The following is a 72,089-nucleotide window of genomic DNA, read 5'->3' on the forward strand; positions in this document are numbered from 1 at the left end:
GAGTACATGTGCAAGACGCCACCTCCGAACCATTCACCCCAGAGGCAGGAGTCCCGCAAGGTGCAATATCATCCCCGCTACTGTACGCGCTATACACACACGACATACCGACCCCAACAGACCAACTCGAAAAAATCGCCCTATATGCAGATGACACTGCATATTGGTGCACAGGACTCAGAACTAACGTAATACAAAGAAAAGCTGCAAAATACCTGACCAAACTAGAGACATGGATGACCAAATGGAGAATTCGATCTAACCCGACCAAAACACAACTAGTCCTATTCCAACACCGCATCCTGACGAGAAAACGACAGCAGAAACAAGAAGACATTACACTCCGACTATGGAACGAGCCCCTACAACTGACTGACAGCGCGAGATACCTTGGTGTCTACCTAGACAAGCACCTCAGCTACCAAGCCCACCTGCAATACCTGCTCAACAAAACGAGGAAACGACAACAGGTAATCCGACAAGTGCAAGGACTACTGTATGGCTGCTCCACCAGGACAGCCATACACACATACAAGACATACATACGACCAATATACGAATACTCCACTGCACCATTGGGCGGAATACCAAAGACAGTAGCAAACAGACTGTACTCGACAGAACGCCGACTACCACGTAACGTAGCAAAACTACTATACTGCACTCCTAGCGACGAAGTGTACGAGACGACAGAAATAACCCCACTGCAAACAAGACTGGCAAAACTTAGGGCAAGATACGGCTCACACATCCTACACAAACGACCCGACATGGAAGACATACTGACGACCAAGCCACGCACAGCAAGACGCCCGAAAAATAAATACATTTACCCGGCCAGTACAGTAGCACAAAATACATCAGCTGAGTTCCCCGACCTAGCACCCACAATGACACAACTGACAGGAGGAGAAACCATCCCACCCCACCTAGACGAAAGACAATAACACAGCAACAAATGACCTAGTGCACCACGACAGCCCCCCCACATTCAACATTCAACACACAAAACACCTCATAACACAAAGCACAACAGCATCAAGGAAATCATAGATAAGATAAAAGCTATTGTAAAAACCAGCTCCAAGTACCACCAAAGGGAAAGCAGAATATGTAAAACTAGATATAAGGCAAAAAAAAGCAGGAAAGGAGAACTTGTAAACACTAGTGTTAAGGTTAGGCTAAGCTAGAATATATCAACCACAACAACAACACTGTCCCACAACATTTTACATTTCGTAGAATTATTACATAGGAAAAAATAAATGTAAACACTATAAGAATCCCCCATTAGATTAATGTGTCACTTCCAGTTATAATGTCATATCACCCCCATATACCTTATAAAGTCAATACACTAATCGCATCCTAGATTCAATTAAGTAAACAATTAGTCTTGTTAAGTTAGTTATATTGTTAAATAAGTTCAGTTTTTGCATTATTAACTCAATAAATATTCTTTCACACTATATACACCAAAAAGTAACGTAAAATTAAAGATACCCAACATAAAATAATAGCATGTAATCAAATATATAAAGAAAATGGAAATAAATAAAATAAAAATTGTAACCTGTGGCTGATAAAGGGCAAACAGACAAGCCCTAGAACAGCCCGCCTTCTCCCCTCAGGAGAAGGAATGAAAAGTGCTATAAAAAAAAAAAATCTCCAATACGGCAGTCTCAGGTAGCACCTGAAGAAGGCAACGAGTTACGTGGCAGGGGGGATAGATAACATTCTTTCAGTATTTCTAAAATCATTGGGGCAAGTGGCAACAAGTCTGCTATTCAAGTTTGTGTGTAGAATATATTAGTGTGGAGACTTACTAGCATACTTTGGCAAAAATATTATTCATATAATCCCGAAGAAAGGAAGGTCAGGTAATAGCGAAAATCATCAACTTATCGGCTAAGGTATCCAAATTGCTGACAAATATAATAATGCACAGAAGAATGGAAACCAAAAATATAGGATCTGTTACATTGCGATCAGTTCGACTTTCCAAAAGGTAAAGGGATCACAGAGGCAATTCTGACGTTGCGCTCGATAATGGAAGAAAGACTGAAGAACAATCAAGATATGTTGATAGGATTTGTCGACCTGTAAAAAGTGTTCGATAATGTAAAATGGTTCAAGATATTTCAAATTATGTGGAGAATAGGAGTAAGAAATTGTGAAAGACGAGTAATATACAACACGGACAAGAACGAAGATGGAACAGTAAGAATTGAAAACCAGGAACAAAGTGCTCTGGATTACAAAAGTATAAGGCAGGGGTGCAGCCCTAAGTCCCTACTGTTTGATCTATACACCGAAGAAGTAATGACCGAATTAAACGAAAAGAAGATTGAAAACCATATTGAAAGGATATGAATGATGGGATTCGCCGATGACATTGCTGTCCTCAATGAAAATGGAGAATAAGAGGATCTGTTGAATAGAATGGACAGTTTAATTAGTACATAATATGGATTGATAGTAAACCGAAAAAAGACAAAGGTGTTGACAAATAGCGGAAATGAGAATATCGAAAAACTTAACATCAAAACTGGTTACCATGAAGTAGAAGAAATTACAAATTATACTACGATGGAAGCAAAATAACGCATGACGGACGAGGAAAGAATGACATAAAAAGCAGATTAGCACAGGAAAGGAGAGCATTCCTGGACGAGGGCGTCTGCTAGTATCAAATTTGCCTTAAGAAATTACTGGTAATGTACGTTTGGAGCACAGTATTGTATGGGCTATGGGGAAACCGGTACAGGCAGGGAATTTTGACGTTTGCGATGTGGGATTATAGAAGGAAATCGGAAACTAGGTAAAGTGATTACGAAGAGAAGGTTCTGCGGAGAATTGCGAAGAAAGGAAGGTATGGGAAAGAAGAGACAAGACGATATGACATGTGTTAAGAGATCAAAGAATAACTTACACGGTACTAGAGGGTGCCGTAGAATGTGAAAACTGTAGGGGAAGACAGAAAGTACTTCCAACAAATAACTGACGACGTAGGGTGTAAGTGCTCCTCTGAGATGATGTTAGAGGTTGGCACAAGAGAGCAATTCGTGGTGGGCGATCCAAACCAGAGACAAGAAAAATAAATAAATAAACAAATACAGCATGAAAATTCTCTCTGCAGAGTAAAAACCAGTAGTAGGAAGTTGGAACTGCAACAACGCAGGTAATAAGCATAGTTAATTGGTAGAAGGCAGTTCGGGAGAAACAAATCCTAAAATCTGGAAATTATCTACAGGTTTCGTTTTGAAATTAATTCGTAATTGTTACGAAGTTATCCATTTACTTATATTTTTCTACCTGCTTGTTTTAAAAAAATTCTATTAGAATGAAAGCGATCATATGTAATACTTACATTTAATAAGTAAGATGATTTTTATGTCGTGCCTCGGTGGCTAAACTCAGAAACATCGTCCAGTACGCCTTAGATAAGTTCGTACCGACTAAGGTCCAAAGCGAGGGGAAAGATCCACCGTGGTATAACAATCATGTACGAAAGGTACTACGGAAACAAAGAAAGCTTCATCATAGGTTTAAGAGTAGTCGAATCATAGCTGATAAGGAAAAGCTGAACGAAGCGAAAAAGAGCGTAAAGAGAGCAATGAGAGAAGCATTCAACGAATTCGAACATAAAACATTGGCAAACAATCTAAACAAGAACCCTAAAAAGTTTTGGTCATATGTAAAATCGGTAAGCGGATCTAAATCCCCTATTCAGTCACTCGTTGACCACGATGGCACCGAAACAGAGAACGACCGAAGAAAGGCAGAAATACTGAATTCAGTGTTCCGAAACTGTTTCACTGCGGAAAATCGTAACACGGTCCCTGACTTCAGCCGTCGCACGGACGCCAAAATGGAAAATATTGAAATAAACGATATCGGAATTGAAAAACAACTGCTATCACTTAGTAGCGGAAAAGCATCCGGACCAGACGAGATACCCTTAAGATTCTACAGTGATTATGCTAAAGAACTTGCCCCCTTTCTATCAGCAATTTATCGTAGATCGCTGGAAGAACGTAAAGTACCTAGCGACTGGAAGAAAGCGCAGGTCGTTCCCATTTTCAAGAAGGGTCATAAATCAGATGCGAATAATTATAGGCCTATTTCGCTTACGTCAATCTGTTGTAGAATAATGGAACATGTTTTGTGTTCTCGTATTATGACGTTCTTAGATAATACAAATCTCCTTCATCATAACCAACATGGATTCCGCAAACAGAGATCATGTGAAACTCAGCTCGCCCTATTTGCCCAAGAAATTCACAGTGCCGTAGACACTGGCAAGCAGATTGATGCCGTATTCCTGGACTTCAGGAAGGCATTTGATACGGTTCCACACTTACGTTTAATGAAAAAAATACGAGCTTACGGAATATCGGACCAGGTTTGTGATTGGATTCAGGATTTCCTAGAAGAAAGAACACAACATGTCATTCTTAACGGTTCAAAATCTGCAGATGTAGAGGTAATTTCGGGAGTACCGCAAGGAAGCGTGATAGGACCTTTATTGTTTACAATATACATAAATGACTTAGTTGACAACATCGGTAGCTCCGTGAGGCTATTTGCAGATGACACGGTTGTCTACAAGAAAGTAGCAACATCAGAAGACTCGTACGTACTCCAGGAAGACCTGCAGAGGATTAATGCATGGTGCGACAGCTGGCAGCTTTCCCTAAACGTAGATAAATGTAATATAATGCGCATACATAGGGGCAGAAATCCATTCCAGTACGATTATGCCATAGGATGTAAATCATTGGAAGCGGTAACGACCGTAAAATACTTAGGAGTTACTATCCGGAGCGATCTGAAGTGGAATGATCACATAAAACAAATAGTGGGAAAAGCAGGCGCCAGGTTGAGATTCATAGGAAGAATTCTAAGAAAATGTGACTCATCGACGAAAGAAGTAGCTTACAAAACGCTTGTTCGTCCGATTCTTGAGTATTGCTCATCAGTATGGGACCCTTACCAGGTTGGATTAATAGAAGAGATAGACATGATCCAGCGAAAAGCAGCGCGATTCGTCATGGGGACATTTAGTCAGCGCGAGAGCGTTACGGAGATGCTGAACAAGCTCCAGTGGCGGACACTTCAAGAAAGGCGTTACGCAATACGGAGAGGTTTATTATCGAAATTACGAGAGAGCACATTCCGGGAAGAGATGGGCAACATATTACTACCGCCCACATATATCTCGCGTAATGATCACAACGAAAAGATCCGAGAAATTAGAGCAAATACGGAGACTTACAAGCAGTCGTTCTTCCCACGCACAATTCGTGAATGGAACAGGGAAGGGGGGATCAGATAGTGGTACAATAAGTACCCTCCGCCACACACCGTAAGGTGGCTCGCGGAGTATAGATGTAGATGTAGATGTATCAGACAGCCAATCCAATGTTCTGGAGTTCATCCTATGATTTCTTCTTGCAACGATTTTTTAATGAGAAAAATGTCGAATTGCATCGTGGATCGGGATTCACGTTAGCTGTGAGTCTGCTTAAAACTGGCTGGGTAACGAGTTCAAAGGCTGAAGGAAGGGCATATTTTCTCCAGTATTAGCGAGACAAGTAAAGCACTGTGCTGCTCAAACAAACCATCAGGTTTGTGGCGGCTTTACCTCTGTGTATGATTTTTTTTACAAAACAAAGTAACATCATTGAGCTGTCTTTGATACGTGTGTTCTACACTTGTCTCTGCAGAGTACGATACAGATAGAGCAAAAAAAATTAAAATTCACACAGAGAAAAACATACTCCGCTTCACTCTCTCGTCACGGAACACTCAACTTGCTGCAGATATAGCCACAAGTATAATATGCTTCGGTAAAGGGACGTAGGTGTTATCAGCAGCCGGCCTGAGTGGCCGAGCGGTTCTAGGCGCTACAGTCTGGAACCGCGCGACTGCTACGGTCGCAGGTTCGAATCCTGCCTCGGGCGTGGATGTGTGTGCAGTCTTTAGGTTAGTTAGGTTTAAGTAGTTCTAAGTTCTAGGGGCCTGATGACCTCGGCAGTTAAGTACCGTAGTGCTCAGAGCCATTTGAACCATTTTTTGTTATCAGCAAACTGGATTCGCAGTCGGGAGGACGACGGTTCAAACTCGCTCCTGGCCGTCCTGATTTAGGTATTCCGTGATTTCCCTGAATCGCTTCAGGCAACTGTCGGGATGGTTCCTTTGAAAGGGCATGGCCGATTTCCTTCCCCATCCTTCCCTCATACGAGCTTGTGCTCCGCCTCTAATGACCTCGTTGTCAACGGGGCGTTACGTATTACTCTCTTCCTCCGTAGGAGTTATCGCGGGCTCCAGTGACAACCGCACTAGGCCGAAAGTGCGACGAACGCGGTGCGAGTCGCATCACTTCGCACGTATACAACTGGCTTTTGCAGCGTACGTAGTGCAGGATACATAGGCACTGGACTCTGCTGGAACACTTGTGGATGTGGGCGCCAGTGGTGGCGACCTTTCCTGGAACAGGAAAGCAGACAACCAGTTCCAGCTCCAGCTGCGGCTCCCAGTGCGTAAGCGGGAGTCTCGAAACGCGTCACAGCCTTTCGGCGAACCGCTAATCGGGTGTACTTCGCGCGTACCGCCGGTGCGAGAGCTTAATGCGATGGCTTTTTTGCACGAAACCGTTACGGCTCTCCAGTACATCTAAGCTCAACAATGCGCGAGATGGAAACTGTACGCGAGAGTATTGTGCCGTTAGCCAGAATTTACACTGCTCGCAACGCAATACGATGCGACGCGATGTCATGCGAAGTGGATTCCCCTCCCCAACAGACGCGACGCGATGCGCTGGAGCGTTCACAACGCACGTGATGCGGCGCCGTGGCGCTATCTGGCCAACGAGGAGTAGTACGAGGTAGGTGCAGAGCAGTCTTGGAACGATGTCGTTTTCTTCGAGCCAATAATTTCGGTTTTTCGAGACAGTCGTGAATGGATGCTTAAAATCAATAACGAGAAAATTGTTGGTGAATTGCATCGTTTTTAGAATGACCTGAGAAAAGATGAAGATAAACCGTGGCATTACTTCAGAATGAGTTCAGAGACATTTGATTGTATGGTGACATTTGTTTCAATCAGATTGCAAAAGCAAAACACAGATATCAGCGAGACTATTACCGTTGAAGAGAAACTTACGGTCAGCCGCGCGTGGTAGCCGAGCGATCTAGGGCGCCTTGTCACGGTCCGCGGGGCTAGCCCCCCCCCCCCCCCCCGTCCCCGCCCGTCGGACGTTCGAATCCTCCTTCGGGCACATGAGTGTGTGTGTTGTCCTTAGCGTAAGTTAGTTTTATGTTTGACTAAGTAGCGTCTAAGCTTTGGGACCGATGACCTCAATAGTTTGGTCCCATACGACTTTACTACAAATTTTCAATATTTTCCAAACTTACAGTCACCATCAGGTAAGCCAGATTGTTAAGTTTACAAAGCACTCTTTGCTGTCATAAATTTACAATTTGTGATGCCTTCACTATATTTTATAAATTATAATACAGCTGAAAGGGCACTGAAATGTAATTCATGACAGTTTGCTGAAAATTATGAATGGTGGGCTCCATGTGGTTCCCAAGTCGTGCAGCGACCGTAAACCATAAAATTACCAAATATGCAGCAACGAGTCGCAAAGTCATGTTTTATTTATTCACTTTTGGAAATCGATTTCAACTGATTAACAGCCATCATCGGTGCTTTCAACCATTATGTGCCCTGAGTAGTAATACCGTCTTAAGCCGAGGTCGACCTAACAAGATCCTTTGCATCGTCCAATTCCGTTCACTTTGTCTTTTTCAGATATTTGTTAGTGCACTTTCACAGTCATTTCAGCTGGGTGTAGCCATCATCGGTGCTTTCAACCATTATGTGCCCTGAGTAGTAATACCGTCTTAAGCCGAGGTCGACCTCTGCTTAAGACAGTATTACTACTCAGGGCACATAATGGTTGAAAGCACCGATGATGGCTGTTAATCAGTTGAAATAGATTTGCAACGGTGAATAAATGAAACATGATTTTGCGACTGGTTAGTGCATATTTGGTAATTTTATAGTTTACTGAAAGTATTGAAGTTTCCATATGTTCGGGATGTGAAGTAACACTTTCAAAAACAATGGTTCACATGGCTCTGAGCACTATGGGACTTAACATCTGAGGTCATCAGTCGCCTAGAACTTAGAACTACTTGAACCTAACTAACCTAAGAACATCACACACATCCATGCCCGAGGCAGGATTCGAACCTGTGACCGTAGCAGTCGCGCGGTTCCAGACTGAAGCGCCTAGAACCACTCGGCCACAGTGGCCGGCAATAACACTTTCAGCTTGAGGATTTTCAGGCCTGTAACACGACATGGAAAAATGTGCAGTGGAAGGGACTGAAAAATGTTGCAATTCTTTAAAAAAAATATCTGCTGCTTCTTAATTCTATATCTCAACTTAGTTTCGCATAATGGTCAGTAGACTCAGTACAAAATGAAGTCATCTTGTGTCTACTATTCTGATATTTCGTGCTCAGTAAGCTTCAGTTTTTGTTTTTCTATACTTAGTAACTACGTATATTTCCGTGGTCTGTTTGGTTGTGTGGGTGTGGGGAGATCGAGGGTGTAGGTACTGAAACTCTGCCCTCTGAAATTTCTGACAGCCTTGAAGTAATGAACAGTAGATGCTCTCGTCAAATGAAACTGTCTGTGTACCTGTTACAGCCGTTGACAATTGAAAGCCATCGTGCTGAGATGCGGTTCCATTCCTGTGTAAAATATTACTTTTCGTCTGCTGCAGAGTTATATGTAGCAAGAACCTCGTACCACGGCCAATTGGACTGGAACGCTGGCGAAGTACCTTGGTCTCCTGAACATATTACACGAGTCAAATTCAGTTCCGAGCGTAACGTGTCAGATAAATATTACCAATCTTCTCTGTCGCGCCCGGAAATACAGACATGAATATATTCATAAATAAGTAAGCAGACTTTATACTGAATACAATATTTTCTGTTCTTAGCACATTATTGAAAGTCCTAACAAGATCCTTTGCATCGTCCAATTCCGTTCAGTTTGTCTTTTTCAGATATTTGTTAGAGCACTTTCACAGTCATTTCAGCTGGGTGTAGCTACAGTCGCGCGCGGAACAAGTGCCGCAATATTAGAAATTTTGAACCCTGTGTAGCTGTCTCCACCTACTGTCCCACATCTTCAAAGTGCTGCACGACAAGTGTATACTAATTGGAACTTTCCAAAATGTGTGGAGGCCATTGAAGGTAAGCAAGTTCGGATTAAGTGTCTCTGACATTCAAAATCGCTTGTTTTATTAACTGTAGCCGATACTAACTGCAGATTAATAGCAATTGACGTCGGCGATTAAGGCAAGCAATCAAATGAAGGGACATTTAGGGCAAGAGATTTGTACAACAATACTCTGAACGTTTCGCAAAACTGGCCACTCCCGAAAGCACTATCCGGTAATTCAGTAAAAGCTCTAATCGCGTTGAGTGAAGATAAAGCCTTTCCCCTATTGAAAAGCTTAATGCGCCCGTTTGCTGGACTGGTAATGAGGAAGACAGCTTATTTAACGAGAGGTCATCGAGGGCTAGAACGGTGGCGAAACGCGCGTTAGATATTAGTCCAGCAGATAGCGTCTTCTCCGAAAGGAAACTGAAACTTCTGTAGAACATGCAGACATTTCTATTCAGTGTATCTGCATCTTGCACAATCGATAAAGGTGGGACGGACGTCTACTTTCACTTTTGTATTAACCTGCACATAATCGAAAATAATGCTTTGGCAGCGTGCTTTCAAAATGACAGAGCAAATAGTAGTACTTAAGAGTGAGGAGTGTCAGTGAGGCGTTCAAAAACTATATCAACAGTCATCAATGCTAACATATTTCATGACCAATTTATGGAATACTCTAACTATTGAAGAATGATGAAGTCTTCATATGATTTACTTGTAATAATATACAATATTTTTTGTGTTTCTTATTTCTAGTATTTTTGTAGATATTTATTTTACATTTTGTACCACAGAATCTGTTCCACAATCTTGAGCTACTACATTCGAAGCTTGTGTTACTGTTTTTACTCTTGCGCCCACAACACAAAGCGTTCACATACGTTATTATTGAGCATTTCGACGTCCATGGCTTCAGTCTATTTCACAAAATACAAACTCACTTGCGACTACATTGCATTGCTCGGCTTAAGCCGCGCTCTTCGTAAGCGACAGAAGCGACCGATAGCGCGCGACGGCTTCAGGCGACAAAACACAATCGCAGGTATAGTTACGGAAGTGTCCTACGTGAGCGACATCTGTGTCGCTGCCTGTCTCCCGCTGCAACTGGCGCCGTTTGAATTCAAACGTGTTTGACTCTTGTCGCTGCGCGACAGAGAGCAACAGCCACGTGTCTTCTCGATAAAGCAGTGGAGCGGACACGACGGCAGCTATGAAATATGTATCATCTGATTTTAAGAAAACTATTCGGTGAAAAAATTTGATTCTTCCGCATGTTATACGAGTAGCTTGATATCTTTGCTCGATCAAAGTCTGATCTTATTTTCGTTATTCGTCATAGTTACTGTGCTGCACGAAATTGAGTACATGGCTGCAGGAAATTTTTAAGAATTTGCAGAGGTAAAATCACATTGCGTAAACTTTCCGTACAGTTCATTTAAGGCCATACATTATTGAGTATGAAATGTAATCAGTGTATCTAAATTGTATTTAAAGTTGAGACCGGAATGATCTCTCGTCTCATTCTTGAGATATTGGTTGTTATATCTGCGGATGTGTGTGAAATCTTATGGGACTTAACTGCTAAGGTCATCAGTCCCTAACCTTACACACTACTTAACCTAAATTATCCTAAGGACAAACACACACACAGCCATGCCCGAGGGAGGACTCGAACCTCCGCCGGGACCAGCCGCACAGTCCATGATCTTAAATAAGACCCTGGGTACGTCAGCAATACGCGATAACGTAAGATAATAACTAACGGCTGTTTCAACCAGGACCATGCAAGACCAAATACCGACCGTGTGACTATTACGGTAATGGGAAGTGTTCTTGATTATAGGGTAGTAGACTGGTCACGTCGTTGCCCAGACCTAAGTATACGGTGTATTATTTTTATCTTTAGGGGATGTTAAAAGTTATCCTGTATGCACACAATGAGCCGTGGCAGCGTCGTGCTAGTTTCCGATCCTCTGATTAACTGGCGTCCCTGTGGGAGGCGCCACTGCCGCACTGACTCGCTCGGTTTATCGCTGTTTGCCAGTGAGTAAAAGGCGGGACACGTGCCGTGGTTGGCGGTCTGGTATTGGTATTGTTATTGGTACGAGGCGGCAGCAGGTACGGACTTGGGGACCAGTCTGTTGAGATGGTGGCCGTTGAGGCCTCTGGCTGTATTCGGAGCCGTATGCACGATAGCATCCACTGCGGCTGATTTCTGTCGTTCGGAGAGAGAGTGCACCAACAATTTGCCTTGTGGGGTGTTCTCGCCGTGTGCAGCTTGGATGTTGGCGCGCGGAATAGTGCTTTGAATGATGGCATATGAAGTACCAAAGAGGTTATGATGCGTATTGTATTTATTTCCTCAGTGAAACTCGCTTGAGGAGTGTGAAAGATGAGGTTTTCTTGCAGATTCCTGTAACCTATTTGAAGCCGCGAGTGTAGCTTTGGTGATTTGCTTAGTGATTACTGCTTATGTGTGTATAAGAACTGTTGTACGGGCAGCTGATCTGTTAGAACCTCCGAGTTAGTCTTGGGTCACATGAATTTTTTCTTAGATGGGCCACTGACTGAAGTGGTAAATTTGTCTTGAACTGTTCTGCTTCGATTTTGCTGCTGGCACTTAATGAGCACTGGTGTTTCCATTTTTTATTCTTTGGCTTTCAGTCACTTCTCAACTGTTGTAAGTTTTGAGCAATGTTGAATCAGTGTTTGATATTTTAATCTAATGTTCTTTTAAATTTGTTTTAGTTGGGTTTAAATCTTGAGGGTCTACAACATCAGTCTTAATTGTAAATATTAAGCCTAAATCCGCACAATGCTAGTATGCTTGTATCTGTTGTAACGTACCTACAACAAATAAAGCCTGTGTTCATCTGTGAAAATGAACTCGATAAGCAACCTGAGCTATCAGTAATCGGAATCTAATCTGCATAACACAGTGTGTGTGAGGTATGAGTGTCAGTTTCACTATCATTTAAGCCCTCAACAGATGGTTACATGAACTGACATTTGGATAAGCTATCTGACTGCATATTTGAATAAGAATTTACAAATGATACAAAATCTGGCTTGTACAACGGAATTTACTAGATCAGGGTACATGACATGTTAAACTGTGTCAGTGTCACTGTTTTGGCCCTAAGTTTTGCTTTCACCTCTTTAGGTGGCTGCCTTTTCAAGTGGTTTACAGGAATTCGCAGCAGCAGCAGCTAAGCGTATTGTTACTAAGAATGAATTAAATAAAAAGAAGTTTTCTTGGGTCCTGTTAACATTGTAAATTGCGCTTTACGCAATGGAAAATATTAAATACGATAATTAGGAGCATAATATTACGGTATTAGAGGTTATACGGTTGTGATGCCATAGTTGTTACAATAGAATTTCATATTCCTTACCTTACTTACTTCGCATGCTTCGACACTATTACAAAATAGCTTGTAATACTGTAATGTAGTGTGTTTTAATCATGTACTGTGCTGAATATTACCCACGGTGTAAACTGTAATTTGCAATGTAAAACATGTTTCTCGCGCAACGTAAGTGACTAATGGTCAGTTAGACAGTTGTCATCCAATGTCACGACCTCAAAAACTACGGCATCGTCACCATATAACTTGCAATGCTGCAATATTATGTACTGTAATTTTTGTTTTAATATTGTCCATTGCGCAAAGTGTGATTTACAACGTTTAAAAACAAGTCTGGTGCAAAACATTCCGTGCAGGTGGATTGTATCTTTGCTTGTAATGTTTGGTTACCTAAGAACTAATGTCCCTTAGAGACGCTAATCAGTTTTTTCATGAAGATGGCCTAATTAGCTGAAAACTAGTTAGAAGTAAACAAAAATCAGTACAACAGTAATAGTGAACTCATTATTCAACTTTAAATATGGACTTGTTCTGCCAAAAAATAACGGAAGAATCCATAAATAAGATTAAAAGTCCATCTCAACTAGTCTCCGAGCCATCATTGCGAAATGAGTTTCATGCGATGGACATTTGGCAACAGGTACGACCTTAGTGTAGGCTGTTTCTCACAGCGGCACATAAAATTACACGTCGTTAACGGCTCAAATAACGCAGAAACTGGGCATTAGCTGATTGGAGGCTCTTAGTGTGGTCCGACGAGTCTCGATTTCGCTTCGTTCTAAGAGATGCAAGGTGTCAAGTGTACCGACGTTCTGATGAGGTGTTTAAGCTGCACTGTGTAGAGCAGGGGTGTCCAGGTTTAAGCTGCACTGTGTAGAGCTGGGGTGTCCAGTCTTTTGGCTTACCTGGGCCACATCGGGAAAAATAGTTTCTGGGCCACATGTAATACACTTAACACTATCAATAACAGCTGAAAAAAAAGTGATGGAGATATACAGCTAGCACATTTAAGTAATTTAAAATGTGTGATTATTTACTCTGAGTAACCAAGCTGTAATTAATCTGACATTTTATGTGTTAGATTGCGTTAATAATTTTGTGTATAACTTTATACTGCATTAGTAATTACAAATCATAGAACTAATGCGACATTTGACTTTCATTATGTGAAACTAATATGTCAATATCAGCTTCGATCGAAGTGGTTGCAATGCTCAGGCCTTTCTCAAGCTGTTCATGTTACATTTTCGTTCTGGATTTACTCTCTGACTGCTTTACTTTTGAAAATAACTGTTCTTAAACGTAGGTGGTGCCAAACAAAGACGGTATGAATAACGCATGATTATGCATCAGGGAATATTTGTTCTTGGCAGGTAAAATTTGTGAAAGTTCAACAAAGATACACGATGAAATTTTTCTTTTAGCTCGATATCAGACTGCGACCCTATACATCTGAAAATCTTCTGGCAATGAAATTATAATGTTTGTAAAAGGTGTCACGTAAATACAAAAATTTTGATAATTTTTTTCGAAAATCCTGAAATAGATTTCTAAATTCTTGCATCAAATCGAAAACTATGGCTACGTTTTTCATTCCGCTTTTATGATTATATTTGACCAACGCGCTGGAAAGAAAATTTTTTTGTGTTCATTTTTGCTTGCTATAATTTGCTTCATTTGGAATGAGTTTATTATTTGAAACAATATACTGATTAGTAGGTGTCTAATTCGAAGAAGCCTGTTTAAGTCACCTAAATGAGCACTTAAATCTACAGAAAATACTAAATCTATCACCTGGTTGGTATCGACAAATTCTGGCACGGATATTGTTTTTCATATCTTGAACGATTTGATTTCACTGATAATGGTATGAAACCTTTTTAGAACACTTTTTAGAACCTGATCTCGGCTGAACCACCTTTCTGTAAAATACACCATATCTACATTTACATGGATACTTTGCAAATCACATTTAAGTGCCTAGCAGGGGGTTCATCGAACCACCTTCACAATCCTCTATTATTCCAATCTCGTAAAGCGCGCGGAAAGAACGAACACCTATATCTTTCCGTATGAGCTCTGATTTCTCTTATTTTATCGTGGTGATCGTTTCTCCGAATGTAGGTCGATGTCATCAAAATATTTTCGCATTGGAGGAGAAACTTGGTGATTGGAACTTCTTGAGAAGATTGCGTCGCAACGAAAAACGCCTTTGTTTTAATGATATCCAGCCCAAATCCTGTATCATTTCTGTGACACTCTCTACCATATTTTGCGATAATACAAAACGTGCTGCCATTCTTTGAACCTTTACGATGTACTCATTCCATCCTATCTGGTAAGAATCCCACACTGCGCAACAGTATTCTAAAAGAGGACGGATAAGCCTAGTGTAGGCAGTGTCCTTAGTAGATCTGTTACATTTTTCTAAGCGTCCTGCCAATAAAACGCAGCCTTTGGTTAGCCTTCCCCACTGCATTTTCTGTGAGTTCCTTCCAGTTGCTTTTAATTGTAATACCTAGGGTATTTAGTTGAATTTATGGCCTTTAGATTTGACTGATTTATTGTGTAACCGAAGTTTAACGAATTCCTTTTAGCGCTCGTATGGATGACCTCACACTTATCGTTGCTTAGGGTCAACTGCCAATTTTCGCACCATTCAGGTATATTTTCTAAATCGTTTTGCAATTTGTTTCGATATCCCATACTCAGCATCCAGACTTCTGAGAAATTCCTTGAATTGATGATTTAGTCCCACAGGAAGATAGTCCGTGGGATGTCGAATGCCGCGCGGGATAGCCGTGCGGTCTCGGACGTCTTGTCAAGGATCGCGCGGCTCCCCCCGTCGGAGGTTCGAGTTCTCCCTCGGGCTTGGGTGTGTGTGCTGTCCTTAGCGTAAGTTAGTTTAAGTTAAATTAAGTAGTGCGTAAGCCTAGGCACCGATAACCTCAGCAGTTGGGTCCCATAGTCCTTACCACAAATTTCCAAATTGGGTTGTCGAATGAAGAAATTGAGTTGAATTAAAGATCTTCCTCTTGTGTAGTTACCTATTTGTGAAAGTAAAGCACATATAGATTTGTGTGTTGAGTTTTACCGACTTGTAGTGATCAGAACTGCGGTGAAAAAATGTTCTTTCTCACAATTGTACAGAAAGAACACAGAATTTCCCCGTATTTCCACAAATTAATTTTATTATAAGTCTCTAAATCTCTAGGTTCGCAGTTGCAACTGAAGTAGCCGTAAAATAACAGACCATTGCTTCTGACGTACTAGTCACTCATAAGAACGGGATTCTTGGGCTCGAAGTTGCGTGGGATATGGAACGGGATGGACAGTGAGAAAATAGCATCGTGTGGCAGAAGTTTCAAATAAACTGAAAATATTCAAGTTTCACATCAGCGCACACTCCGCTGCAGGGTGAAAATCTCATTCTGAAAATATTCAATTTATCAAAACTTTACAGAAACATAATTTTAAAGTTTTTTTTTACCGTGGTGTGATAGTCGCTCTCTTTTTGGGGCCCCCTGGTACTTGCTTTGGGTGGCATACGGCCCGCGGGTTGGACACCCCTGATGTAAAGGATGTGGTACATGCTGGAGGTGGTTCTGATGTTTACCAGATATTTACTGTACCATAACTTGGCCTCACTCAATCAAGTCACCCTGAACATACACTGGGATGTTTATTTCAACATGTTCGGTGACCCAGTGTTTTCTTTTCGTCTACCTTTCCATGATGAGTATACTGTGAACACTCCTGTCTTCCAAGATGACAGCAGCCATGTTCAAAGCGCTGTACGCATACATTCCTGGTTCGACGAACATTCAGTCATCTTTTCGCACCTTGAATGGTCCGATAAATTAGCCAGTCTTATTCAATAGAAATAGTGAGGAACAGTTTTGATAGTCGGTGAAACGGAGTGGTCAGCATACCCAAAATTTGGTACCTCTACGAGTGTCTTAAGTCGGATGTGGCATACGGGAAGAAACTTGTAGACGGCTTTTGTTACGGAACAAAAAGCCGTGTTACAAGGAGTGTGATGTCTGCGAGGGGTGTGTAAGTTTTTAGCCAGTGTGGTTAGTTTAAATGTACCTTTACTTTCATCATCTGTCTTTTTTCTCTCTCTCACTAGCTATACGCAACGGTATCACAAGCTAACTAGCTAATGGTGCTCTTCTGGATAACATAAGATTCATCCTTTCCACCAGCCTCATGCATCAACCCGTACCCCGTTGAAATTCCGTACCGACCTTTGTTGACGAAATCTTCTTGATCTCTTGGTCGAACATTCACTTCTGCAACACAAAACTATCTTCCAGTCACACAGTGTTTTGTGGTCTGTAGTTCACTGGTTTACATTTTGTCTGCGTGGATCAGTTGTGAACTGAAAACGCGTAAATCCGCGAACCTCGATAAAGGAACGGCTATGATTTATATCCACTATCGGTAGCTACAAGTTGTTATCTTCAAAGCTATGGCAATTAGAAGAAATCAAATGCTGCTACTTCTTTTAACAGCATTATCGTCAGGTAATTCCAACGGGAAGTCCAAATAAATTTAAAATCAGAAAAGCATTATCTATCAATTGTAACGTTCAGTTTAAGTCATTCTTAAACGTAAAAAAAAAACTAATCTCAAATTCCAAGGCTTCACCCGCAAATGTAAGAATACCGAGTACTTTCTGAATGATCAGATAACGGAAAAACTTCGTTTTGTATTCAGGAAAAGTTGGAAATTTCGACTCTTCTCGAAAAACAAACCAGTTGCTAATCACTGTTCCACTTCGGTCCAAGTCTTACTATACGCTAACATTGACGAGTAGCTGACGAACGTAACGAGTACACTTACAACCATCAAAACTAATACTGTGCTTAAGACACTTTCGTCCAAATAAGCAGTCGGGGTGAGTTGCTTGAGATGATCAACTAGAGAGCACGTACCATGTTATAAAAATTGTGAAACTAATTCGAAGAATAAAGAGGTTTCATTCGGTAGACTGTGTGTGGGAGAAGAAGGAAAAGCTCCATATTTAGCGGAAGCGTTGAGTTTCCCAAAAGATGGCTTGTGGTAATAGTGTTGTGTCTAGACAAGACAGCCTAGACACAATGAGAGGAAGCCGAAAGGCACGCGCTTAAACTCACGCAGGCTGGCGTGAGGTCTGAAACAGGATACGTAATGAATGCTATAAAGTACGTAGCTTCTGGAATACTTAACTTTAATCCACATTTGTAGAACATCGCTCTTGATGATACATTAATAGAATCTTAATATCAATTGAATACGGCGCCTTGCTAGGTCGTAGCAAATGTAGCTGAAGGCTATGCTACTATCGTCTCGGCAAATGAGAGCGTAATTCTCAGTGAACCATGGCTAGCAACGTCGGCTGTACAACTGGGGCGAGTGCTAGTACGTCTCTCTAGACCTGCCGTGTGGTGGCGCTCGGTCTGCAATTACTGACAGTGGCGACACGCGGGTCCGTCGTATACTAGCGGACCGCGGCCGATTTAAAAGCTACCACCTGGCAAGTGTGGTGTCTGGCGGTGACACCACAGTTAGTAATGCAAAAGGTAATACAATGCTGTAAGAAACAAAAAATTTCAGAGTACAATGTACACCACATATTATTTCAAATGGAGTTACGCGGTTGCAATCACATATATGTTTGTATTGGCGCAGTTAAATCGTCACTTACCAAGTAAAAGTCTCTAAGGACAAATATTAAGTACCAAGACAGCCTCTAGCCGACAAGCAAATAAGCTAAAAATAGTAGGTGATCCTCACTGAACAGAACTTTGTCAATCGATATAATTTCATACTTTACGAATATAAATGAAAAACGATTATTTGTTTCAGATCCTAATCCTATGGTGTTCAGTTTTAAAGAAAAGTAAAATATGTTATCTGTTTGACACATTCAGACCTAGAATAACATTTTATATTCTTGTTCGGTAGGGTAACAAGCGGTGTCTCAGAGGTTAAGTGGACCAGTCTCATGGACCAAATTCAAAGTTTCGTGGTTCAATACTTAGTAGACAAACGATTCTTTGGGGTCTGGTAACGCGCAGCATGGGCCAGGTAGCAAGTGGTTCAGAGGTCACGTTCCACTGTGGGACCCATTACACGAGGCCGGGTACGTCAGGTTGATGGTAGACAAGAGCATACCAGTTCCAACAGGACCATTCCTCGTAACCCAATTTGGTCTCCAAACCAGCCTCCCGATTGGGGTCAACTTTACTTTTAGCTTACTGCGAAAGTGTCTTCTCCGCTCCCTTGTAGGATGTTGGATAAAAATTTCCAGTGAGTTGCTTGCACCTTGGTTATATAAGGCACCTGTTATTATTTTTCCGGTGAGTTTTCCAGATAGGGGAAAGGTGTACTTTTTCGTGTACAGTATGTGAACGGAAATTGTTAAAGTTCCTTTGACGTGCATGATACGAAGCATGGGACACCTCCAGTATCGTGTTGGATCTCCTATTGCCCAACGTAGTGCAGCAGCTCGACGTGGCACGGATTCAAGAAGTCGTTGAAAGTCCCCTGCAGAAATACTGACCCGTCCATAATTCTAACTACTGAAGGCACTAACTACTGATAGGCATAGTTAGCAAATGAAAGATTTTGAGAGAGAAAAAACAATGTATTTACCTTAATAGTCATTATATATATATATATATATATATATATATATATATATATATATATATATATATATATATATATATATATCAGTTCATGACATCCAGTCTTACAAATTGACTGTCTCTGTTGGACACACGTCCAGATCATCCGCTCTCAAAACTGCGCCATCTCTCTCCCCACATCCACCAATGCCGGCGGCTCACCTTCAACTGCACAACGCTACGTGCTGTTAGCAGCCAACTGCCCGACACTACAGTAGCGAGTTCCAACAATGCAAACTAGCCACAGACTGCACACAGCACAGTCAGTGATTTTCATATAGAGCGCTACATGGCGTTACCAACATAAAAACCTAAACAGCTTACTGACATAGCCCCCATGCTCCCCACAAAAAATTTTACGAATTGTTTTGGGCAGTGGCCAATACAGATTTGAAAAAAAATTTCATAATTACAATAACAAAGAAATCAAATGCACACACTTACTGATACAATGTTGGTCAAAAGCTAAAATTTTCTCACAGTCCATAAAGACAGTCCTGATCATTCATCACAGTATTAATAAAATTTTTAGCACAAAGTCTGAGCAGTAAAAGAAAATGCACACGGAAGTAGTGGATTTCCATGCAGTCTTGAAGAAGTAATGTTGTCCTTCCAACAGAAAGATAATGCTGACTCTTGACATGCAGACAGGTAATGGGTCACAACAGAGCAAACCCAAAGCAGAGTCAGTCGAAGTTTTGAAGAATATTGGTAGGTAGGTCATCACAGAGCAGACTCACTGTAGTCCTGGTAGAGATTATGGTATTGGTGGGCCACCAGAGGTGCAGACCCACTGCGGTCCTAGTAGAAATAATAGTATTGGTGGATCATCAAAGGTGCAGACCCGCTTCAGTCCTTGTAGAGACGGCCAGCAGCCATCTGTTGCGACTGTGCAGGAGCACAATCACCATCGAAGAATCTTGTACTGTATAGCAAGTCCATAAACCACCACTTGTGCACTCACAAACTTTTTGGTATGTCCTTAGAAGTCTTGCAGACAATATAGCAAGTCCATAAACCACCACTTGAGCACTCTCAAACTTTTTGGTGTGTCCTTAGAACCAGCAATGCAGTTAACCAGTCCCTTGCTGAATTATCAACACACATGTGAGCACTAACAGTCCCTTTTTTCATATATTGTGCATATACTATGACCAACAGAAACATGTGCAGTGAAATGTAACTTAATTTGATGAACTGGTGTCAATTACAATTTTATAGCATGAGAATACAATCACAAAGGTACAGAAAACATAATTAAAAACGTAATAATACAGATAACATTTGTAGTAATACAGGCTTTACAAAAGAATAGAAATAAACATGTACATCAGTGTTACAGGAATTATGACATAAATAAATAAAATAATGAGAATAGTTTCTAAACAATAATTTCACATATGAGCATTGAAACACAGCAGAATAAATAATGTCTAAACATCTTTACAAAGTAAATAACACAGTATTAGAAAAATTCTACAACATAACTCTTATCAGATAAACACATAAAGACAGGAAGAACACAAATACACAAGGGTACACAAAAACATAGTGGAATAACACAAAAGGAAAGGGCACAGTTTTTTTTTTTTTCAGTGTAACATTTGGTACTGCAGTCCAACCCAAAACTTCATTCCATAGATCTTTCCTCTTATTTCAACATTTGTTTCCACCAAAAATATCCTATCCAAGCATGCTTTCTGTATTCTATTCATATCCTCTGTCAAAATAGTTATTCTCCTCTGTACACTACTTTTTTGGCCAAACCATTTTCTTATAGCTTCTCAATGCATTTTTCTAATTCTTCACAGTTAGTTTCTTATATAGTCTACCCCCTCTTAAGCTAACTTAAAACTACTGAGCTCAGATATATATACTAAGGGACAAGACACTGCAGCAGCACATAAGAAATTAACAGAAACAGCAATGACAAAAAAATGCAGATTGGCAAAGCAAGCAACAGTGTATCTCAATTAACAAAGCAAATGCAACATTACAACTAATATGAGCCAATGTGCAGCGACAAGAAAAATAAATCTGTAAGCCAGTCGATGTGGCCGAGCAGTTCTAGGCGCGTCAGTCCAGAACCGCGCTGCTGCTACGGCCACAGGTTCGAATCCTGCCTCTGGCATGGATGTGTGTGATGTTCTTAGGTTAGTTAGGTTTAAGTAGTTCTAAGTTCTAGGGGACTGATGACCTCAGATGTTAAGTCCCACAGTGCTCAGAGCCATTTGAACCAACCAATAAACCAATAGTAAAACTGGCTTAACAGAGTAATACAAAGTGACATTCAGTAGCACTATGCCTGGCAAACAGCAGCAGCAAATGCAGTAACTTATACCTAAATATGACATAGCTCAAGCAGAAAAAATAGTACACTAAAAACAACAATGCAGATAAGGGAAACGTCTATTCACATCTTAGTGTCTATGTCATTAAAGTGGTGCACTACAACAAGTTATTCTATCAAAAAAATTACCAAGTATTTGAAAAGAAAATTATGTATGCAGTTACTGTTATTAATCCCTTCTTATTGTTCTTTCCTTTTCAAGTGATCCTTTTTCGAAGAATGTGGATCATAAAATTATTATTTAATAGGTCTGTTGACAGAAAGTGTTCACATCAGCAAACACATTTAATTTTATTTTATAAAACCAATGCTGCAACACAGCTGAAAAACAGATATCAAATGAAATAAGGAGCAATGTAAAGCAAACCATAAAAGCATCATTCAATAGCCATGTGGCATTTCATAAATCAGTAGAAATTCTCTCAACTCTCGTAGAAAGGCACTTGTCATAATCAGGTGTGCAGATGTAAGAATATTTCCCATCAATTCATAAGCATTTTAGTAAGTAGCACAAAGTACGATATGTTTCCAAGTAATGAGCGTGTCGTATTTGCGATGCTTTCTACAAAGGAATGTCAATAGCGAGGTTAATGGTCTCTTTTTTTTCACCTAATGGCTTTTTCTCCAGGCAGGTGGCACAGCTGGGCGCCCACAACGCATTACGTGAAGGTCACTTAACTTTCTTACCGAAATATTTACGACACCAGTTTGCACTACAGTGACAGTCTCATATAAAAAATTTCACAGGTCGAGAATTTGCGTTCCAAATGAGTAGAAACAAAATCCTATGAATATACCAGTGTCCAAAAAATGTTCGCCAGCACTGTGATACATTCACGCATATACACACATTTCATAACTCTTAAAGTACGATTCTTGGTTTCCAACATCCTTTTTCACAAATCAGAGACGCTAACCACTACTCATTATTCCTTACTTTATTACACACATACATATTCGTCGACACTTCTTCAATATTTCATCATTATAAATACATAGCATAATCAAATTCCTCATATAGCATCAGCTTATTCATCATAAACATACCTAAACAGCATAACACACATCATCGTCGTAATAGTAACATCATAACACCTCAGTCGAATCTCAAAAACGTCGTAGCTTTCTGGAATAATTTCAAAACATAAAAAAATTCTCCGCTCATTTCAATAGTGTCACCTACCTTAAACGTACTTTAAAAATCATGATCCCATACCAAATACATCATTCAAAGCTCTCATAGTATCATAATGGTTCCAAAAAAATATGCATGCTTCACAAAGTACAGACGAAATACAATTTCATAAGTATGAAGTTTTCCAACTGTGTAATTGCGTAAACATGTGTCACTGATGTAGTAAAAAAAATGTTTGTCTCTCTCAGTTAAATGATCAGATAGCTGTGTAATTTATGTGTTAGAGAAATATGGTACCGATGTGTAAAGTTGTATAAGCAAATACCATATGAGCTAGGGCTCCTTGTGCTTGCAAAACACATGGTACACAAAGTAGACGTGTACCCCCTGAGGATTAATGTAATTATACCCTCAGGTGTTACAGATTACAGCAATTGAATGAAATGTATCACGGAAAACCTTTGTATCATTGTAATTCAAAAATCTTTAAAAATAAATGTATTAAGTACAAAATTAATCACTGAAATACGTGTCCTTTAGCGCTAAATGTGCGTCTTGCTGTAAGATAATTCTGTGAAAGTGTCGTAGTTATCGCCCTCCGAAAGCTAAGTTCTGCAGAAGTCAATGTACTTACCTCATCATAAATAAAAGTGCAATGCTAGGTGTATAGATATCGTAGTTATTACGTACATTACCGTGATCAAGAAAGTACTATACTGTAACGTATTGTTGTGCTACGAAAAAGGCTGTCTCATTGTAGCTATACCACAAAGGTTACTACTAAAACATGTTTTACTTTCCAGAAGAATTCACAAAAACTGTGCAGATATAAAACAGATACAGCACAAAAGCAACAATGTAAATTTTGTCACACATTAGTAGCGTCGTGATATAATCATGTAGCTGTCAAAGAAACCAAATACTAAGTCATCTTTAATCTCACAGAAAGTACTTCAAATAAAGAATGTCTTTTCATGTAAACCAAAATGTTGCATTAAAATCTCATTAGCAGTATATGTTCTAAGTATGTAAGCCTTATAGTCGTTACGTAATCGTGCAACTAACAAGCAAGAATGTACACACACACAGTAACACTGTGTCCTCTGTTCACTATAACATTGCATTTGTAATTACTTGTCTAAATACGTTCCCTAGGTTCTTGACTGGATAGTTAACTTTAGAACATAGTTGCATGTTAACAGTTTCTTTGTGTGACAAAGAGTACTAGCAACGTGAAGTGAAAAATTTTATAGCAAAGACTAATTTAAAAAACGGATTATCTCTCAATAAACGGTTTTACGTGTGAAATGTGGTGCAATCCTTTACTCTTCCTAGTACGCAGAGTTTCAACTTCAACGCAATTATCATGTGGTATACGTCGGATTCTGTAAGGTCCATTGTAAACTAGAAAGAATTTGTGACTCAAGTGTTTCTTCTTATGTAACAATGAATGCGTTTTAATGAGAACTTTCTGACTAATATATAATTTCTTTGCATTTGCTTTACCGTGTAGTTTTCTCCTTTTGTCTGCTGCAAATTTTATATTTGTAATAGCCACATCAATTATGTCTGTGTCGAAGTTTACGTGTATTCGGAAAAGGTACAATCTCTCTGATTCTGTTCGGTGGTTCTTCATTCTTCAGTACAAGAATAGGTGGTAAAGCAGTGGAGTCATGAGGCATTTCATTCAGCACGTTTTGAAATAAATATATGTCCCAATACTGATGCTTTCTGTGACAATAAAGTCTACAAAGCTTATTGATTTCTTTCATAATCCGTTCAGACGGGTTACAGTGTGGTGAATACAATGAAATGAAAATAGGTTTGATTTTATGATTCCGAAGCATACGTGACCAAACAGCAGACCTGAATTGTGGTCCGTTATCTGAAATGACTATACTAACGTGTCCAACTTCACGTAAGAAATTTTTAACAAAGGCGTTGGCTACAGACCGTCCAGTGGCTTTACGTAACGGTGTGAAAGAAACAAATTTTGAAGTAAGTTCAACAGCGACTGGAACGTACGAAAATCCATTCGATGTTCTGACAAGGGGTCCCAAGAGACTAACAGCAGCAAATTCTTTTAATTTAGAAGGAATGATAGGAAACAACGGAGCACGATGTGAGATGGTAGATGGTTTAACCATTTGACAAAGTTTACAAATAGACAAGACTCTTCGAATTCTCTTTTCCATATTGTTCAAATAACAAGTGGTCCGAAGAATATGATAACATTTTCTTGGACCAAAATGTGCGTAGCTAAAATGAATGTACCAAATGAGCTTATTAACAAAATCGTCAGGAATGCAAAGTACCCATAGCTTGTCATCAACAGTGCAGCGTTTGAAGAGTATGTTGCTTCTAACCAGATAATAATGCCGAATCTGTGTGTGTGTCTTTTCATGCCATTTACTTTTGATGTCTTTCCAAATCGGATCTTTATCTAGTTCATGAGCAATGTCCTTTAAGGATGTGGTGTTGAAGTTTTCGAAGGCGACTTTCTGAATGTAAAGAATACTGAAATTTTTCTGGAGGTTGCCTTCTCTGTTACTTTTCTCAAGCCCAGCCGGTGCGCGTGACACTGCGTCCGCAACAATGTTCTCCTTGTCGGGAATGTAGACTATTGTGAAGTGGAATTCTTGCAGAAACAACGCCCAACGTTTTAACCTGTCATGATCTAATTTTGAAGACATAAGAAATTGTAATGCACGATGATCCCTGTATACTTTTACGTGCTTACCAGAAAGAAAGAAACGGAATTTGTTAAATGCCCAAACGATAGCTAAAGCTTCTAATTCAGAAACGGAATAATTTTTTTCAGATTTTGTTAGCACTCGGCTAGCAAAAGCAATGGTTTTCTGAACAGTAGTGTCATTTTCTATGGCTTCTTGAAATAAATGGGCACCAAGACCAACTTTAGAATAATCCGTGCTAAGACAGAATTCTTGTGACAGATCTGGATGAGCTAGTATTGGCGCGTTAAGTAGCGCTTCTTTCAAAGAATTGAATTCCAGCTTTGCCTGTTCGTCCCAGTTCCAAATAGTATTTTTTCCAGTGAGAGAACTGGTGTAACTAGAATTTGCATATTCAGAAAACGACGGTAAAAATTTACGAGACCTAGAAAACTGCGGACTTGTTTTTTTGTGGATGGGACTGGAATGGCTCTGATTGCTTCTGACTTTTCAGGATCCGGCTGAATGCCTTCAGAAGAAATAATATGTTCCAAAATCTTCACCTTTGTCCTACCGAATTCAGACTTTTCCGAGTTAACTGTAATCGGTTCTGGGCGCTACAGTCTGGAGCCGAGCGACCGCAACAGTCGCAGGTTCGAATCCTGCCTCGGGCATGGATGTGTGTGATGTCCTTAGGTTAGTTAGGTTTAATTAGTTCTAAGTTCTAGGCGACTGATGACCTTAGAAGTTAAGTCGCATAGTGCTCAGAGCCATTTTTTTTAACTGTAATTCCAGATTCTGCAAAAATACCCTACACACTGTTGAGGATGCGATTATGTTGTTCCCATGACGTTTCTGCTATCAGAATATCGTCCACTTATAAGGTGATGTGACGTTTTAAGAACTCAGGTAATATGGAATTAAGCCCACGAATGAATGCTGCCGAAGAAATGTTCAAACCAAAAAGAAGTTTCCGAAACTGATAAACGCCGAAACAGACATTCTGGGTGAAGTTCGATCTGATAAAAGCTGGATCTGAGATCAATAGAAGACAACACTTTTACACCATTAAAATTTTGAAGAAGTTCTTCCAACGTTTCGGCCTGTCTGTTTCAGGAATGATGATAGTATTGATTTTCTCGAATCTGAGACAAGCCTGATCGATCCATTTTTTATCTCAACAACATGTAATGGATTGTTGTATGAGCTTACTACAGTCTCAATAATGCCCTCGTCAAGCATAGATTGTATTTCTATTCTAACACGGTCCCTATAATGTGCCAGAATTACGTATGGTGTAACACAAAATTTAGTATGATCACGAACACGAAATTGGTATTGAAATCTCTTGATTGTTCCTGTTTTGTGAGTAAAAACAGTGGAATGTGTTTCTAAAATCTCAAAAAGGCCCTTCCTATCAGTGTCATTACAATTCTCAATTGTTTGCATTTTATTCTGAATTAACTCATTAGTATCAAATATGCCGTCGATGTCATCCCTGTCAGTACTTGCAGAGTGATTGTTAGTGTCAAGTTCCGTCGAAAATTCCGAACTGTTGTTTAACAAGAGATAAAGTCGATTAATTTCCTCGTCATGGTTTGAGAGCCAATCATCAAATTTCAAAGCTATTGACTTAACCTCTTTCTCAAAACTTATTTCAGCATCATGAAAGTGTTCCTGGAGTAAGATGTTCCTAATGTCTTCCAATATTACGTAATTACTAGCCACGGCAGCTACGTTGTCAGCTTCATAAGTAGGTTTTGTGGCTGCCAGCGGAGTGAGTCATTGCCTATTGTCTCTTCGCTGGCGTGCGTCGTTATTGGGATTTGGAGATCTAACTTCTACAAATTCACCTTGTCGAGAGGGCCCTACCCTGTTTAAATCCCGCCAGTTCTGATGAAATTCAGGTATGTCGTTTTGTTGATAGTTTACATAGTTTCTTTTTTGTCGCTCATGAGGTGGAGATCTTAACTGCACGGTGGACCGTTGCGTCTGAAGTTATTCTGTCTCCCCTGATAATAATTATTTTGGTTCCCATATTGTCTGTTTCCCCCCCATGAAACATGGACCTTGCCGTTGGTGGGGAGGCTTGCGTGCCTCAGCGATACAGATAGCTGTACCGTAGGTGCAACCACAACAGAGGGGTATCTGTTGAGAGGCCAGACAAAACGTGTGTTTCCTGAAGAGGGGCAGCAGCCTTTTCAGTAGTTGCAGGGGCAACTGTCTGGATGATTGACTGATCTGGCCTTGTGACACTAACCAAAACGGCCTTGCTGTGCTGGTACAGCGAACGGCTGAAAGCAACGGGAAACTGCAGCCGTAATTTCTCCCGAGGGCATGCAGCTTTTCTGTATGGTTAAATGATGATGGCGTCCTCTTGGGTAAAATATTCCGGAGGTAAAATAGTCCCCCATTTGGATCTCCGGGCGGGGACTACTCAGGAGGACGTCGTTATCAGGAGAAAGAAAACTGGCTTCCTACGGATTGGAGCATGGAATGTCAGATCCCTTAATCGGGCAGGTAGATTAGAAAATTTAAAAAGAGAAATGGATAGGTTAAAGTTAGATATAGTGGGAATAAGTGAAGTTTGATGGCAGGAGGAACAAGACTTTTGGTCAGGCGAATACAGGGTTATAAATACAAAATCAAAACGCGGGACTGCAGGAGTAGGTTTAATAATGAATAAAAAAATAGGAGTGCGGGTAAGCTACTACAAACAGCATAGTGAACGCATTATTGTGGCAGAATAGACACGAAGCCCACGCCTATCACAGTAGTACAAGTTTATATGCCAACTAGCTCTGCAGATGACGAAGAAATTGAAGAAATGTATGATGAAATAAAAGAAATTATTCAGATAGTGAAGGGAGACAAAAATTTAATAGTCATGGGTGACTGGAATTCGGTAGTAGGAAAAGGAAGAGAAGGAAACGTAGTAGGTGAATATGGATTGGGGGGAAGAAATGAAAGAGGAAGCCGTCTGGTAGAATTTTGCACAGAGCACAACTTAATGATAGCTAACAATTGGTTCAAGAATCATAAAAGAAGGTTGTATACATGGAAGAAGCCTGGAGACACTGACAGGTTTCAGATAGATTATATAATGGTAAGACAGAGATTTAGGAACCAGGTTTTAAATTGTAAGACATTTCCAGGGGCAGACGTGGACTCTGACCACAATCTATTGGTTATGAACTGTAGATTAAAACTGAAGAAACTGCAAAAAGGTGGGAATTTAAGGAGATGGGACCTGGATAAACTGAAAGAACCAGAGTTTGTACAGAGTTTCAAGGAGAGCATAAGGGAACAATTGACAGGAATGGGGGAAAGAAATACAGTAGAAGAAGAATGGGTAGCTTTGAGGGATGAAGTAGTGAAGGCAGCAGAGGATAAAGTAGGTAAAAAGACGAGGGCTAGTAGAAATCCTTGGGTAACAGAAGAAATATTGAACTTAATTGATCAAAGGAGAAAATATAAAAATGCAGTAAATGAAGCAGGCAAAAAGGAATACAAACGTCTCAAAAATGAGATCGACAGGAAGTGCAAAATGGCTAAGCATGGATGGCTAGAGGACAAATGTAAGGATGTAGAGGCTTGTCTCACCAGGGGTAAGATAGATACTGCCTACAGGAAAATTAAAGTGACCTTTGGAGAAAAGAGAACCACTTGTATGAATATCAAGAGCTCAGATGGAAACCCAGTTCTAAGCAAAGAAGGGAAAGCAGAAAGGTGGAAGGAGTATATAGAGGGTCTATACAAGAGCGATGTACTTGAGGACAATATTATGGAAATGGAAGAGGATGTAGATGAAGATGAAATGGGAGATATGATACTGCATGAAGAGTTTGACAGAGCACTGAGAGACCTGAGTCGAAACACGGCCCCGGGAGTAGACAACATTCCATTCGAACTACTGACAGCCTCGGGAGAGCCAGTCCTGACAAAACTCTACCATCTGGTGAGCAAGATGTATGAGACAGGCGAAATACCCTCAGACTTCTAAAAGAATATAAAAATTCCAATCCCAAAGAAAGCAAGTGTTGACAGATGTGAAAATTACCGAACTATCAGTTTAATAAGTCACGGCTGCAAAATACTAACACGAATTCTTTACAGACGAATGGAAAAACTAGTAGAAGCCGACCTTGGGGAAGATCAGTTTGGATTCCGTAGAAATATAGGAACACGTGAGGCAATATTGACGCTACGACTTATCTTAGAAGCTAGATTAAGGAAAGGCAAACCTACGTTTCTAGCATTTGTAGACTTAGAGAAAGCTTTTTACAATGTTGACTGGAATACCCTCTTTCAAATTCTGAAGGTGGCAGGGGTAAAATACAGGGAGCGAAAGGCTATTTACAACTTGTACAGAAACCAGATTGCAGTTATAAGAGTCGAGGGACATGAAAGGGAAGCAGTGCTTGGGAAGGGAGTGAGACAGGGTTGTAGCCTCTCCCAGATGTTATTCAATCTGTATACTGAGCAAGCAGTGAAGGAAACAAAAGAAAAATTCGGAGTAGGTATTAAAATCCATGGAAAAGATATAAAAACTTTGAGGTTCGCCGATGACATCGTAATTCTGTCAGAGACAGCAAAGGACTTGGAAGAGCAGTTGAACGGAATGGATAGTGTGTTGAAAGGAGGGTATAAGATGAACATCAACAAAAGCAAAACGATGATAATGGAATGTAGTCGAATTAAGTCGGGTGATGCTGAGGGAATTAGATTAGGAAATGAGACACTTAAAGTAGTAAATGAGTTTTGCTATTTGGGGAGCAAAATAACTGATGATGGTGGAAATAGAGAGGATATAAAATGTAGATTGGCAATGGGAAGGAAAGCGTTTCGGAAGAAGAGAAACTTGTTAACATCAAGTATAGATTTAAATGTCAGGAAGTCGTTTCTGAAAGTATTTGTATGGAGTGTAGCCATGTATGGAAGTGAAACATGGACGATAACTATTTTGGACAAGAAGAGAATAGAAACTTTTGAAATGTGGTGCTACAGAACAATGCTGAAGATTAGATGGGTAGATCACATAACTAATGAGGAGGTATTGAATAAGATTGGGGAGAAGAGAAATTTGTGGCACAGCTTGACTAGTAGAAGGGATCGGTTGGTAGGACATGTTCTGAGGCATCAAGGGATCACCAATTTAGTATTGGAGGGCAGCGTGGAGGGTAAAAATCGTAGAGGGAGACCAAGAGATGAATACACTAAGCAGATTCAGAAGGATGTAGGTTGCAGTAGTTACTGGGAGATGAAGGAGCTTGCACAGGATAGAGTAGCATGGAGAGCTGCATCAAACCAGTCTCAGGACTGAAGAACACAACACCAACATTGTCTGTTTCTCTGATTGTCTCTGTGATAGCCATTACCGTGGAGAGGTGATCTTTCCCTGTAATTATTACTACTCTGCCAACGGTTGTCACACGGGTGGTGTCTGTTTTGGTCACGATTTACATTGTAAGAATAGCCTTGTCGTGTCCAGTTATTATTTCTGTCATCACGGAATTGTGACGGATGTGACCTGTAATTGTTGTGCTCGTGTTTTCGAGTTCTGCGATTGTCAGTGTCAATTTCCAATTCTTGTAACAGTCCCTGAAATGCTTCAATGCTGTCTTTGCAACGTCCCGCCAAAATAATATGTCGTAAATGTTCAGGCAATTTGATTAAGCAAATGCGGATGAGTTCTGAGGGGCTGTATGGGTTTGAAAGATACTGATTCTTATGTAACATGTCTTCGAAATATTTGACAAGACTGGAAAATTCAGATTGTTCGAAATGTTTCATCATTATGATGCTATGTTTTACTCGGTCTTGTGTAGCTTGAGACCAATATGCTGAGAGGAAGGCATGATAAAATTCTCCTTCACTGTGACAATCGTGAATGACCGATCACATTCTTACAGCTGGTTCATTCTCTAAGTAGCCACAAATCTAACCTGTGTTCCAATGACCAGTTGGGAGGAAAACAATGAGAGAACTGATGGAGCCATGCTTGTGGATGAATGTCGTTACCAGAATTCTTAAATGTTTTGAATTTACGTGTAGTAATGAACAGCTTATAGTCAAAATCATCATGTCGGCGAATGGCATATCGGTCATTGTTACTGCGTTTAGGCGTTTCCATCTCAAAATTCGGTGTACGTTGCCAATTTCTTTCACAATTTCCGATGTTCCCTGTGTTATTATTTTGTCGCTGTTCCGTATTTCTATGTCCCTCTTCCCGTGTTGGAGCGCGAGTATCCTCTGAAATACACTCCTGGAAATGGAAAAAAGAACACATTGACACCGGTGTGTCAGACCCACCATACTTGCTCCGGACACTGCGAGAGGGCTGTACAAGCAATGATCACACGCACGGCACAGCGGACACACCAGGAACCGCGGTGTTGGCCGTCGAATGGCGCTAGCTGCGCAGCATTTGTGCACCGCCGCCGTCAGTGTCAGCCAGTTTGCCGTGGCATACGGAGCTCCATCGCAGTCTTTAACACTGGTAGCATGCCGCGACAGCGTGGACGTGAACCGTATGTGCAGTTGACGGACTTTGAGCGAGGGCGTATAGTGGGCATGCGGGAGGCCGGGTGGACGTACCGCCGAATTGCTCAACACGTGGGTCGTGAGGTCTCCACAGTACATCGATGTTGTCGCCAGTGGTCGGCGGAAGGTGCACATGCCCGTCGACCTGGGACCGGACCGCAGCGACGCACGGATGCACGCCAAGACCGTAGGATCCTACGCAGTGCTGTAGGGGACCGCGCCGCCACTACCCAGCAAATTAGGGACACTGTTGCTCCTGGGGTATCGGCGAGGACCATTCGCAACCGTCTCCATGAAGCTGGGCTACGGTCCCGCACACCGTTAGGCCGTCTTCCGCTCACGCCCCAACATCGTGCAGCCCGCCTCCAGTGGTGTCGCGACAAGCGTGAATGGAGGGACGAATGGAGACGTGTCGTCTTCAGCGATGAGAGTCGCTTCTGCCTTGGTACCAATGATGATCGTATGCGTGTTTGGCGCCGTGCAGGTGAGCGCCACAATCAGGACTGCATACGACCGAGGCACACAGGGCCAACACCCGGCATCATGGTGTGGGGAGCGATCTCCTACACTGGCCGTACACCACTGGTGATCGTCGAGGGGACACTGAATAGTGCACGGTACATCCAAACCGTCATCGAACCCATCGTTCTACCATTCCTAGACCGGCAAGGGAACTTGCTGTTCCAACAGGACAATGCACGTCCGCATGTATCCCGTGCCACCCAACGTGCTCTAGAAGGTGTAAGTCAACTACCCTGGCCAGCAAGATCTCCGGATCTGTCCCCCATTGAGCATGTTTGGGACTGGATGGAGCGTCGTCTCACGCGGTCTGCACGTCCAGCACGAACGCTGGTCCAACTGAGGCGCCAGGTGGAAATGGCATGGCAAGCCGTTCCACAGGACTACATCCAGCATCTCTACGATCGTCTCCATGGGAGATTAGCAGCCTGCATTGCTGCGAAAGGTGGATATACACTGTACTAGTGCCGACATTGTGCATGCTCTGTTGCCTGTGTCTATGTACCTGTGGTTCTGTCAGTGTGATCATGTGATGTATCTGACTCCAGGAATGTGTCAATAAAGTTTCCCCTTCCTGGGACAATGAATTCACGGTGTTCTTATTTCAATTTCCAGGAGTGTATGTAATTCTTGAATTATTTGTGCCAACTGATCTTGTACTTCCCGGATCTCTCTTTTGTGTTGCGTATTAATTTGATTCTGATTTTGTTTGAATTTCCTAATTTGTTCGTATTCTTCTGTGTCATGGAAAGCTACGGGTCTTGTGTCATTCAGATCATCATCTACCTTTGTAGATAAGTTAGTGAACTGATCCGAAAGTTCGGCTACTTTCTCCGATAGTGAACTGATTTCCTCAGTGTGTTTTTCTGAACCAAGTTTCAGAGTGTCCATTTGTGTAGAAATCGTATCTACTGTGTCCTGTAAGTTTTCCTGAGTTTTTGCAAGTTGCGTAACCGAATCAGTAGATGCAACTGAGTCGGTTTTAGCTTGCAAGGTGTCGTGATTTTCATGAACAACAGTTTACAGTTCTTTTATGGCTGCTTCGTGATTCTGTAATGCATTTTCATGACGCGAAAAAATAGGTTGGAAATGCTCACAAATTTTTGTTTTTACGTCATTACGGACTTTTTGACATTTAGATTCGATTTTTAGTAACTCAGCAGTGAAACCTTCACGTGTTAGTTCAAGCGTGGTGTCTAACTTTTGAAGCTGTTGCTGTGACTGTTTTAGATTTTGTTCCATTGCGTCTAACTTTTGAAGATTTTGTTCCATTGTGTCTAACTTTTGCTATGTTTGTCTCTGATTTTGTTCCATTGTGTCTAACTTTTGAAGATTTTCTTCCATTGTGTCTTACTTTTGAAGCTTTTGTCTCATTTGTTGCATTAATTGTAATAACAATGCACTGGTGGCTGAATCATGTTCCTCAGTGCTATTCGGCAGTGCATTTGAATCGGCAATATTCGCATTTTGAAAAGCAGAAAATGTGTCTTGACTTACGTGAGAAAACGGTAAGGACGGAAAACCTGAATCTACAGTATTTGCAAGATTGTGTCCTGTCATTTCCGATTCCTGAGGCGAGCTGTTGCCGACCGATCGATCGATAATGCTTCCCTGTTCACTATTTGTTTCAGTGTCTACGCCATTATTTGCCGCCCGCTCCATTTCCCTATGCACAATTACCAAATTACTACTTTGAGCCGGCCAGTGTGGCCGAGCGGTTCTAGGCGCTTCAGTCTGGAACCGCGCGACCGCTACGGTCGCAGGTTCGAATCCTGCCTCGGGCGTGGATGTGTGTGATGTCCTTAGGTTACTTAGGTTTAAGTAGTTTTAAGTTCAAGGGGACTGATGACCTCATCTGTTAAGTCCCATAGTGCTCAGAGCCATTTGAACTACTTTGAATGTCTGTTAATTCATTACACAGTGGTGCTGATAAGCTACGCTCGTCGTCACTAGTATTTCTCAGTTTACTTTGGAGCCTAGTGTTACGTTTTTCACACTGCATTATTGTCACAATATTTCACACGATAACACAGAAAAGCACAATTTGAACAGCAAAATAAGAAAACACATTAACATAGCACTGAAAATAATATCTAGTTAATTCCAAGCACTGAAAATAATATCCAGTTAATTCCAAGCGCCGCTGCGAAATGCTTGGTGCAAATCTACAAGCATGCCACAACTGTTTTACTGTAAAACAATGAAAAACTACAACTACAAAGGAAATTCTCTCTATAATTACGCGCTAGCAATAAACAATAGCTACACTAATTACACAAACTACAAGAAAAAATCAGAAGATTCCAGTGAGGTATCCTCGGCTAAGGGTCGACAAATGAAACGTCGCCTTAGAAAAATTATTGAATTACTGTGCTGGTAAACCCCTTACGTTATTTGATTTTCAAACAGCTGAGCAGAACTGAACGTACTCAGACATTTCGCTCTTTACTTATTCTGATCAACAGTAAACTGACACACAATATTTTTAGCGCAACGCAATCTGACTTTCAAAAATCCCTATAAAAGAACGGCCCTGACTAACAACAACCTATACCTTTCATGAATCACTTACAAAAATCTTCGTTACTCGAACTACTGCAATACAGCGAGCGCCACTACTGCCAGCTAAATAAAAGTTTCTAACTGCTGAAGGGACTAACTACTGATAGGCATAGTTAGCAAATGAAAGATTTTGAGAGAGAAAAAAACAATGTATTTACCTTAATAGTCATTATATATATATATATATATATATATATATATATATATATATATATATATATAATCAGTTCATGACATCCACTCTTACAAATTTACTGTCTCTGATGGACACACGTCCAGATCATCCGCTCTCAAAACTGCGCCATCTCTCTCCCCACATCCACCAGTGCTGGCGGCTCACCTCCAACTGCGCAACGCTACGCGCTGTTAAAAGCCAACTGCCCAACACTACAATAGCAAATTCCAGCAATGCAAACCAGCCACAGACTGCACACAGCACAGTCAGTGACTTTCATATAGAGCGCTACGTGGCGTTACCAATATAAAAATCTAAACAGCCTACTTACAATGTGACATGGCGCATCGCTGTTACATGAAATCCATGAATGGCTGCAAATGATCTGGAAGTAGTCGAACATAACCATTTACAGTCAATGGTCAATGAGCAGTTCATTTGGGCCAGAGGACCCAGTTCATTCCATATTAACGGAGTCAGTACCACTATGGAGCCGTCACCCGCTTGCGCAGTGCCTTGTTGGCAACTTGGGTCCATGGATTCGTGGGGCCTGCTCCATACATACAATCATCTATTAACAACTGCAATCGGGCCTCATCTTACCAGGCCACGGTTTTCCAGTCGTCTAAGGTCCAAGTGATATGGTCACGAGCCCAGGAAAGGAGCTGCAGGCGATGTCATGCTGTTATCAAAGGCACTTACGTCGGTCGTCTGCTGCCATAGCCCGCTAACGCCAAATTTCGCCACACTGTCCTAACGGATTCGTCCGCCGTACGTCCCACATTGATTTCTGCCTTTATTTATAGTAGTGTTGTTTGTCTGTTAGCACCGACAAGTCTGTGCAAACGCTGCTGCTCTCGGTTGTTAATCGAAGGCCGTTGGCCACTGTCTTGTCTGTGATGAGAGATGATGCCCGAAATGTGGTATTTTCGGTACATGCTTGATACTGTTGAGCTCGGAACACTGAATTCCCTAAAGATTTCCGAAATGGAATGTCCCATGCGTCTAGCTCCAACCACCATTCTGCGTTCAGAGCCCGTTAATTTCCTCGTGCGGCCACAATTTTCACACGAATCACCTCAGTACAAATGACGAGTCCACCAATGCACTGCCTTTTTATGCCTTGTGTACGCTATACTACCGCCATCTGTATGTGTGCATGTCGCTTCCCCATGACTTTTATCAACTCAGTGTGTATTATAATATGATTTTTTGGTGACTCAGACTGTGGAAAAATCTATGAAAAGATCCTGGAGAAGAGAATAAGAAGCACCATTGAAAGTAGACTGCAAGAGGAGCAGTACGGTTTCAGACCGGGAAGATCAACAACGGACCTCATATTTGAGGTAAGGCAACTGCAGGAGAGGCACTGTGAGTACGGGAAGGACTTAATCATGGCCTTTTTGGATATTGAGAAGGCATATGACAGTATCTGTAGGGACAAGCTCTGGGATGTGCTGAACGCAAAAGGGATAGATGAAGAGATAACACGAAAAGTCAGAAAAATGTATGAGGGAAGTGAGAGTTGTGTGAAAGTGGGGAGGGAACGTACTGCATGGTTCAAGCTGGAAAATGGGCTGCGACAGGGAAGTGCACTTTCGCCTTTATTGTTTATTATTGTTATGGATGAAATCATACAGCAAGTATCACATGCAATTGGAGATCATAAAATGAAAGCAGTGCTTTTTGCCGATGACCTGATGTTAGCCGGCCGCGGTGGTCTAGCGGTTCTAGGCGCTCAGTCTGGAACCGCGCGACTGCTACGGTCGCAGGTTCAAATCCTGCCTCGGGCATGGATGTGTGTGATGTCCTTAGGTTAGTTAGGTTTAAGTAGTTCTAAGTTATAGGGGACTAATGACCACAGATGTTAAGTCCCATAGTGCTCAGAACCATCTGAACCTGATGTTATGGGGAAATTGCGAGAAGGAGGTGCAAGAGCAGTTAGATGCATGGGAGGCAACGGCAGCACAATATGGAACACATTTCTCTGCAAAGAAAAGTGAAATAATCGTCACAACAAGGAAGAAGAATAGGCCAAATGTGGATATAACTTGTGGAGGGGAAAAACTACAAGTGGTAGAGAACTTCAAGTACCTGGGAAGCGTGATTGAAAGTAAGGGGGGAAACGCAATGGAAATAAATGAAAGGTGCAGAAAAGCAGGGCAGTTCTACAAATGCATTAGGGGGCTTATTTGGAGCAAGGAGGTGCCACAGAAATCCAAGGGAATTATATACCGAACCTACTTTGTCCCCATATTGGCATACGGAAGTGAGACATGGGTAATGCACAAAAGGGACAAAAGTAGAATACAGGCTAGTGAAATGAAGTTCCAGAGGAGCAGGTTGGGTGTAACAAGACGAGACAGATTGCGAAATGTGTATGTGAGGGAAAGATTAAAGGAGGAACCAGTACAGGACAGGATAGAAAAATCAAGACTGCAGTGGTATGGACACATGAAGAGAATGGATGAGGGAAGAATTCCAAAGAGGATGTTTGATCTGCAGCTGGAGGGGAAGAGGCCCAGAGGAAGAACAAGGGATAGATGGGTGAAGGGAGTGAAGGAATGTGTGATGAGAAGAGGAGAGAACTGGACGAAGGTGGAAGAGGGGGAATGGTGGAAAGACAGAACACTATGGAGAGGCTTGTGTTCCCGACAGACCCAGCCAGTGGCTGGAAACTGTCCAAGATGATAGGATAGGTGACTTAGAATAATATATTCATCGATTAATACGGTTTTGTCTACCCGTCTCCAGAATGAGAGTGGCTCACGTCGGTGGGGAAAATATGGCATCTTTCGCGCCTATGAATGAAGGTGCCAACGTCTACGGTCTTTGGCAGTGTGGCTGCCGTGATTGAGAACAGCCGGCAAGTGAAGGTCATCAGGCGGCCGTGGCAGTGGCCTGGCTGTTCTGTGAATGGGCTCTTCACCGGGCAGCTGTGAGAATCAAGGTTAGGGGCCCAGGTGCCGAGGACACTGAGGTCATCTGAGACTGACTCTCTCTCTGCTCTCTGGTATGGACAACCTCCCCCCCCCCCCCTGACGTGGTCTACAATATCGGAGTCTGTTAGTCTGTTGTCTATTTGACATTCACTCCACAGATACAAGATAAAATTGACTGGGATTATAAGGGTTAGCTAAAACTTGTCAGAGCTCGACAGGATAAAATACAGTGGGTGCTAGAAAGCTAGCGGTTCGAGGAAGAGGAATGTTTGTTCTTCTTCTTCTGCTTAACTCTTGGAATAGCAGCGATTATGCGCTGCCACTCATGCTCAGTAAAAATAGGGAAGCGGTTTATAAGGTCCAAATCCCTTTGGGAATAACGGCGGTTAGATTCGCAATTGCCCAACCGAAATCATAAGGTTATCCCTCTGAGACTGAGCTCCAGCTCATACGTACAAGTAGGACGAAGAGAAGAAATCACATGCTCACATAAAGGGTATTCAATGATTAAACTATCATTCCATCCGGAACAGATGCCTGTGATGAACATGATGAGGGGTGACTCCCATGGGGACTAATGTACTAATGTGTTTACTGTGGCACGGAAGCAAACAGCCTCCGATAGTCATCTTGAGGAATTTCTTGCCGTGTCTGAAACACATGCTACGTCAGGTCGTTACTTATTCATCGGACGTGTTTATCAACAATTCGTGTTTGTTGCGATAGTTATATTGTGGTTACCACTGACAATGCGTTGTAATTTGCACAATATAGAGTCTCTACCAGGTCCATCTCAGCATTCGGGAGAGCCTGAACAGATTGACTATTCTCCACGAGCTCTGAAATCAGTTAACCGTGCTTCAACATGTGTCTGGGATAAATGATTAAAGAAGTTTCGACCGGCAGTGATATGATCATGATTATTTGATAGAAAGTGATGTTAGTACAAATTCAAAACAGAAAGTGGATGATGATGATTATGATGATGACGAGGACTGCACCGGAGGAGGAACAGAGGATGTATATCACCATGATTCCTACTTTTGTGGCAAATTACCTCAAATGGAGAAAAGCGCAACCACCAACCAATGTCGGTACAGGACAATATAAGGGTGCTTTGCAGATTTCTGGTCTGTGACAGGGTATTAATCCAGATGTTGAGCAAATAATCGGATATACTTTTCACTGAATGCATTTTAGATGAAATTCAATAGCGGTCGAACAATAAAGTTGATAAAATGAAAGTGCTTTCAAAAGAACCTACATTTTGTGCATCATACGGCTGTTCTTGAAATGAAAGCTTTTATAGGCTTGCCTGTATTCACAGCAATCACGAAATCGGACGTCAAACACATTTACAATCATTTCTTGGTAATGTGGCACCAGATTTTTCACAGTAGTATAAGAAAAAGCTTTTGTTCAAAACGACAGCTCTTTGATTTGAGAATCTAGACGACAAGCAAAAATGAATTACAGCAAATGCAACTGCCGTAGTGTCAAAATCTTCAACAGATTTATTGCGAACCGTCAGCAGCGTTAATCGCCAGGCTACGACGTGTACTGATAAAATACTTGTGCATTTCCATGATCAGTGTACCTGCCAAGGAAAGGGTGAAGTATGGGTTAGAGATTACGTGTACGACAGACAACGTATATTTGTATAATGCTTACATTGTGGCCTCTAAAAGTTTGAAAGTTAACGTCAAAATTTATTTATCCTTGAAATTATGTTTGTGTTCCTCATTCTTGGTTGTTTATGAAAGGCTGAAATAGCATAAGAATTATAATTAAAAGTTTTGTTCCTAGTATTTTTAAAAACATAGTAAAGTCTACTTATTGGGAACAATGTGCGTTTTCTGAACGCTATTCTTCGTTGTTAATATTTTTATTTCGCTTTCATATGTCTGAAAATGTATGTTTTAAATAGTTGAGTTCAAAAAACACCCAAAAATTTAAGAGAATATTGTATGATTCAATATTTAAATTCTGGAGTCTTACAAACACCATGATATCAATTACGTTACAAAATCGTACGTTAGCAGTTAAGGGTAATATTGCAGGCTGGAGGCTTGTATAAAAATATACTTCCTCCCACAGTACTCCAAATATATTGTATGGGTAAAAATTCGGGTAACTGGGCAGACTGTTCGAGAATGCATCCCGCGCGGGATTAGCCGAGCGGTCTGAGGCGCTGCAGTCATGGACTGTGCGACTGATCCCGGCGGAGGTTCGAGTCCTCCCTCGGGCATGGGTGTGTGTGTTTGTCCTTAGGATAATTTATGTTAAGTAGTGTGTAAGCTTAGGGACTGATGGCCTTAGCAGTTAAGTCCCAGAAGATTTCACATGCATTTGAACTTTTTTTTTGAGAATGCACCCATTTCTCAAAGAGTTGGTGGTATCAACTGTAGCGTGGGATCTTGCATCATCCTACTGGAATATAACATTTGGTACCCCTGTCATGAAAGGTACGACAACAGGGTGTACCATTCTTGCCATATACCGAGAAGCTTTCAGCGTCCCCTACAATTACCAAATCATTCTTGTTGTAATTAATGTTAAAAACAGTCTTGATCACGATTTATTTAACAAGGTGACCGGTTTCGACCACTACTGTGGTCATCTTCAGACCATTGAGTAGGAACCTCTTTCTGTTGGAGAAGTAGTGATTCTCCAACAGAAAGAGGTTCCTACTCAATGGTCTGAAGATGACCACAGTAGTGGTCGAAACCGGTCACCTTGTTAAATAAATCGTGATCAAGACTGTTTTTAATAGTAATTATTTATAAGACAATGATCACTGCTGTTCCCGTAATGCATTCAAAAGTAATTCATTCTTGTTGTCATATCCAGAGCCATTCTGCCCCCTCCTCTACCATCCCTCCTCCCCCCCCCCCCCCTCCCGCCATGGTTCGAACTGCTGCTAAGGTATGGGTCTCCAGCGTTGCTGCTTCATGTGGCCATCAGTTCTGCATATTCTAGTCGTTGTCTGCCCCTCCTCTGTTCCCTGTTATTGTTCTATCCAGCACCTAGTTACCTATTCGTGAAAACCGGTCAGTTCTACTGACCTATACCCTTCTAATGGTAAGAGCTTGAAACACTTCAGCGCCATGTGCTCCGACCTCCTTGGTAACACACACACTCTTTGAAAGCACGCCTGCTGCAAGTCGCTTGTTCAGTAGAGCATGCCTTACAAGCTGAGAGGCCAGCAACGAAGAGAATGCGCCGCTTTGCGTGTCGTACCTTAGTCATCTAGCCCAGAAAAGACGATATGCAGATTAATGATGCCAGTGCTGCAAAGGGTTGCTTCGTCGATAAAGAGGATTGATGAAGAAATCTAATAATTGTGGTGATCTGGTGCAAAAATGATCGACAAAATCCTTCCGGTAGTGGGAAACCAACTGCTGATAATCCGTGCACTCGTTGCTGGTGATAGGGATAGCAGCGGCTATCATAATCGTACTTTGGTTTGCACTAGGGTTCGACACAATATCCTGTAGAACCTTGTCCTCCAGATCTGGTGTTCGCACAGCCCACCACCTCCCTGCACGTTCGCCTGTCTGAAAGGACCATTGACCACAGAAACGCCCAAAAAGAGCTTGGTGCCTATCGACCGTTTCCATCTGCTTGGCCGTCCACAAACACCATCTCGACTTGTTACGGACTAGAATACCGGACCATTCTGCTTCCTGCAGTACGCTGCCTCAGTCTCACAGTTTTCAACATACACTCCTGGAAATGGAAAAAAGAACACATTGACACCGGTGTGTCAGACCCACCATACTTGCTCCGGACACTGCGAGAGGGCTGTACAAGCAATGATCACACGCACGGCACAGCGGACACACCAGGAACCGCGGTGTTGGCCGTCGAATGGCGCTAGCTGCGCAGCATTTGTGCACCGCCGCCGTCAGTGTCAGCCAGTTTGCCGTGGCATACGGAGCTCCATCGTAGTCTTTTAACACTGGTAGCATGCCGCGACAGCGTGGACGTGAACCGTATGTGCAGTTGACGGACTTTGAGCGAGGGCGTATAGTGGGCATGCGGGAGGCCGGGTGGACGTACCGCCGAATTGCTCAACACGTGGGGCGTGAGGTCTCCACAGTACATCGATGTTGTCGCCAGTGGTCGGCGGAAGGTGCACGTGCCCGTCGACCTGGGACCGGACCGCAGCGACGCACGGATGCACGCCAAGACCGTAGGATCCTACGCAGTGCCGTAGGGGACCGCACCGCCACTTCCCAGCAAATTAGGGACACTGTTGCTCCTGGGGTATCGGCGAGGACCATTCGCAACCGTCTGCATGAAGCTGGGCTACGGTCCCGCACACCGTTAGGCCGTCTTCCGCTCACGCCCCAACATCGTGCAGCCCGCCTCCAGTGGTGTCGCGACAGGCGTGAATGGAGGGACGAATGGAGACGTGTCGTCTTCAGCGATGAGAGTCGCTTCTGCCTTGGTACCAATGATGGTCGTATGCGTGTTTGGCGCCGTGCAGGTGAGCGCCACAATCAGGACTGCATACGACCGAGGCACACAGGGCCAACACCCGGCATCATGGTGTGGGGAGCGATCTCCTACACTGGCCGTACACCACTGGTGATCGTCGAGGGGACACTGAATAGTGCACGGTACATCCAAACCGTCATCGAACCCATCGTTCTACCATTCCTAGACCGGCAAGGGAACTTGCTGTTCCAACAGGACAATGCACGTCCGCATGTATCCCGTGCCACCCAACGTGCTCTAGAAGGTGTAAGTCAACTACCCTGGCCAGCAAGATCTCCGGATCTGTCCCCCATTGAGCATGTTTGGGACTGGATGAAGCGTCGTCTCACGCGGTCTGCACGTCCAGCACGAACGCTGGTCCAACTGAGGCGCCAGGTGGAAATGGCATGGCAAGCCGTTCCACAGGACTACATCCAGCATCTCTACGATCGTCTCCATGGGAGAATAGCAGCCTGCATTGCTGCGAAAGGTGGATATACACTGTACCAGTGCCGACATTGTGCATGCTCTGTTGCCTGTGTCTATGTGCCTGTGGTTCTGTCAGTGTGATCATGTGATGTATCTGACCCCAGGAATGTGTCAATAAAGTTTCCCCTTCCTGGGACAATGAATTCACGGTGTTCTTATTTCAATTTCCAGGAGTGTACAAGGTACACACTGTACTTGGTTAAAGGAACTTTCACTTGTCAGTGCCATCCACCGTGGCAACGATGCGTTTCCGGACACACGTTCATTGGACCTTTTTTTTTCTCTCCATTTCTAGTCAGAAATCCGTCCCTACAGTTTGTCAGTTTTATTAATGTTCACCCTTTATAATCTTGACACCCCCATGTTCCTCACGATATCATAGGGCACGTAACGTTTTAAATTCATCTGACTTCCACCTTGCTGCGTGGGGTAGCCGTGCGGTTTCAGGTGCCTTGCCACGGTTCGGGCGGCTTCCCCCGTCGGAGATTCGAGTCCTCCTTCGGACATGGGTGCGCGTGTGTGTTGTCCTCAGCGTAAGCTAGTTTAAATTAGGTTAACTGGTGTGTAAGCCTAGGGATCGATGACCTCAACAGTTTGGTCCCATGGCAACTTACCACCACCACTTCCAACTTTATCATTTGGACGTTGCTTTTTTACAGTACAGCTATCCATGACCACTTGAAAAGGGGCTAATATAAAGGCCGAAACGGGTAACGAAACCGATAAAGTTCTCAGTAGTAACTGGAGAGGTGTTTCATTATTTAAATATCTGAGGTGAGATACTTCTGCCAGCAAGTGCCAGTGACGGCACCCCGCTAGAATTCTGTTGAACCGACATGCACTGAACTAGGAAACTAGACTGTTACTACTGTGTCCTGGTTGGGTTTTGCTTAGAGGTTATGGAGGTAGATGGCCGTGTTGCGGAGCTTCAATTTGCTGTTTTGTACAATTAGGTAAGATTGCTGCTTGCTGCAGGTTCCAGCCATGCCTTTCGTTCGCAACCCGTTCACAGTTCTACTTTTTCAAGCATACATTTCGAATAATGTTCATGAAAAGTAACCTTTCGAACAACGCATTTGATAATTCGCTACGGTACTGTATTATTCATTTCAGAGCTACTGGAATTCACGCGCACGCATGAGTGCTCTCTCTCTCTCTCTCTCTCTCTCTGTCTCTGTCTCGTGCAAGGCTATGGAACTTTTATTATGGATGTTATCGATTGATTAAGTGATTTGTTCTGTGTACTTTTGCATCAATTCAGTTGGTGATTTATATTGTTCATGTGACAACACCATTTTTTCAAAACATCAGAACACATATTTTCTCACGTTTTGCCACACGCCTATTTACTGCAGCAGAGAATTTTCCTTTGACCACCCATATAGTCACATCATTCTGATGCGAGGTAGCTTCACTGCACCTAACCCCATTTTCCTATGTACTTATCTTCTATCATTCGTGATGTTTTTCAGCAATCAATGAAGGACGCCCCAACGCAGATCCTGAGAAGCAGCTTGGAATAGCAGTTTAATAATGTTCACATCCACCACAGTTCGTTGTTCAGCAATTCTGAGCAGATTTCAATAACATACGGTAAGCACTTTTGCCCCGCATGAATCGAGCCTATAAGGTATGATTCATTACACGTTTGGTCAGTTTTTAGAAAACGAGTATATGTAATATTCAAACAGTGCTAGGTGCGTTGCAAAAAACAGCCCCTCTGCGCTTGCAAAGGTTATACAACGTCATCACTTTAAGTTTTTCAAGTCAGACTCCGTTATCCTGAGTTCTCTCTTTGAAAATTTGATACACAATTCAGGATGAAACTTGTTCAAAACTTGTTGGAAATGGCACTTAAATTTTACAAGCTGTAGTAAGCTTTCAGCGTTTCATCGACTCAATTCCTCACGTTTTTCTTTTAGTACCTCCTCAGTTCACACTTTATTCCTCGCTTAATTTTGTACATTCTTCAATAAAAGCACATTCACAACTCTTACAGTTTTTTCTCCTCTGGATATGATACTTATATGTTATAATGGCTACTTTACGACAACATATAGAAGAAAATCCCAGGCAATGACTAACAATGATAAAAGAAATATTGGAAGGTAGAATGATAAAACAAGTAATCAATCCTAAATCACCAGGAAAGAAATATACAGGTCGTCTGAGATACAGATTGCAATGGAGATGAAACAGAATAAGCAAACTTCTTGAAGTGAAGAAAAAGAACGGATAGTAATGGAAATGCTTCTTCACAGTTTGAAGCAGCTTTCTTTCTACAGCATGCAGTGCGAATAGTTCTACATCACGATTCCTCTCAGCTCAAGGGATACCCTTCTCCAATTGTACATATTATACGTACCAATCACCAGAGTGAAAAAGTGAGCCTGATGTGCAACAATTATTTCGTTGTTGTTGGTCCTTGTTTTAGTAGTCAGCTCTTGGACGAGGTTTCCAGTTTCGAGACACAAGCAGGCATTCTGCGAGTTTACGATTCTATTGTGGAACGAAAACATGCACAAAAAGTACACTACCGTTAGAATAAAAGAATTCATAATTCTTAGTTTTGAGTACTTTAACTGTCATCACCTATCTCCTCTTCAAGACACTTGCTTTCCACGGCGAGACCCCGTAAGAATAAATTACCGTGGCGCCTTTGCGAGACAGCACACATCGCCGTAGGGCTTCCTAATTCAGTTACGACCTTCCAGGAACCGGTAAGCGGTTGTGCTATGCAGCACAGAACCAACGACTTCGCTCTTTCACGTGTACCGTTACGTAATATCCGTGTGACAAGGTGCAGGCTAAAAGCGAGTGCAGTGTTTACCGTCACAATATTTACCGCTTGCACTTGTTGTTTTCTGGTTTTCGCTGGGAAAGGTAAATTACTTAACCACTAAATTCAACAACGAAGAAAGTCGTTAAACAGTTCTACCATTTCTTGAAGATAGTAATCTTCATAATCAATTCTTTCGAAGTTGTTTTTTGTAAGTTTGCGATGTTATGTTTGTGGTGGCACAAAAATTTCAAATAGTTATTAAGTTGCAGTTTTACAGCAACGAACTAGCAAAACAAACTCATTACACATGATTTGCGTAATAATAGTAAGCTCTGTTGATGTATGGCACCAACCGAAAACTTCTGCAGAAATGACACTGTATTATGTTGCACAATGAAATGACCCACTTTTTTAAAAGAAATGAAAGTTTTTTTAGTGCTCTCAATCGTACTATATAGTATTTCGCGATCAGTGTAATGTGGTCAGAACACAAACTTTGACTGTTGGTGAGTCAAACGGCTATGTTGTTATGAGTGGCTCTTTAATGAACGAAAGAAACTTTTGCGGAACAAATGGAGCAGAACTCAGTTTTTTAATTTTCTAGATATGAGGGAAATCGATTCTGACTGAAGGAGTTATATCGTGGTTACCACTGATAGTGTGTTGTGATTAATTTGCACAATACGGAGTCTCACCATGCGAGACAGCCTGAACACATTGACTATTCTCCACAACAGCCTGAAGGAGTAGCAATATTATATCGACAGTAATGGGAACAAACGGTCAGTCTTGAAGCATTTATGAGTACTAACAGACTATTACTAATGGCTTATGGTATTTCCCTATAGCCGTGACCTTATAGAAACGATTCCTCTTAAGTCTTTGGCTCTATGCTACACATTTTGGATATAATTCACCCTGATGTCAACTGCCGGGTTTTCATTTTGTACGATGGCTACTGAAAAAGTTTCAGTTATCACCTGGACAAACTAAAGTTAAGTAGTTAATTTTTTGTATGTTTGTTAGTACAAGCATGCAGTCCTGGTGCACATTAAAACCCCTACACCATAGTACCGTAGCTCACCGCCAGGCACAAAATAGCGGTAATTCGTTTCGGCATTCGGTCGAAACATCGCCCTGAAACACATGAAATGTATTCGCAGTTGCGAATACGAACAATCATCGACTGTATAAGGTAATGACGACAATGGAAATTTGTGCCGCACCGGGACCGAACCCGGAATTTCTGCTTTAAGCGAGCGGTCGCCAAACCGCCACGTGTCGTTCTCGCGCCACAACCTTTACTCGTACACACATTATGTAATTCTCATAGGAAGTCGCGGCCTTGTATCGGCTGATAAATACGATATTGCAGTGCCTATGTTGTTAAGAATGAGGCAGTGTTTTACATCTACATATCTATTTCCACATATATACTCCGCTAGCCACCAAGCGGTGTTTGGCAGAGGGCACAATTCGCGCCAAAGTCATATCCCTCCCTCCCCCTCTGTTCCAATCGCGGATCGCGCGAGGGAAAAACGACTGTCTGAACGCCTCAGTACGAGCTCTAATTTCTCTTATCTTTGAAAGGTGATCATTGCGCGATGTGAAAGCTGGTGGCAATAATATATGTTCTACATCCTCGGCGAAGATTTCATTTCGGAATTTAGTGAGCAGCCCCTTCCGTTTAGCGCGTCGTAAATTAATGTGGATTTTCGCCTTGTTATACACAGTAGGTTACACTTTGTAATATTGAGAGATAACTGCCAGTCATTACACCGCGCGTTTATTTTCTGCAAATCCTCATCGATTTGTTCACAACTTTCGTGTGATACTACTTTCCTGTAGACAACAGCATCATCGGCAAACAATACCATAAACCAGATCGTTTATGTAAATCGTAAAAAGCAGCGGACCTATTACGCTGCCCTGGGGCACACCTGAAGTTACGCTTGTTTCTGTTGAAGTCACCCCATTCAGGACGACATACTGCTCTCTGTCTGTTAGAAAACTTTCTATCCAACCGCATACGTCATCGGATAACCGGAAGCACACACTTTTTGGAGCAAGCGACAGTGCGGAACTGAGTCGAGCGCCTTTCGAAAGTCGAGAATGGGAGCCGGTATCTAGAGCCTGTTGTGTATCATGCACAAAGAGGGCCAGCTGTGTCTCGCATGACCGCTGTTTCCTAAAACCGTGCTGGTTTCTGCAGATGAGCTTCTCAGAGTCTAGAAAGGTCATTATGTCCTTCGGACAAGCGCGCCTGTCCGAAGCAATGAGCATAGGTTGTGACGCAGGAACGACGACACATGGAAGTTTGGGTCTGGCCGTGAGTAATGCACAGGTAGCCTAAAGGTAAGGCGACCGCTCGCTTAAAACGGAAAATCCGATTTCGAGTCCAGGTCCGCCGCAAATTTTCATTTTCTTAATTCCTGTACACAGCTAATGATTGTTCGTATTTGCAAACTGCGGATACTTTTCACGTATTTCATAATGGCAGCGTCTGTTCCTTCTGACACGCATACATGTCCGAAAGAACCTTGCATCGTCCTTATTAACAACACAAGCACTACAATTCCTTTTTAATCGGTCATGAGTTGGTGGTTACAGCCGGCAACAATGCACCATCATAAGACTCCGTAACTAGGCGACGCAGACGCTTCCAGTGTGGTCAGACAAATGCGACTGGCGAAGAAATGGGAAATACAAAGAAGTGGAGGACTGGTGATCGAAGACCGGCGTGTCACGGAGTGAGAGAGTAAAAAAGTGAAAATCGATTATGCATCAGATTTAAACACTAGCACGACATTTTCTACACGACAAGGGTCGCCTCCCACTGGGTTCCACGACTGCGCACACCCCTTAAAAAAAGGCCGTCGAACCGAGTCAGCAGCGGAATTGTTGCATCTGTATCAGGCCAGTCCAGATGTCTTCTTTAGCAGCCTAATTACCATGGTAGAGTACTGGGAATATGTCCGCTCTCGGTAGCTGAATGGTAAGCTCGACAGAATGTGAACCCTAAGGGCCCGGGTTCGATTCCCGGCCGGGTTGGAGATTTTCTCCTCTCAGGGACTGGGTGTTGTGTTGTCCTAATCATCATCATTTCGTCCCCATCGACGCGCAAGTCGCCGAAGTGGCATCAGATCGAAATACCGCAATCTGACTTTCAATAATCCCTGACTAAATTAATCTGTACGTTTCACAAATCACTTACCTCACAAAAATCTTCGTTACTCGAACTACTGCAATACAGCGAGCGCCACTACTGCCAGCTAAATGAAAGATTCAAACTACTGAAGGCACTAACTACAGATAGGCATAGTTAGCAAATGAAAGATTTTGATAGAGAACAAACAATGTATTTACCTTAATAGTGTTCAAAAGTCATAATATATATAGCAGTTCATGACATCCAATCTTTCAAATTTACTGTCTCTGATGGACACACGTCCAGATCATCAGCTTTCAAAACTCCGCCATCTCTCTCCCCACATCCACCACTGCTGGCGGCTTACCTCCAACTGCGCAACGCTACGCGCTGTTAACAGCCAACTGCCCAACACTACAATGGCAGACAACAATGCAAACTAGCCACAGACCGCACACAGCACAGCCAGTGATTTTCATACAGAGCGTTACGTGGTGTTACCAATATAAAAACCTAAACAGCCTACTTACAAGACTTGCACATGGCGAACGGCTACCCGACAGGAGGCCCTAGTCACACGACATTTACTGGGAGTATCGCTATGGCACCGACACATAGGAGCAAAACCCGGCGGTGGAAAAAAGTAGTTGTGATCCGAAGGAGCAAGCCATTGCAAGAGAATAGTTCTGAATTCTCCTGAAGAGGGTATCGGAGGTGTCGACACGCAAAGTTGCCGTAAACTGTCCAAGAGGGGTTTTTGCTCCACGACGGCGCCCCAGCTCATTCTGCACAGGACAGTCACTAGTGCTACTTCTGTGGGTACAAAATTTGGCTTTTCCCGTGACTTGGTACCCTGTGATTCCATCCTTACCCCTCGGTGTGTGAAATCTTATTTGACTTAACTGCTAAGGTCATCAGTCCCTAAGCTTACACACTACTTAACCCAAATTATCCTAAGGACAAACACACACACCTATGCCCGAGGGAGGACTCGAACCTCCGCCGGCACCAGCCGCACCGTCCGCGACTGCAGCGCCTTACCCCTCGGATGTATCACGTTGGTGCATAAGTTCGTAAAGTTCTTTCGTAAGTTTAATAAACACAATAGCTACACGTAACAGAGAATTTAGTCATCAATAATAAACTATACTTCACTGTTTACAGCAATCTGCCAAAGCTAGAGTAACTATTCGATTCTGTGACTGTAGAAATCACGTGATTTTGAGGCAAAGAGTTCGTCGACCTACGTTCGCAGCGCATTGTCACCCCGAATGGAAGTTCGTTGAAGGTTGATACAGAGCAGCCGGCTGGAGTGGCCGTGCGTTTCTAGGCGCTACAGTCTAGAACCGAACGACCGCTACGGTCGCAGGTTCGAATCCTGCCTCGGGCATGGATGTGTGTCTTGTCCTTAGGTTAGTTAGGTTTAATTAGTTCTAAGTTCTAGGCGACTGATGACTTCAGCAGTTAAGTCGCATAGTGCTCAGAGCCATTTGAACCATTTTTTTTTTTTTTTTTTTTTTTGATACAGAGCGGAAGAAGTGAAAATCTAAGGGCACAATATCAGGTTAACAATTTAGGTGCGGAATGATTTCACACCACAACTTCTGTATAGTGTTTTTTGTCAGTGTAGCACAATGCCGTGGAGCGGGGGGCGGGAGGGGGGCGTTATCGTGGGGGAGAATCACTTCAAGCAGTGTTCCTGGTCGTTGTTGTGGGACTGTGTCTGCAAGATATCTCAGTTGTTGACAGCAGATGTCAGCAGTGACTGATACATCTCGAGGAAGCAATTCGTAGTACACAACACTACCTGTTCCATCAAATGCATGACATTATCTTTTCTGGATACGCGCAGGTCTTTGAATGGGGGGTTACTGCTTTTTTTGGGTTCAATCATTGCGTTCTTTTCCTTATGTTAGCATAAAGACACCAGTAACCATACAGGATAGGTATGGTCGGTTTTAAGCCAATTGATGACGAGCAAGCAGAGACGCACATATTGTTATTGTGATTTTAGCTTAGAGCATGCGGTACCCATACACCCGACTTTTGAACCTTCCGAGTTGAATGCAAATGTCACACGATGCTGGAATGATCACAGTTCATCACATCTGCCAGTTCTCGAGTACACTGACGTGAATCACTGAGGATTAATGGGCTTAAGCGATCTCATCAAACCTCGAAGGTCATCCTGAACGTTTTCTCTGCCTCGTGATGACTGGGTGTTGTGTGATGTCCATAGGTTAGTTAGGTTTCAGTAGTTCTAAGTTCTAGGGGACTGATGACCATAGATGTTAAGTCCCATAGTGCTCAGAGCCATTGAACCATTTTTTCATCCTGAACGTGGAGCGTCGCTAATGTCAAAACGATCCTCCTTAAAACGAAAAAACCATTTCCTTGGCATGCTCTGTCCAACGGCATTATACCACACATGTTGCAAATGTTTCTGGCTGCCTCCGCTGCTGTCACACTGCTACTGAACCCACACAGAGGAATATATCGGAAATGTTCCGATTTCTCCAATTGGCCCTCCATTTTCTAGCGTCCACGGCTCGACTCACTATCTCCAAATGACGAAAAGGCAATAGGTACACTCAAATAACAACAGTGAACTACAAACAAAAAATGACAAACGATAAATAAAGCCATAGCAACCGCAATATCAATAAACAAAACAAAAACGCTACGAATTTTTGCACCAACCTAAGAGAAACCATTGCATGGCACGCGTTTCCACGTTGACGACGAGGTGATTTTCGAAGTGCGATGTTTCCTGAACAGCCAGACTGTAGACTGCTGCATACAACCAAGGTCTCCGCCAAGTCATCTGTTGTTAGAAAAAATGTGTCGCATTGAAAGGTGAATACACAGAGAAGGTTTACAGAAACCAAGAAGTCTCGTGTTCGCAGCTGGCTTTTATCGAGGTGATAATGAAAAAGTATTGTGACTACACCTCGAATAAGACTTTCTTATTTAAAAGTCTGGTTCAGTGATATCGTTCTGTTGCCGCAGCACCACCCTGCATGTCACTGTAGTATACAAAACATGGCACAAATCTGCAAGTTATTCCGCACACGCTAACTCATGGTTTTTTTAGCTGTGGTGCTGATATGTTCATGTAACAGAGATACAGTGAATATCAGTAATGTCCTGCGTTACATCAACGTTACCCATTTCAGCACTATGCTCACGACATACGAGTATTTTAAGAGTATTGGCTAATCTGCTCCAGCATCCTTCCAGCAATAACTGGAGAACGCCTGAGGCATGCTGTTTATGGGACATAACGCTGTAAATCTAATACTTGCACCAGCTATCTAATCACAGAATGAAATTTTCACTCTCCAGCGAGTGTGCGCTGATATGAAACTTCCTAGCTTGTTAAAACTGTGTGCCGGACCGAGACTCGAACTCGGGACCTTTGCCTTTGGCGGGCAAGTGCTCTACCGACTAGGTTCACAGAAGAGCTTCTGTGAAGTTTTGAACGTAGGAGACGAGGTACTGGCAGAACTGAAGTTGTGAGGACAGCTCGTGAGTCGTGTTTGGATAGCTCAGTCCTTGAGCACTTCCCCGCGAAAGGCAAAGGTCCCGAGTTCGAGTCTCGGTCCGGCATCAAGTTTTAATCTTCCAGGAAGTTTCATATCTGATCACACCTTGTCAGGTGGGCAGTTTTCCTGAAGCTGTCACCCAACATATTTCAGAGTATTTTTATGCTCCTTTCCCATGATCGAGTAGTCGATTACGGACGCTACATAATAATTTCAATCAGGATTCACTACCTTCAATGACTGTTACTTTTATTATTTTCTGTTCACTTTTCTTATCAGTACCGTGTAGGGACTGAGCAGTTTGGAACCTACAGACTGACTAGCAAAAGATAAAGAATCCTTCTAAGAGGAGCTGGTTGCCATAAAAACGTGCAAAGCCTGAGGCGAAGTCGCAGCCTCAGGTAGACACACAGACATTCAGTTCCCTCGTCCCATGGCCTCAGGTGGGACATCAGAAAAACACAGTATTGTTCGAAGTAGCCTTTTAGCAGGGTAAGAGATCTCTAGCCAAATGTCGCTTTCCAGAGGTTGATGTGCGAATCTTCGTTACCTCAGGAGCGTCACCATGAAACAACATTTTGATTAAATTTTCAGATTCCAGCATTCTGGTTGGTTCTCACCGTCATTTTCTCTAGAGTATGCAGTTTCTCGTTAATGCAGCCGCCCATAGTGTAGTGTAACGACGTAAGTTTCTTATAAATGATTTTCGTTTGACATATGACCATGTGTAGACTTCGTCACCTACGTCAGTTACAACCCACTTCAAAATTATTTATATTCTTTTTAAATTGTCTCAGAATGGTTCTTGAACGAAACTGTAAAACATCATTTCAGTCGTATGCACAGAATTACGTCACTCGGGCCAATTGGTTTGCGTAAACGTTTTCAATTTAGATTTCGTTTGTTTCTACTCAGAAATTATATTGACACACGTTATCTTGATTTAATCGATATTAGAATCACACATTGAATAAACTTTTGAGATTCAAAGTTGCGATGAACGCTGTCAAAATTCAATAATCTTGTCAAATATATTATTAATCAATTCACATAATTCTTCATAAATAAATCCTCAGAACACGTATTTCAACTTTAGTAGCATCCACTAGTTTATTATCTTCCTACATACAGACGTGAACCTGAGCCTTGACGAGACAAAACTAACATTTTCAATAAGATTAAACTTCCTATGATATCATTGTTGTACAGGACATTATAAATTTTCATTTATTTTATTTTTTAGAAGCACGACGCAACAACTCGGTTCCAGGATCTTCTGTTGCTCTTTGGCTGTCGACCCGCGACGTATAGTGGCCAGTAATTTTCTCTCTGGTCCCGGCAGCGAAGATGTTGTCTCCGTTCGTTGCGCCGCTCTCTCCGTACATGAAACATAAAAAAATACAAAACTTTAGACAATTCACAACCATTACAAAAATATTACAAAAATACATAAACAAAACTAAATTAAACTTATATTCACCTGCAAACTGGGCTGACACTGGTGGATGGGTGACGCTTCAATTTTGCGTCCCACTACATACCCCACCCACAAGCTCAGTTTGTCAGGTTTTAACCGAAAATAAAACCTTTTCTATATACATTATTTAACTGTTAATACATTTTCCTCACATTTTACGTAATCTAGAGTCCTTGCTCTTAGATAGATTTAATCCTTTTACTGCGATATTGTTGTGACTATTTGTCATTTACTCTTAACTGTGCTATAACCGAATATATGGAGATTACTCCTTTTCATTTAATAGTTGCTAATAAATACTAATTTAGTACGTTCTTTAACGTTGTTACATTAGGACAGAGCGTTCAAATTGTGATAGATTAGTTTCAGTTTTATTCATTTACTAGAGTTATTCTTTCCAAAAATGTATATTACTAATAAGTTTCTCACAATAACTAATAGTACTATTTACTTTACGTCATTCTTTTCCCTAATGCCTTATTTATGCCTGAGATCAAGAAGAAATCAAGCAAAACTTTCTTTAGAATCTCGGCACGGCTTTCTTTACCTTCGGACACCTTGTTGGGTAATGGCAATTTATTTAGGAGAAGCAAGCGTGAGAGCCCCGTTTGGTGTGTTCTATATTAACACTATTACAAACCTCTATTAAAGGCACTCTTCTATGTTCTCGTGAGCCATATAGCTCTGGACGCCCATGGTCGCCAAAATTATTAACCATCCCCTTTGGTTCCTACTATCCGAGTAAATATAAAAATATACAAAATTCCTTCTGACCTAATAACAAAATTTCTTCCATATAATCCCCTTTTAGTTATCTTTCTCTTTTTGAAGTACCGGTAGATTATTGTAGAACACTTGTTTAAGCTTCCTGTCATTTCTTTAAAATAACACGTAACTATCACGAAAAACTTCTCATAAATAAACTATGAACGCTCTTCCGTATGTAACATATACTAAATATTAACTTATTTAGGAATTAAGGGTTTCATTTGATCGACACTATATAATCCTTTAATTACACCTGATGAAGGTTCCATAAGAAGTAACGCTTTGGGATGTACAATCTTATGTACAACATATGGACCTTCAAAGATAAAGAAGAATTTTCTACATTCCTTACTGATCTTTGAACTTTTAGGATGAGATCGTACTAATACAAGATCTCCTACCTGAAATGAGGGTTCTATAGCATGTTGATTATAACTTTTAATTCTCCGTTCAGCATTTTTAACAATCTGTTCGCAAACTTTTTCGTCTGGGATGCATTGTTGGATCTCATTTACTGGTGGCCAAGGTAGAGCAGCTAGTAAAGGCTCACCTATAATTCGTTTGCCTAAAATTTCTATAGGTGATAATCCCGTCGTTAGGTGAGGCAATTCGTTTAATATCTTTTCGAATTCAAGCATTAGTTTGGCCCACCGAGTATGTTTATGTGCACAATAAGTTCTACATAATCGTCCTAATTCTTTCATGACTCTTTCTACTAAATTACTTTGAGGGTGATATTTCGAAATTAAGATATGTTTGATTCCATATTGTTTTATCATATCTTGAAACTTTTGACTAATAAAGGCACTACCGTTGTCAGACATAAGTCGTTTAGGAATGCCCCAGTTAACAAAGTAATTTCGCAACATTCCATTACAACAAACACATAAGTAAATCCTCCTGAACTACGATGCAGAGGGCCGAAAAAATCTAATGACAGTAGATCCCACAGACCTCGAGGAATTACAGCATATAATTTATAACGCTTAGATTTGTTATTAACTTTAACCTTTTGACAGGTTTCACAAGCCCTAATAATACTTATCACAATACGGGACATATTTTTGAAATAATAATACTTCATTAGATGTTTAATACATTTATGAATTCCAAAATGCCCGTAACCTTCATGAATATAAGTAATTAACTCGTACACAACAGTTTTCGGAATGCAGATTTTCCATCTCTGGTGTTCCCTCTGTGCTTTCCAATACAACAAGTCGTTGAAATATAACCACACACCCCGGGTGTTAACTGTTTCGTCCCCATTATTAAGGTTTTGTATAAGGTCCCTATATTGATCATCATTTCTTTGAGTGCATCTAATAGCAGTTACTATCCGCTTAACCTTACGTTCGTTCTCCTGAGTTAAAAGGAAATAAACATGATAATTTGTTCCTGGTTCTTCTGCAATGTTAATATTCTCCATTCCTACGGGAAGTCTCGACAAAGCATCCGAAACTACATTCTGAGATCCTTTTATATACCTAATTTCGTACTGAAATTCTTGCAAGCATAATACCCAACGTAATAGTCTACGGTGAAGTAACCGACAATTGTTCAAAAAGATTAAAGCCTGATGATCAGTATATACAATTGTTTTTCTTCCCATTAATAATCCTCTAAATCGTTGAAAACTCCATACCACTGCGAGACCTTCCTTCTCGGTTACAAAATAATTTCTTTCATGTTTATTTAAAGTTCTACTAGCGAATCCAATAGGCCGATATAATCCCTTTTCATTGGTCAGATCACCTTGGAATATTACGCAAGACACACCATAATCAGAGGCATCCGTACACATACAAAAGTCCTGATTGAAATCTGGATGGTATAACATTTTGGCTTCTGTTAACGCTCCTTTTATCTTATTAAAAACTTCCTCTTCCTCTTTTCCCCAGAGCCATACTGACTTCTCTTTTAATAAATCCAGTAATTTAGGATTGACAATATCCTGCCCTGGAAGAAATCTTCTCAGAAATCCTACCATTCCTAAGAATGATTTCAGTTGTTTCCGATTTCTAGGACTCGGGCATCGAGCAATAGCTTCAATACGTACTGGGTCTGGCCTAATACCTTAACTGTCCACTATATGCCCCAAAAATCTCACTTCCTCCTTTCCGAAGTAAGACTTAGATAATTTTAACGTAATTCCTCTGTCAATTAAACGGTCAAACAATTCCCGTAATATCATTACGTGTTCTTCCCACGTTTTAGTGGCTACCAAAATATCATCTACATATAAAATAATCTTTTGTAACAATTGCTGACCCAAAGCAGAATCTAATGCCCTAATGAAAGTTGACACTGATATATTAAGTCCAAAAGGTAAAACTTGGAACTGATATGATCTGCCTTCGAAAAGAAAAGCCGTATATTGCCGTGAATCCGGGTGTAATATTACTTGATGGTAGCCAGCAGTTAAATCCATTGTACTCATATAATGAGAACCAGAAATCTTAAGAAGTACGTCCTCCATAGGAATAGGTCTGTCTCTTTCCATCTCTATAAATTTATTTAATTCACGGGCATCCAGAACCAGTCGTACCCCACCAGTAGCTTTCTTAACTACCCACAAAGGACTGTTAAAAGCGCTACATGATCGTTCGATAATGTTTTGTTCTAGCATCTTACTTATTTCTCTACTAGCCGGTTCTTTGAATTGTACTGGAATAGGATAAGGTTGCTTAAAGAATTGTTTTTGATCTTTAATCTTAAGTTTACAAACGTAATCTTTAATTCTCCCCGGTTCATCTGAGAAGACGGCTCTAAATTCTAACAACAAAGATTCCAACTCTTCCTTTTCTTGTTCGGATAGACAATTCGTAGAATAACATTTTTCTTTCACTTCGGTTCCGATACTATTACTAGCCTCAGATTGGTATACTTCATATTCAAGATCACTAAAATCTGTTAATAGGTTCATGGTCTGTGCGTACTTAATCTGTAAGGATTCGTAGCAATTTTCAGGTACTTAATTATTAGAAAACCTCACTTTAAAAGCACATGCCTCCTTATGGATGGTTAAGGAAGAGTCTTTAAAATCTAATATAGCTTCATATTTACATAGCCAATCTATACCTAAAATTATGGCCACATTTAAGTTGGCTACGACAAGTACAGAGTCAGCAATTAATTGTTTAGCAATTTCAAAAGTTAAATAAACTTCCTCAGTAATATTTTGACTTCTTTTACCAGTGACTCCTATAACTTTCACCCCAGTTACAGGTAAGGTTGGGAAATTCCAATATTTTCTTTTAAGCTGAAATAATTCTTTAGATAAAATGCTTACTTCGCTACCCGAATCGATTATAATATTTACTTCGGTATCTTTAATATAACCTTTAATAACGGGTTTATAAGTTATATTCTCCCTTATCTGATTGTCTTCCTGAAGTAAATCTTGTTGCCAATCACCTTCCATTTGGCAGCTTAATGATAAATTGCAATTAGGTCTTGTATAATCTTGACTAACAGTTCCCTTTAGTTGACCCGTACTAAAGGACTTTACTAGTTTTCCGAACTTTCTATGATAACGTCACCTACAACTTTACCTTTATTAATTACTTGAGGATGATTTATCTCATTATCGTTATTGTGTAATTTCCGCATTTTAGAGTTATTACCACGATTTTGTTGGCTCTCTTTATCTTTAGATTGACGTTTTGTATAACAAAACCGGCTATGATTGTTGTTGTTAAATTTTCGTGGTTCTGAATTATTATTATTTCGAGGATGGTCATTTCTACCAAATCCAAATTTTTCGTCTTCCCTTTCTCTGTTAAGCATATCTAACTGTTCTAAATATCCTAATAATTCGCAGGGTTGTGACCATTCTCTTTCTATCATTCTTTCCTTTACATAATACGGTAACCTACTAATTAGGACTCGTATTAGGTGACTTTCAATAATTGGTTCTTCAATTAATTTAGCACGGTTTAAATGCCATTCCAAATAATTCCTATAACCTCCCCACCGTTTAGAATATGGAGGAGGGTCTAACAACTCTAAAGTTAAGTGTTGTTGTTTTCCTCTTGACCAATAATTTTGTTTAAACTGCTTAACAAAATCATCCCAGTCCCTAAATTCAGTTCTATGCAGTACTGCCCATTCCGCAGCTTCTGCTTCTAAATGTCCTATTACAAATTGAATCCGTTTTTCATTACTCCATTTATCTCTACAGGTTTGGTAGAGACCTCTTTAATAGATTCTAATAATTCTCTACGAACAGTTTCTGTTTGCATAGAAAATTCATCTCGTAACTTATCGTTATTTTTCTGTATTTCATTTACAACTAAGATATTGACATTATCTAGTCTCTCGGTTAAGTCAGTAATATCATTTCGCATGCGAGCTTTTTCCTCACGTGATTCCTGGATATGTTCTTCTAACCTTTTACAATTACCAGCAATCTTATTACTAAGTCCTACTAGTTTTTCCTGCATTTCAACTTTAGAAGCCTCTATTTTATCACTTAATTCTCGACTGGTTCCATTAAGATATTCCTGTAACCTGTCTGTAGATTTTGTTAGCTCACCTTTTAATCTAGCAGTAGATTCCTCGTTAGACTGTTTTAATTCCTGTTTTAGTTCCTCTTTTAATCTAGCCGTAGATTCTTCGTTAGACTGTTTTAATCTAATAATAGATTCTTCGTTAGACTGTTTTAATTCCTCTTTTAATCTAGCAGTAGATTCTTCGTTAGACTGTTTTAATTCCTGTTTTAGTTCCTCTTTTAATCTAGCAATGGATTCTTCGTTAGATTGTTTTAATTTAGCAATCGCCCTAAAAAGGGATCTCATGCTCCTATCGGACATAGATTGCTCTTCGTCTGACATTTCACTTCCCGACGTTATTGTAAGATATTAACTAGTTACACACGCAGACTTGGAATCAACAATCCTGTAAAAGCACACTATGTACAACACTCCACTTCCAACTTGAAACAAACTCACCGGACTCTAATATTGTAGTTTGTAGTTCTCTGTGATCAGTGTGCTGCTATGGGCTGCAGATGTAACAGCCGTCGATGCAGCCGCTGAGATGCTGCGACCCCGCCTCCGCAACCGGAAGGACGCTGAGTCGAACACCGGAGACGTCACTGGATGCAACCACGCCCGTCCCACCGTTGACAGGCGTAGCCCTCAGCAACACCTCTAATACCAGCCGGAGGAACGCCCCCCAGCTGACGCACTGGGCCTGTTAGTTTAGGAGAAAAAAGGTTGTCGGGGTTTGCAGCGTTCAGCTACTGCCCAACAGATGCGCCTTCTCGTAGAATAACTGCGTGACCGTACTGCTTGGCTGCGCTCCGTCAGATGCCCACACTCGCGAAGTCGCCGCTGGCTGGTAAAGGCTCCACGAAGACCCTCGTTGACTTCCGAAGAACTCTTGATGTTTTAATTGTTTCGTACCTGTGTGTCTTAGTTGCACACAAGTCCTGTTTTTAAGGTCGCCACGGTGTAGTGTAACGACGTAAGTTTCTTATAAATGATTTTCGTTTGACATATGACCATGTGTAGACTTCGTCACCTACGTCAGTTACAACCCACTTCAAAATTATTTATATTCTTTTTAAATTGTCTCAGAATGGTTCTTGAACGAAACTGTAAAACATCATTTCAGTCGTATGCACAGAATTACGTCACTCGGGCCAATTGGTTTGCGTAAACGTTTTCAATTTAGATTTCGTTTGTTTCTACTCAGAAATTATATTGAAACACGTTATCTTGATTTAATCGATATTAGAATCACACATTGAATAAACTTTTGAGATTCAATGTTGCGATGAACGCTGTCAAAATTCAATAATCTTGTCAAATATATTATTAATCAATTCACATAATTCTTCATAAATAAATCCTCAGAACACGTATTTCAACTTTAGTAGCATCCACTAGTTTATTATCTTCCTACATACAGACGTGAACCTGAGCCTTGACGAGACAAAACTAACATTTTCAATAGATTAAACTTCCTATGATATCATTGTTGTACAGGACATTACAAATTTTCATTTATTTTATTTTTTAGAAGCACGACGCAACAACTCGGTTCCAGGATCTTCTGTTGCTCTTTGGCTGTCGACCCGCGACGTATAGTGGCCAGTAATTTTCTCTCTGGTCCCGGCAGCGAAGATGTTGTCTCCGTTCGTTGCGCCGCTCTCTCCGTACATGAAACATAAGAAAATACAAAACTTTAGACAATTCACAACCATTACAAAAATATTACAAAAATACATAAACAAAACTAAATTAAACTTATATTCACCTGCAAACTGGGCTGACACTGGTGGATGGGTGACGCTTCAATTTTGCGTCCCACTACAATAGGTCTGTTTCTAAATTGTACCATGAAACGGGAGAGATTTTCTGCTTTTCTCCACTCCCCAGAGCGCTGTTGGTTGGAAATGGAAAAATCCGAAAGACAAGGAGATTGTTTAACATCTTTACTTGAGTTTTACTACGCACAGCTCACAATGTCACCCATCACTGACCGACGAGCTCCAGCTCTGGAGAAAACCAGGCAAGTTACACAGCGTACAGGGAGAGAGCACTTCCGTCTGGGAGGTGCTGGAGAAAGATTTGTTGTTGGATGACTGACGAGGAGAGCCTTGTGGCTGCATTCGGTGATTCTGCAGGGTCTCGAAATTGGTTCACTCACTTCAGGAGACCGCTATTCTGTTTTAATATTTGGCAGCCACTTAGTTTACTTCAAATATGCAATTTGGCGATCTCACTGGTGTTAGATCCTATTTTTCCGTGTTCTTTAGATTTACTGACCATGTTTTCAGTCGCTAGTCGTATTCGTGTATAATTACACATAACGTTGCCTTTACCGTGCCCACCCGTCTGTGCCAAGATTACAGTTCACCACTAGAACCCCTTGTTCAAGTATTTAATGTTCATTTGTTAAAGATGTTTCAACTGCTGTATTAGAAAGTTTGTACCAAAGCACAGAGGCTGTTATCTCAGACTGAAATCTATAATCGGTCTGAATAATAGGAGAATACAGTAAATCGCCGGGCCTACATCGCCTAAAACGGCAAAATTCACAGTAATGTCAGAGAACTCGAATTCATTTCAAAATCGTAATATATCACTTAGTGCGCTGCCCGCAGACGTAGGATGTAAGTTTGAATATCTGAGCTTATGGTGTTCTGAAGAATAAACATATGGCAATGAGGTGAAATGCCATATTGAACAAGCTCTATAGGAGTTTTTAAAATTTAAAAATGTTCTTGGATTTAAGGATAAGATTTGTAATGTTTTACGTTTGGTTACCACTTCCCTATGATGTAGAAGGGTGGGCATGAAAAGTAAACGCCAGCAAAAATGAAAATTTCGAAATGTGTATATAGTACAGAGTATTTAAAATGCCGTGTAGGCAAGAATGACAGATGACGAAGACGTGAAACTTGTCAGCAGAGACCATGAACTATACAGCATAATTAAGGAGAGAAATACAGCGTATTAATGAAACGTCAAGAGAAACATAAAACCGATTCTTTCAGTTGTCTTACTGAACGCCCAATTAAAAGATGAGGACTTCGAAACACAGGCTGCGAAACATTAGACCCTCAACTACTTGATATTCAATCGATGATCCATGTCGCAGGACATCGAAAAGATATGGAAAATGTGATCGAAAATATTTATATATATTGTATGAATTCGAGGAAAGCCTAATTAGCAAAGAAACTCTGAACGAAGCCAAAATGTGCGACAGAAGAGCAATGAGAGAAGCTAAGTGAAATTATACCTACTGATCAGATAAAAAATGCCGAGAAGTTTTAGTATTAGACAAAACCAAGTAGACGAATTAAAGGTATCTATTCAGTTCTCAGTGAACATATTTGCACAGGAGCGGGAGATGACACAGATAAAACTGAACTGCTGTTTCGTTTTTGTAATTATTTCACTGAAGAAGATAATACTACGAATCCGACTTTCAGTCGTCTCACTAAGGAAAAAACTTGACAGATACTGAGATGAGTGACCGCAGAATAGTCAGTTCTAGACGTTCAGTAGAGGAAATATTTTTTTAAAGGTATATGTATAAAGCACCACAGACTACTCTCATAGGTACTGACAAATAAGCCCTGATATTTTTGAATATATGCAGAATGTAAATTTCTTATGCGCAAGAGAACAAACTTAGTAACACGATCTGACTCGAAAATAATTAGAAAGAAGTCATGCATCGCACACTTTAATAAATTCAGCGCAACGAAAAGAAATGAGGAGCCGTTCATCTAATGTGTAAGTAGCACATAAATGAAAGGACCGTCAGTGCAACTGATTGCTTCGAACTCGTGTTAGCTTTCCGCTTTTAGTATCAAGCTGTGCAACGGGCTGTCTCCCCATTTGTGTACACATAAATTCAGAATGCCGAAAACAGTTAGGTATTACAGTGATCAGCAGAAATCTTAATTCTCTTCGTACATAACATTTTATTCCACGAGAGAGGCGATATTTAATAACAGCTGGCAGCAGCCTAGCTAACGAAGACAACTTTATCGACGCTTGAAACCTAATTAGCATAGACAGAGATCCTGCTTATTATTGTTTATAAATCTCAGTACCAGCTCAGTAGTTGGGTGGCGATTCGTGAGAGTGAACGTCGCTTGCGTACTACCTTTCTTAACACAACACGATGGCGACCCACCAGCGCGGCACATTCAGGTAGACTAACTACATATAATGATATTGCTCTGGCGCATGAATTCGTAAGACGTAAGCTTAGCAAGCAATACGTCCGTTTTAAAGACAAGAGAAAAGCCTTACAGTACGATAGGAATATTCCAACCTACATTCAGCATCACAGACCAAAGCAGCATCACCTGAAATGCGTGATTCTGTTTCCTTGAAAATTAAACCCACACTTCTGTGAGAATTTTGTCCGCCACCGGTAGCTGAATAGTCAGCGCAACAGAATGTCAATCCTAAGGGCCCGGGTTGGATTCCCTGCTGGATCGGAGATTTTCTCCGCTCAGGAACTAGGGGTTGTGTTGTCCTAATCATCATCATTTCTTCCCATCGACGCGCAAGACGCCGAAGTGGCGTCAAATCGAAAGACTTACACCCGGCGAACGGTCTGCCCAACGGGAGGCCCTAGTCACACGACACTTACATTTTAGTGAAAGTTGTCATCCTTGACATTATAACAGCGTGGAATTAAGTAAAACAGTCAATGATACAATAACCAGCTTCCAACCAATTAGTGACAGCAAACTTTGAGCACCTATTGTAGTGTGCAGAAACACGCAATCGGATGGCAGCGCGCGGAGTGACACAAGCGAAGATTCCCAAATTATCTTCGACAGGCAAAACTAACACTCATCACAGTAAATAAATTGAGTTGGTCTCTCCAGATTCTTTACGCATTGTAATATCTGCTCAACAGCTTGGACCTGCACCAGACAAAGGCAGTTTCCTCCTCAACATCAGAACACAGCGCAAAGAGCCTCTTCGGTTTTAGAACACCAAGTCCGAACAAGAAACGCCCAAAAGCAAGGCGAACTACTTTCTTACGAAGAAGATCACATATTCCGAACCCGCGAACGAATGCTATTGGTCGAGAGTAAAACGACTCAAATGTTCATCTGAGCTCATCAGTCCCCTAGACTTAGAGCTACTTAAACTTAACTAACCTAAGGAGACCAAACACATCCATACCCGAGGCAGGATTCGAACCTGCGACCGTAGCAGCGGACTGAAGCGCCTAGAACCGCTCGGCTACAGCGGCCGGCTAAAAGACTCACCAGATACTTCAGTTTGTCACACTGATCAAACAAGACGTTGCTAAAGAGCTTGTATCGAATACATAGAGACTGATTATTGCAAGATCTCACAGATTACAGCAAATATAAGCATCGACATACACAAAAAGGCAAGTACGCAGTGAGGAAACGAAAGTGCTGAATAGCTGGCAGCGTTCAACTTGATATGACTGAAAGCGAAAATATTTGTTTCCATCTTTACAGCTGTAGGGGCCCCCTCTGCCGGGCTGGAAACCCCTATTATTTTGCCAGGATGCAACCGAGTACCTGTTTGGGGTCGTTAGACCCAATAACACAGGTTTCGAGATTATTCCACTTATTACTCAAAATGCAAGTCGTTGCCGCGCCTTCTGTGATGGCTGGTGTCTACGTAATCCGTAGAGGAAGCCACTGAATCCAACAGCTGACTCACGGCTGCCAAGAGCGCTGAATCAGCTCAGAGTGGAAATTGACACTCTGGTGCTGCGAGATAGGAACGCCCCGTCGGTAGCTCTGCTTGGAGATGGCGGTGATTGCTACGTACGTGTTTGGTTCCCACCCCATTTCACGGAGTAGTCCAGCCCACTACGATCACTGCTCGTATTGTCGTCTCAGGTGGACTGCAGTGTCACATTCCGTGATGTCGTGCTGAATGCTGAACCTGGCCCGCCGGTACGGTAGGCCGTCAGACTCTGGAGTTTTATGGCAGCTTCTGCCCTGGACTGGAGTTTTGTTACTAGACCTCTGGACTACCCATCAGTGCTTGCTGCTGTGATGGCTTCAGTACTGGATTCTGGACTTCATTATTCGTGGCTATGGATCGCAGGACTTCTCGTGAGGGAGCAAGTATAAGACCAACAATCTCAAACACAAGATGTTACCATGCTACAACCAGTGTAAGTAGGCAGTTTATGTTTTCTTATTGGCAACGCTACGTAGCGCTCTGTATGAAAATCACTGGCTGTGCTGTGTGCAATCTGTGGCTAGTTTGCATTGTTGTCTGCCATTGTAGTGTTGGGCAGCGGCAGCTGGATGTGAACAGCACGTAGCGTTGCGCAGTTGGAGGTGAGCCGCCAGCAGTGGTGGATGTGGGGAGAGAGATGGCGGAGTTTTGAAATTGAACTGCTATATATATTATGATTATTAAGGTAAATACAGTGTTTGTTCTCTATTAAAATCTTTCATTTGCTAACTATCCCTATCAGTAGTTAGTGACTTCCGTAGTTTGAATCTTTTATTTAGCTGGCAGTAGTGGCGCTCGCTGTATTGCAGTAGGCTCGCTGTATTGCAGTAGTTCGAGTAACGAAGATTTTTGGTGAGGTAAGTGATTTGTGAAACGTATAGGTTAATGTTAGTCAGGGCCATTCCTTTGTAGGGATTTCTGAAAGTCAGATAGCGTTGCGCTAAAAAAATATTGTGTGTCAGTTTAAGCACAGTCGTGTATAAATGTTCTAAGGGGATGTTTCACCAGGAGATCGAGAGCAAACGCCGTTGATCCTACAGATCGATGCTAGTAGGAGTGAAGTATTTATGTCGTCGAGGGGAATCTCTGCTCTGCGACGTCATTCGTAATGAACGAATCGGTTCTTCTCTTTTCGAGTTGTCAGCGGTCTTCGGTTCTGCTACATTTGCTTAAGGGATTTGTTACAGTGTCTCCCCTGCTTAGTTAAAGTCCTACTAGGCGATGTTGCATCCCACAGGAGTGTCGAAATTGCTGTCTTCCTGACTGGCTAACAGTGTTGAAATGTTGACGCTTCCCGTCTAGAGGATGTTGGTACTTCCGCGTGATTGGGTAATGCCGTCTTTCGGGCTTAGAAAAGTTTACTCTTCCGTATCCTTACTAATTTGACGAGTACCATTCCCCTCCACTTCAGTAAATTTCATCTCGAATGTTACCATTTTCTATTTGTTCGGTTAAATGTCTTACATACTTACATCTACTTTGAACCTTTTGCTCGTTTAAGCACAAAGAAAATCTTATCCTAGCTCAACATTACGTTTATAGCTTTCTTCTTTTTACATTATATTCTAATATGTCTTACCTGCTAATACGAATCACTCCACAGAAATATCATAGACGGTTCTTCCCTCCGAAAGATTGATTCTCTTTTTGAGACAAAATTAGACTGCACAAATAAAAGCTCGTATCATCATAAGACTATTGGTTGATACTCTATGACCATTTTGTTTACTCTTGATACTGATGAACACGCTGTAATATCTCTACCGTAATTTGTGCTTTCGCTGCAATAACTAATTCGTCTATTGCCTGTAGTAGAGTGCGATCTAAAGTACTAATCAGGAAGCTTAGGTTCTGCATGGAGAACATGCTAAAACGTTTCTCTGGCTAATACAACGTTTGTAGGTTTTCCGTACTTACTGTCGAACCTGTAATTGTAGGAGGAAAGTGAAACTTGTTCCAGCTATGTCACGCTTGGTTCCATATACTGATAATCTACTTTGTTTCAACTCTACTTTTGTCATCCCCGTAAATGTTTTCTTAATGTAGCAGTTTACTATAGGCTAACTGTCTCTCGCTAAAGCATAGAATATAAACAGTGACGTCCGATCGACTTAAAATGTAGTTGTGGCACAGATTGCGGTGCTTCCATATTTCCTAGGAACAACTGAGTTTTACACGATCGCTTGTCAGTTCAAACCACCTGCGCTTGACAAATGGTGACTAACTCCTTGACGCAATTATTCAGGTCTCCTAATGACATAACAACATATGTATATCTTTGTTCTGACACAAGTAATGAGAGGCACCCACATGCCTTGCTCATACTGTGGCATCAAGCAGTCAGGCCTGCAAGATAAGTGGTCTGCCAAGCGAGTGGATTCATTCTTATTTATCGAGTAACATGAACTCTCGTACTCACAATTAACTTACAAATTATCCTCCTGTATGAATAATATGCAACGGAAACGCACATCTGACTATCAGTGATTTACAGAACTCAGACTGTTCACTACGCACTGGCAACACCACATTTTCTTTATGTCTTTTATTTAACGGCTTTTATCAACACGTGGCCACCGCACTGAATATGAATGGCGCACACATTATAAATTCGAGACATCATGACAACATACAATTCGAAGGAAAAGTCCACCAATCTTTTTCTTTTCACTATCTTATTTATTCCGATAAATTCTGTAACCTAAACACACAAATTCTATAACCTACAACAATAACACATGAGAAATTCCGCCCAGTGGGCATGACTCTACATTGGTGAATCTCTATAATATGGTCTCGTAATTATTTAACGCTACAGTGCACTTTCTGGATAGGATGGTGGATCTTTTATTATTTCTCACACTTCGACTCTCATAATCATCATCACGAAACTTTCCTCCAGACCGAGCGGTACTGAGGGAACAAGCATAACCCACTAATCTTTTGAAGCTACCTTGCTACTCCCTCATGCAAACCACACATACCCAAATTACATGACATACACCACACTACAATATGAAAAGCTACACAGGTAATAGTCACAACATTATCACTTTCAGCTTTCCCACTTCAATTAATATTTATCCCAGTTTCACACGACACTGCCCCACTTCGTAATTCTACTTTCCTACTATGAACTCTGAGGATATATGCACGTCTTCCTGTGCAATGCAAGCCAAGTGGCGTTGCTGGATAGACGGCCGACTCACCTTGCTTCTCTCTCAGAGTTTGAATCTAGCGTCACACGGAATCATATCACGCAAAGTAATATTAAGAACATATTCATCACACACGCGAGTCCTCCACTGATACTATGGACGAGTACTTCTCTTTATCTTTTGTCTCATACACAGTTTGAGACTCACACAGTACTCATCACGTGGAAGTACTCGTCTCTAATTTCAAGTCCTGCACACGCCATTTCTTAAATATTTCAACTTATGGTACACACGCTATTTCTTAAATATTTCAACTTATTGTACACACGCTAGTAATTCAGCTTAACTTAAGCACACGGAAGTATTTCAACTTATTGCTACACGTGGTTTCATTGTGACCGTTGGTTACTTCCGAAGATTACTACAATCCCATTAATATTACCTGCCTGACATTTAATTCTCCTCACAAAAGTTCCTGAAATAGAGAAATTATTATTTCAAACTACTCTTAAATATTCCACATGCATACCATGTCTCCACTCTTTCGTCATTACGGAGCACAACTAAAACAGGTCATAACAGCACAAGATCCAGCGGCAGAGTGCTGAAGCATGGCCGTTCTCGAGGTCCTCTCGCACCTCTGCTGAAGTGGGGGAGCACCTTGCTACCGTATTGGTCAGCCACATTTCAGGCGCTCAAAGCCTAGGTAAATTTCATCTCTTTGGTCCCACCAAAGGTGGCCAAAGGATCGACTCAAAGATGATCGTATATTCACATTCACTATCTGCGGTTAGCAGACGACCATACATTCATTCATTTCAAAAGATCTCACCAAACTGGACGTAGGGATTTATTTTGTGGGAGTGCACATGTGATCAATTAAATAAATAAATTGTCATTCTTTCCCGCACTGGTATCCGGCTTCCCTGTATTAATTGAAATTGAGTTATTTTACAAATAAAAGTGTTGTTCTGACAAAAATAATGAAGTATGTTGTACCTATTTTCAATGTCGGGTGGTACTGTACCCTTTCAGTAACACTTCGTTAGTTTGCACTTGCACTCACGTATAAATAATTTTCCATTTGAATACATACAGATGGATCGTGAACAACTTAATTTAAACTTGCAGTAGGAAACTCTATGGTAATATACGTCCTACCTGCATCTGAATAAGCTTCAGCTGCAAAAACAAAAAAGAAGAATCCTATATTACTTTTCGTTAGTGGTGCAATGTGCCGTATTCCTGTTTGAAATTCTTTTTCCGCTTGCAGCAGTCCCAACAGAAACTGTTATAGTGTTAACAATGTTGTACTTAAATGTCCATTTGTGGCGTAGTGTATTGCTTCTTGCACCCTTCCAATTTCTATTCGCCAACGGCTGGATTTTAATCACCTCTGCTACACATACGTGCAAGATCATTATGCCCATGACAATATACAAGTATTGCCACCTAGGAGAAAAGTACCATGAACCTTTCCTTCCTTAGGAAAAAACTATCTCATGGAGAAACTGCTACAGCAAACAAAAAATAAATAAATACGAAGTAGGTAACCAAGCACAATGCACTGTTACTTTATCACTTGTCGCAAGACCAAACTCATAAGGTACTCTGTGCAACTCTCGTTCCGTATGAGCTGTGTTGTCCCCACTGAATCTATTTTGTCATCCACTATTGTGTGCAATCTGAATATGGGCGTTTTCAGTCTCCTGAATCTCACAACCGATACGTGTGCCCCTGCATCTTTTAAAAACTTACAGCTGCGCGGAGTGGCCGCTTGGTTTGAGGCGCCATGTCACGGATTGCGCGGCCTCTCCCGCCGGAGATTCGAATCCTCCCTCGGGCTTGGCTGTAGTGTTGTTCTTAGCATCAGTTAGTTTAACTAGTGTGTAAGTCTAGGGATCGATGACCTCAGCTGTTTGGTCTCTTAGGAATTCACACACATTTGAACATTTTTTAATAAAACTTATACTTCCTTTCATTTTCCGCGTTATCAAACAAAAATCCGTCTCTGCGTACGTTTCCACAGGTCTACGATTTACTGGAAGCGCTTCCTGACGGAAGAAAGGAACATTCCCGTTGGCGATTAGCGGCTCCCGTTTCGCATTGTACGTGTCTTGTTTTCTAAATTCACAATCCTGCGCATGATGCCCGACCTGCTGGCGACTGTAGCATTGTGCTTGGCGACACTGTGCCTTTAAATGCCCCTGCTGACCAAATCGGTAACATTATTTACCAGATCTGAATATCTTCCATTCAGTAAGGACGCTAGTTGCACTATCCGCTTCTTGCAAACGTATAGCAACATGAAACGCTGCAGCCAAGTCCTCGGAGTTTTCGATTCACACCCGTCGTGAAAAATCTGGATGCAACCCTCTGAAAAACGCATCCAACGCCTTATTTTCCGCTTCTTTGAGGAAGACTGTACGCATCTGTCTTGTGCATCAGTTCATAAGTCTGTGCATTGATTTTGCGTATTCTATCATAAAATGATACCACTCTTTCATTCGGCTTCTGTGTTAAGCTACTGAGTTTCTCCTAAAAAAAAAAAGTACTGTTTTGTTGTCTACACTTCTGATGCAAACCCTCCGCTATCTCACTGAATGTGGATACGTTGCTAAGCACTTCATGATACGAGGTATAGTTTCTGCCTCAGCCGTGATAAGTGATTTGGCCGCCCAGAAGCATGTTTCATCTGCCTAGCTACTTAATGCGGCCGTAGCTAGCACATCGCCTACAAACACGTCCTGTGCTCTTTTCCCGGAGTAGGGTGTTTCGAGGTTCGCGGTCGCGGGTTCAGAAATTGAAGGGAGAACATTTACCACAGTGTGAACTGCTTTCAAACTTGATTGTGGTTGCTGTTCTGTGAATAAAGCATTTAACTGCTGACTTAGCTGTTTATTAAGTTCTTTGCGTTGTTTATTATCGTCTAGTAATTTGGAAACTTGCTCCGTAAGAGCGTCTATGGCCTCGTTAGTATTAGCTGACTCTATCTGTGCCATTTTTGGCTGTTTGCCTTTCACTGCTTTTCACGAATCAAGCTACTATTATTCCTGACAACAACCTAATAGCCGTCTGCCACTGGTAGCTGAGTGGTCAGCGCGACGGAATGTCATGCCTAACGGTCCGGGTTCGATTCCCGGCTGGGTCGGAGATTTTCTCCGCTCAAGGACTGGGTGTTGTGTTGTCCTAATCATTATCATTTCATCCCCATCGACACGCAAGTCGCCGAAGTGGCGTCAACTCGAAAGACTTGCACCAAGCGAACGGTCTAGCAGATGGGAGGCCCTAGTCACACGGCATTTCCATTTTTCCTAATAGCCATAGTTGCAAAAATAAAATAGTTCTACATCTACATCGATGCTCCGCAAGGCACTGTACGGCGCGTGGTGGAGGGTACCCTGTAGCGCTACTAGTCGTTTCCTTCCCTTTTCGACTCACAAACAGAGCTTGGGGAAAACGACTATCTTTATGCCTCAAAAATGAAATGGCTCTGAGCACTATGGGACTTAACTTCTAAGGTCATCAGTCGCCTAGAACTTAGAACTACTTAAACCTAACTAACCTAAGGACGTCACACACATCCATGCCCGAGGCAGGATTCGAACCCGCGACCGTAGCGGTCGCGCGGTTACGGAGTGAAGCACCTAGAACCGCTCGGCCACTCCGGCCGGCCTTTATGCCTCCCTCGGACTCCTAATTTCTAGTATTTTATCTTGGCAGAGCTTACGCACAACATATGTCGGCGGTAGAAGAATTATTTGGCAGTTAGGTTCAAATGCCAGTTCTCTAAATTTTCTCAACACTGTCCATCCAAAAGACGTCGCC

This window comes from Schistocerca cancellata, chromosome 6, assembly GCF_023864275.1.
Source record: "Schistocerca cancellata isolate TAMUIC-IGC-003103 chromosome 6, iqSchCanc2.1, whole genome shotgun sequence".
Lineage (NCBI taxonomy): Eukaryota > Metazoa > Arthropoda > Insecta > Orthoptera > Acrididae > Schistocerca > Schistocerca cancellata.